The sequence below is a fragment of the Microtus oregoni genome, unplaced genomic scaffold, assembly GCF_018167655.1.
Source record: "Microtus oregoni isolate MIOR12 unplaced genomic scaffold, Mior012 000054F_ref0000373, whole genome shotgun sequence".
NCBI classification, from domain to species: domain Eukaryota; kingdom Metazoa; phylum Chordata; class Mammalia; order Rodentia; family Cricetidae; genus Microtus; species Microtus oregoni.
In genome coordinates this window covers 13,399,428-13,471,516 of record NW_024543830.1, presented here as the reverse complement: position 1 = coordinate 13,471,516, position 72,089 = coordinate 13,399,428, and the positions used below count along the sequence as shown (strand labels likewise).

At 40.5% G+C, this 72,089-nt stretch overlaps 2 protein-coding genes and 3 pseudogenes across 2 annotated transcripts; 4 read left to right on the top strand and 1 right to left on the bottom strand.

Moving 5' to 3' along the window:
• Window positions 1-12,283, bottom strand: part of LOC121437820 — a 14,709-nt pseudogene extending 2,426 nt beyond the window's left edge.
• Window positions 264-1,582, top strand: LOC121437888 (annotated as a pseudogene).
• LOC121437882 lies at window positions 2,328-3,912 on the top strand (annotated as a pseudogene).
• A 19,322-nt stretch (window positions 12,284-31,605) lies between the features above and the next one.
• On the top strand, window positions 31,606-46,148 carry LOC121437887 (chitinase-like protein 3). The gene is given in 11 exon segments (XM_041638002.1): window positions 31,606-31,630; window positions 32,851-32,880; window positions 33,380-33,581; window positions 37,389-37,445; window positions 38,073-38,238; window positions 42,421-42,545; window positions 42,724-42,847; window positions 43,104-43,289; window positions 44,978-45,097; window positions 45,182-45,323; window positions 46,030-46,148. Coding segments are annotated over 11 exon segments (1,296 nt in total).
• Window positions 46,149-55,881: 9,733 nt separating this feature from the next.
• LOC121437890 (protein pitchfork-like) lies at window positions 55,882-60,410 on the top strand. The gene is made up of 6 exons (XM_041638004.1): window positions 55,882-55,983; window positions 56,077-56,219; window positions 56,655-56,753; window positions 57,623-57,753; window positions 59,126-59,243; window positions 60,223-60,410. Exons 1-6 carry the CDS (start codon window positions 55,926-55,928, stop codon window positions 60,289-60,291), a joined length of 618 nt encoding a protein of 205 aa, XP_041493938.1. The 5' UTR covers window positions 55,882-55,925; the 3' UTR covers window positions 60,292-60,410.
• The last annotated feature ends 11,679 nt before the right edge of the window (window positions 60,411-72,089 follow it).

The following is a 72,089-nucleotide window of genomic DNA, read 5'->3' as shown; positions in this document are numbered from 1 at the left end:
CTTTATTTAATTTGGACAGTTGCTGAACTTGCGTGAATTGGGGGGGGGGTCTACTTTCCATATTACTTTATCCCCAGTCTGTATTCCTGTAGGGTCTTACCACATTGAGGTAAGCATTGCTGCCAGTGTCAGTAGGATATTTGTAGAGGGAACTGTTCTCTCCTGTGTAGCCATCCCAGGAGCCATGGAGGTCATATGTCATGACATGGATTTGATCTAGGTACCTGGCAGGTAATAAGGTACTGCGTAATCCCCCAGACGCTGAGGCTCTGGCGGCCCCCAAGATGCCTGACTACCTAGGTGCGGACCAGCGGAAAACCAAGGAAGATGAGAAGAACGACAAGCCCATCCGAGCTCTGGACGAGGGAGATATTGCGTTACTGAAAACTTACGGCCAGAGCACATACTCCAGGCAGATCAAGCCGGTTGAAGATGACATTCAACAGCTTCTCAAAAAAATCAATGAGCTCACTGATATTAAAGAGTCCGACACTGGCCTGGCTCCACCAGCCCTCTAGTTTCTGGCCGCAGATAAACAGACACTTCAGAGCGAGCAGCCCCTGCAGGTAGCCAGATGTACGAAGATAATCAATGCTGATTCAGAGGACCCCAAATACATTATCAATGTGAAGCAGTTTGCCAAGTTTGTGGTGGATCTCAGTGATCAGGTGGCACCTACTGACATTGAGGAAGGGATGAGAGTTGGTGTGGACAGAAATAAATACCAAATTCACATTCCACTACCTCCTAAGATTGACCCAACAGTTACCATGATGCAGGTGGAGGAGAAGCCTGATGTCACATACAGTGATGTTGGTGGCTGTAAGGAGCAGATTGAGAAGCTGCGAGAAGTGGTTGAAACCCCTCTGCTCCACCCAGAGAGATTTGTTAACCTTGGGATTGAGCCTCCAAAAGGTGTGCTGCTGTTTGGTCCCCCGGGCACGGGCAAGACGCTCTGTGCTAGGGCCGTCGCCAACAGGACTGACTCCTGCTACATTCGAGTTATCGGGTCTGAGCTCGTGCAGAAATACGTCGGGAAGGGGGCCCGGATGGTTCGTGAGCTTTTTGAAATGGCCAGAACAAAAAAAGCCTGCCTTATTTTCTTTGATGAAATTGACGCCATTGGAGGAGCTCAGTTTGATGATGGCGCTGGGGGAGACAATGAAGTGCAGAGAACAATGTTGGAGCTGATCAACCAGCTGGATGGTTTTGATCCTCGAGGCTACATCAGAGTCCTAATGGCTACCAACCGACCTGATACTTTGGATCCAGCGCTGATGAGGCCTGGGAGATTGGACAGAAAAATTGAGTTTAGCTTACCTGACTTAGAGGGTCCGACTCACATATTTAAGATTCATGCTCGCTCAATGAGTGTTCAACGAGACATTAGGTTTGAGCTGCTAGCCCGACTGTGCCCGAACAGCACTGGAGCAGAGATTAGGAGCGTGTGTACAGAAGCTGGTATGTTTGCAATCCAAGCCCGGCGAAAAATTGCTACAGAGAAGGACTTCTTGGAAGCTGTAAGGTCATCAAGTCTTACGCCAAGTTCAGCGCCACTTCCCGCTACATGACATACAACTGAGCCTCACAGGCTTGAGAACTTCCTGTGATTGGGTAATGTGTTGCCACCTCACAAAAACAAAAAATTTCAAATTTCCTGACAGGTAATAAGATTTAAAATCATTTCTGATAACTGTTTCTCACATCTTTGCCTACAATAACACCTTTTCCAAAGCAAGTACACAAGCAATGTCTTTTGAGGGCAAGACATCTCTAGACTGACCACCGCAGTGCTTTAACAGTTCCCACAGATGTTTAGAATAAGTACATCACTCACTGGGAAAGTTCACAGATCTCATAGCCAGCTTCAATGGTGGAAACGCCAGCAGCTACAGCCGCAGTTATCAACAACCTGGGCTTGTTGTTCTCATTAGCCTCCTTCTCAAAAGCTTCACGAATCTCCTGTAGAACAAGGCAAGCATATTTGAAGTTAGTTTCAGAGATGTATATATAATAAATACATATTTTCACAGTGTCTTTCTTCTCTAAAGTACTTCAACTATTTTATCTGACATTACTCTATCAATATCTTAATAATGTCAATAGTACAGATGATATTAATTTTAAAAGTTACAGCTATGCAATATGCATGAGAGTGTGGGAAAGTACTTTGCAGGCTACTGAAACAGAAACACGGACACCAACCCAGGCACAAAATCTTCTAACTACATTCTGTCCTGCTATAAAATATGCTAGGACACTTTTTCACAACAGGTTTGCCGTCAGAATGCAGGTGTTGTGAAAACCACTGCTAATTCAAAGCCAAAATGGGAAAGGAAAAGACTCATGTCAGTATCATCGTCAGTGGACAGGTTGATTCCAGCAAGTCCACTACAACCGGCCACCTGATCTACAAGAGTGGTGGAATCTACAAATGAACCATCGAGAAGTTTGAGAAGGAGGCTGCCGAGATGGGAAAAGGCTCCTTCAAGTATGCCTGTGTCTTGGACAAACTGAAAGCTGAGCGTGAGCGTGGTATCACTATTGACATCTCCCTGTGGAAGTTTTAGACCAGCAAGTACTATATTACTATCATTGATGTCCCAGGACACAGAGACTTCATCAAAAACATGATTGCAGGCACATCACAGGCTGACTGTGCTGTCCTGATTGTTGCTGCTGGTGTTGGTGAATTCAAAGCTGGTACTTCCAAGAATGGGCAGACCCGTGAGCATGCACTTCTGGCTTCCACCCTGGGTGTGAAACAGCTAATTGTTGGTGTCAACAAAATGGATTCCACCGAGCCACCCTACAGCCAGAAGAGATACGAGGAAAATGTTAAGGAAGTCAGCGTCTACATTAAGAAAATTGGCTACAACCCTGACACAGTAGCATTTGTGCCGATTTCTGGTTGGAATGGTGACAACACGCTGGAGCCAAGTGCTAATATGCCTTGGTTCAAGGGATGGAAAGTCACTCGCAAAGATGGTAGTTCCAGTGGGACCACCCTGTTGGAAGCTTTGGATTGTATCCTGCCACCAACTCGGCCAACTGACAAGCCTCTGCAACTGCCCCTCCGAGATGTCTATAAAATTGGTGGTATTGGGACCGTCCCTGTGGGCCAAGTGGACACCGATGTTTTAAAAGCTGGCATGGTGGTGACCTTTGCTCCAGTCAATGTGACAACAGAAGTAAAGTCTGTTGAAATGCACCATGAAGCTTTGAGTGAAGCTCTTCCTGAGGACAACATGGGCTTCAATGTGAATAACATGTCTGTCAAAGATGTTAGACGTGGCAACATTGCTGGTGACAGCAAAAATGACCCACCAATGGGGGCTGGAGAGATGGCTCAGCGGTTAAGAGCATTGCCTGCTCTTCTGAAGGTCCTGAGTTCAATTCCCAGCAACCATATGGTGGCTCACAACCATCTGTAATGAGGTCTGGTGCCCTCTTCCGGCATTCATGCAGACAGAATATTGTATACATAATAAATAAATAAATATTTTTTTAAAAAATGACCCACCAATGGAAGCTGCTGGCTTCACTGCTCAGGTGATTATCCTGAACCACCCAGGCCCCATTAGTGCTGGCTATGCTCCTGTACTAGACTGTCACACAGCTCACATAGCATGCAAGTTTGCTGAGCTTAAAGAAAAGATTGATCATCGTTCTGGCAAGAAGCTGGAAGATGGCCCAAAATTCTTAGAATCTGGTGATGCAGCCAGTTTTGATATGGTTCCTGGCAAGCCCATGTGTGTCGAGAGCTTCTCTGACTATCCTCCACTGGGTCGTTTTGCTGTTTATGACATGAGGCAGGCAGTTGCTGTGGGTGTCATCAAAGCTGTGGATAAGAAGGCTACTGGAGCTGGCGAGGTCACCAAGTCAGCCCAGAAAGCTCAGAAGGCTAAATGAATATTACCCCTAACACCTGTCATCCCAGTCTTAATCAGTGGTGGAAGAACTGCCTCAGAATTGTTTGTCTCAATTGGCCATTTAAGTTTAATAGTAAAAGACCGGTTAATGATAGCAATGCATTGTAAAACCTTAAGAAGGAAAGGAGAATGTTTTGTGGACCATTTTGTGTGTGTGTGTGTGTGTGTGGCAGTTTTAAGTTATTAGTTTTCAAAATCAGTAAATTTTAATGGAAACAACTTGGCCAAAAATCTGTCACAGAATTTTGAGACCCATTAAAACAAGTTTAATGGGAAAAAAATACACTAGGACAATTATGGCACAGACTTCTGTGAGAAGTCAACCACGGTCTGATTTGACCTAAGGCCCACTTCCCAAAAGGCAACTCATACATGACACTTCTAGGGTGGAAAAGAACCAGAGAATAGATAGCCCGAAGAACTAGGGTAAAACAAAACACTAATGATCCATAAATAAAAAAAAATACAAATAAAATGACTCCCAATGGTATTCTGCTATAGTCATAGACCATGGCCTTATCTAATCATCATCAAAAAGACTTCTTCTGGCAGCAGATGGGAACAGAGTCAGAGATCCACAGTCAGACATTATACATTGAAAGAGTGTAACTGAGAGGGCTCCATCAAGTCCTTCCTCTCTGAGCTCAGGGAATCCTGCCAAATAAGAGGCAGATTCTTTTGTGTTTTGTTTTGTTTTTTAAAACGGAATTTTTCTGTGTAGCTTTGGCTATCCTGTAACTCATTCTGTAGACCAAGCTGGTCTTAAATTCATGGAAATCTGCCTGAATCTGCCTCCTGATGTCTGGGATTAATGGCATGTGCCACAACCTTCAAGTCTGGCAGAAAAGTTCTAAGATCAAGAGGAGATAGAGGACACCAGGAGACCAAGGAATTCTGAATCAAGTAAACAAGTACATATAAGCTCATAGAGACTGAAACAACAATCACATGCCCACAGTGGCCTAAAACACATCCTCTTCATATATGACTATTAATTTAGTATATTGTGGTACTCCTCACTGTGAAAGCAAGTGAGCTGTGGTTCTTGAAACTGTGCTTTATACTCTTTACCTACTGTTGGTTTTCCATGTCCAACTTCAATTCGGTAGCCTTTCCCTTACATTATTATATCTTATTCTTGTCATGTTTAGTTATAATCTTTTACAAGCCTTTCTTTTTCTGATAAGGACAAAAAGGGCATAGGTATTCCAGGGAAGGGAAGTAGGGAAAATGGGAGGAGCCGGGAAAGAGGACACTATAATCTTGATATATTGTAAAATAAACAATATATTTTCAATAAAAGAAAAATATCTTTATATATATATATATATTCATATATATAATTTCTATAGTAGTAGGTTTCCATATGGTTTGTCAAAAAGCCTTTCGTGTAGGTTGTCACTCCCCTTATTCTCTCCTTTATTGGGCCCACCATCTCCTCCCTGACTTAATCTTCCTATTCTATTGTCGTTTTATCTCTTTATAAAACTATATTCTATTTCCTCTCTTTGGAAGAGTGTATCCTCCTGCCTGATACCTTTTTAATTATGCAACCTCTGTGGCTATTCAGAGAAAACACACATATACAAAGCTTAAAGTCAAAGATCCACATATAAGAGACAATATGTGATGATTATCCTTTGGGTTTGGGTTACCTTGCTCAGGATAATAGTTTCTAACTCCATCCATTTACTGAAAATTTTATTTTTCTTCACAGTTGAATAATACTATAAAATATATATGTGTCATGTTTTTATTATATGCTCATCAGTTGATGGATATCTAGGCTGTTTCCCATTTCTGGCTATTATGAATAGAACAGCAGTGATCATGGATAAGCAAATATCTCAAAGTAAGATGCAGAGTTCATTGAGTATATACCCATGAGTGATGGACTGGATCTTGAAATAAACTGATTTTCAGCTTAAAATTGGAGAAAATATCTGCAAAACATATATCTTGCAAAGGATGCTATCCCAAATATATCAAGAACTCATCTCAATAGCAAGAAAACAACCTAATTGTAAAAGGGAGAAGACCCTGAGTAGATGTTTTCAAAAATAATATAAATGCCCTAAAGATATATAAAAATAGATATATAATATAAAAAACTAAAACAGTATTGAGAGTAGATTTTATCAAAAACCAGAGTAGATAAGCTATATTGTCAATAATAGCACTTCAATATTAATTGTAACATTATTCTTAATTATTTAAGAAACATAATCACTGCAAATGTCTAGAAAATAATTAAACCTTAAAAATTATGTAATTAATTATGTTATTCAGTCTTTAAAAGAATAAAATCTGCCATTAGTAACAAAATTTCTAATTTGAAGATATGTTAACTGAAATTAACAAGGCATAGATTAACAAATAATACAAGATCTCACTTATGAGCAGAATCTAAAATATTTGAACTCATAGAAGTAGATGGCAGAATTTTATCTTCTTGCTTTTATTGAAAATAGATTTCATTCTCATACAATATACCCTGATTATTGCTTATCTGCCCTCAACAACTCCCACTCCTCCACCTTTATTCTCCACTCTGTCTGTATTCACTTCCTTTCTGACTATTATTAGAAAAGAATAGGCTTCTAAAAGATAGCTTAGCTAGACATGACAAAATAAAATATAAAAAAATGAAGAAACAACTGATTCTGATGTTTAAGCAGGGGAAGAAAGGATTAAAGAAATGTTGGTCAGCAATACAAACTTTGAGTGAGATAGAATGAGTTCAGAGCTTATCTCTACAACAAAGGACCTACAATTCATAGCATTGTATCTTATTTTGAAAACCATTTGTATCAACACGAAATCAATAGAACCTGTGTGTCCAAGGGTCTTGGTCCTGACAATAATGCCTTTATGACTTTGATCATGTGGACCAGGCCATAAATCAAACAGGGAAATATCACAGAAGAGGGGGTAGAAAGAAGCAGAGACGGTGGACTACGCTAAAGGTGTTTTCCAGAAACAACAGACAAGTTGCACATATGAATACACTTCACTGCAAGTGGAACAGCCTGCACAAGACATCCAAGATCTCAAGCCAGACTAAATACCATCATGGAAAGGGAAGGTGGGCATAAGGTCGCATCTCTAGCTGAAGCACTGGGGCCAAATGATAGGTTCTGGGAGAGTTGTGGGACTCCTTATGGGCAAACAAATTTCCAATGGATTCCCACACACTCAAAAATATATGAACTTAGACTAAGTTTAAAACAAAGATGAGGACACTAAAGTTGTATAGGTAGAGAAAGAGAGAGCATCTGAGCAGGATTGAGAAGGGAGTGATGTGATTGGAATACATTATACGAATTCTCAAAATTAATTTTGAAATAAGTAAAATGTGGTAGATAAATAGATACATAGATACATAGATAGATACATAGATAGATACATAGATGATAAACATTGACTTGTTACAGTCAGTTTTGAGGAATATCTTCAAAGAAACTGGAACTTGGCAACAACTGGACCAAATGATTCTAATTAAGATATTTACCCCTTTCTTTTACCTGTTTTTGAGGCCATTGAAAGCTTTGTAGAACTCTACATCATTCCATTCTATGGTGGTGATCTCATTGTTCTGCATCCCAGCAAAAGCATAGATCAGGTGAGTACACAGGCAAGGGTCAATGTTATCAGGGGTGAAACGAACCGGGCCTGGCCGATACTGGGCCCAGTTGGAGAAGTAGAATACCAGATTGTAGACAGACCCTGTGGTGGTCAAAAATAAGGATGATGATCCATTATAGATATCATTTAACTACAATGAAAGTTTGGGTTTTGCTTATGTCCCCACCTACCTACCTCATAAGCCTGATCTCCAGCTGGAGGTGACTAGTTGAGCACTCCTGCAGATGAGCTAAGATATTGTATATATTCTCTTTGAGAGTTTGGAAAATCTTAGACTTCTTTTACGATGGCATGCTCATAGTTCTTTGAGTCCAGTGGTCCCATAAAGCTCAGAGAATGAGAATTTAAGAACCCTTAGATGGGGGCTGGAGAGGGGGCTCAGTGGTTAAGAGCATGGCCTGCTCTTCCAAAGGTCCTGAGTTCAATTCCCAGCAACCACATGGTGGCTCACAGCCATCTGTAATGAGGTCTGGTGCCCTCTTCTGGCCTGCAGGCATACACACAGACAGAATATTGTATACATAATAAATAAATAAATATTTTTTAAAAAGAACCCTTAGGTGGTCAAGCTATAGAGGATAACGACTGAGAGAAAAGTCTACTCTTACACAAAACAAACCCATCTCTCTCTTTTATGTTTTATCTCTCCTTTCATTTCCCAAATAGAGTAATACTTGTTTGTTGCTGGATATTTGTACACTGTCTGAAGATGTCTCACTGTGGTAGTTTTAATAAAAATTCTGAATGGCCTAAAACTAGACAGCAAAGGAAAGGCAGGAATTCTGGGCAAAGAGAGAAACTCAGGTCATTAGAATCTATGTGCAAGAGTGACGCCAGTGAGTTGAGGAATGGGTCAGGCATACAGAAGGGGAGACAGGTAAAAGCCACATATATAATGTAGATTAATATAAACTGGTTCATTTAAGTTATACAGTTATTTGGTAACAAGCCTAAGCTAAAGGCCAGGCTTTCATAAGTAATAATAAGAAAGTCTGACTTCACCAGGGTATATTTTTAATTATATTAATAAGACAATTGCTTTATGTAAATTCAGGCAGTTGAGTTTTTCAGTAGCTAGTCATTTTGTCAACAATAACACATGGAATTAGTGACTTACCCAGATGAGCATTCAGTAGAAGGGCCAGACCTAGTGAGAGAAAAATACATATGTATTCTGAACCAGCTGCCTGAATCCTCTCATACATAACTCTAGAGCCTTATGGTTCATCCCGCTTGCCATGTGTTGTGACTTGTGTAAAAATGTGATCTTTTCAGTAAACATTCTTTGATCTACACTTTACCAGTTGATCAAAAATACCCTGTACCTTTTTCTCCATTCTGGGTCATAACTTTTGTAAGTATGAAATCTACTATCTACAAAGCAGGGCTGACTGAAATTGCTCCAAATTCACTGCACTCAGTGACCCTGCATCAGATGTGTCTCATTTCCAGAGCTAACATGAGCTCAGGACTTCAAGAGATAAGACATCCTCCAAAGCAGTGACTCGAGCAGCAGGAATATATTAGCAGCATCTTCAGAGAAGTTTTCCTAGAGAATGTATGATGCGAGCCTCCAGAAGCTGCTCCTTGGCTTCAATAGAGCATTTTCTTTTAGGCATCATCTCACTCTACAGCCCAGTCTGGCCTTGACATGGAGAACCTCCTGCCTGTGTCACCTGAGTACTGGAACCACAAGCTTGAACACTGTCAAGAGAAGTAGGCCGCTGCTTCTTTTATGTGTTAGGCTTCAGTATTCCTATAAAAAGACTTTGAAGAAAAATAAAGTTTCTAAAGCACAAATTTAAAGCAGAAAGCAAGCTGTAGATATGAACTGAGCCTAAACAACTACTTAATCCACCACTTGGATTGAATGTCTCAGAGGGACACATATGTCATCATCACCTAACCAGAACTATAAAGGATAGAAAAAAAAATAATCAGGCAGAATACAGAGCAAAGACAACTCGCATGGCTCTGTGTCTGTGTGGATTTCCTTTGTTTTTACCGCCAAAGGAGTTAGTCCCAGGACACAAAGAACTAAATAAACATAATAACATTTTAAGGCAGGTGGTGCCGGAAGATAACTGCAGAAGAATGACTAGATGGGACAGAAGAGACAAAGACAAGTATTGAAACAGAGTGAGACCCCATTTCCCCTTAGCCCCATGCCACCTCATCCCCAAGTTCCCAGGTTTTGCCCTGTAATCTTATCTACTTCCATATCCAGGCGGATGACTATATGTTTTTCTTTGGGTTCACCTTATTTAGCTTCTCTAGGATCACAAATTATATGCTCAATGTCCTTTATTTATGGCTAGAAACCAATTTATGAGTGAGTACATCCCATGTTCATCTTTTTGGGACTGGGACACCTCACTCAGGATAGTGTTTTCTATTTCCATCCATTTGCATGCAAAATTCGCGAAATCATTATTTTTTACCGCTGAGTAGTACTCTAATATGTATATATTCCACACTTTCTTCATCCATTCTTCCATTGAAGGGCATCTAGGTTGTTTCCAGGTTCTGGCTATTACAAATAATGCTGCTATGAACATAGTTGAACAAATGCTTTTGTCATATGATGGGGCATCTCTTGGGTATATTCCCAAGAGTGGTATTACTGGATCTTGGGGTAAGTTGATCCCGAATTTCCTTAGAAACCACACTTGGGGGAATGGGATGGTTGGGATAAAGGAAGGGTGGGCATGGGAGCAGAGAAATACATAGCCTAATTAAGGGAGCCATCTTAGGGTTGGCAAGAGACTGAACTCTAGAGGAGCTCGCAGGTGTCCAGGGAGATGTCCCCAGCTAGTACCTTGAGCAACTGAGGAGAGGGAATCTGAAAATGACCCTATCCTATAGCCATACTGATGAATATCTTGCATATCACCATAGAACCTTCATCTGGCGATGGATCGATATAGAGACAGAGACCCAAATTAAAGCACAGGACTGAGCTCTTAAGATCCAAATGAGGAGCAGAAGGAGGGAAAACATGAGCAAGAAAGTCAGGAGCATGAGGGGTGCACCCACCCACTGTGACAGTGGAATTGATCTATTGGGAGCTTACCCAGGCCAGCAGGATTGGGACTGAATAAGCATGGGATCAAACCGGATTTTCTGAACATGGCGGACAATGAAGGCTGATGAGAAGCCAAGGACAATGGCACTAAGTTTAGATCCTAATACATGAACTGGCTTTGTGGGAGCCTAGCCTGTTTGGATGCTCACCTTCCTGGTCCTGGATGGAAGTGGGAGGACCTTGGACTTCCCGCAGGGCAGGGAATCTGGACTGCTCTTCATTCTCAAGAGGGAGGGGGGAATGGAGTCGGGGGGAGGGAGAGAGGGGGAGGGGAGTGGGGGGAAGGGGGCGATGTGTGCGAGGAGGGGAAGGGAAATGGGAATTTTTTTTTTGCAACAACTAAAAAAAATAAACAAAAGAAAAAGAAACACAGTGAGACTGTGTACATGTATGCCTACAGGCCAGAAGAGGGCACCAGACCTCATTATAGATGGCTGTGAGCTACCATGTGTTTGTTGGGAATTGAACTCAGGACCTTTGGAAGAGCAGGCAATGCTCTGAATTGCTGAGGCATCTCTCCAGCCCCAAGGAAGCCAACAACACCCACAATAGCACAGACATCTGACAACCCTTCAGCAGCACAACTCAAGAAGGGAACCACACAAACGCTACCACAAAAAAAAAAAAATAGAGTTAACAACCACAGGTCATTAATATCACTTAATATCAAAGGACTCAATTCACCTATAAAAAGGCACACGTTAAGAGAATGGATACGAAAACAGGATCCAACATTCTGCTGTTCACGAGAAACACACCTCAACCTCAAAGACAACACTACCTCAGAGTAAAGGGTTGGGAAAAGATTTTCCAATCAAATGAACCTAAGAAACAATCAGGTGTGGCTATACTAATATCCAACAAAATTGATTTCAAACTAAGATCAATCAGAAGAGATGTAGAAGGACACTATATATTCATAACAGGAACAATTCATCAGGAGGAAGTCTCAATCCTGAATATCTACGCCCCAAATATAAAAGGATCCACATATATAAAAGAAACATTACTAGAACTCAAAGCATACATCAAACCCCACACTCTAATAGTAGGAGATTTCAACACTCCTCTCACCAATGGACATTTCAACCAGACAGAAACTTAACAGAGAAATAAGAGAATTAACAGATGTAATGAATCAAATGGACTTAACAGACATCTATAGAACATTCAACCCAAACAGAAAAGAATATACCTTCTTCTCAGCACCTCATGGAACCTTCTCAAAAAATGATCACATAATTGGTAACAAAGCAAACATCCACAGATACAGAAAAATTGTAGTAACCACCTGTGTACTATTGGATCACCATGGAATAAAGTTAGAATTCAACAACAATTCTACACCCAGAAAGCCTACAAACTCATGGAAACTGAAAAGTCAGCTACTGAACCACCCCTGGGTCAGAAAAGAAATAAAAGTCTTCCTTGAATTCAACAAAAATAACGACACAACATATCCAAACCTATGGGACACTATGAAAGCAGTGCTAGAGGAAAGTTCGTAGCAATAAGTGCCCACATAAAGAAAACGGAGAAAGCTCACATTAGAGACTTAACAGCACTCCTGAAAGCTCTAGAAAAAAAACAAAGCAGATTCACCCAGGAGGAGTAGAAGACTGGAAATAATCAAACTGAGGGCTGAAATCAACAAAATAGAAACACAGAAAACAATCCAAAGAATCAATGAAACAAAGAGCTGGTTCTTTGTGAAAGTCAACAAGATTGACAAACCCCTATCCAAACTAATCAAAAGGCAGAGAGAGAACATGCAAATTAACAAGATCAGAAATGAAAAGGGGGATATAACAACAGACATTGAGGAAATTCAGAGAATAATTAGGTCTTCCTACAAAAGCTTATATGCCACAAAGTCAGAAAATGTAAAAGAAATGGACTTGTTTTTAGATAATTACCATTTACCAAAATTAAATCAAGACCAGGTGAACAATTTAAATAGCCCTATAAATTGTGAGGAAATAGAAGCTGTAATAAAAAACCTCCCAACCAAAAAAAAAAAAAAAAGACCGGGACAAGATGGTTTTAATGCAGAATTTTATCAGAACTTCCAAGAAGAGCTGATACCTATACTCCTTAATGTGTTTCACATTATATAATCAGAAGAGTCATTGCCAAATTCTTTTTATGAAGCTACAGTCACCCTGATTCCAAAACCACACAAAGACCCAGGCAAGAAAGAGAATTACAGACCAATCTCGTTCATGAACATCGATGCAACAATTTTCAATAAAATTATGCAAACAGAATCCAAAAACACAGTAAAAATTATCCATTAAGATCAAGTAGGCTTCATCTTAGAGATGCAGAGTTGGTTCAACATACGAAACTGTATCAATGTAATCTATCATATAAATAAACTGAAAGAAAAACCCATATGATCATTTCATTAGATGTGGAAAAAGCATTTGACAAAATTCAACACCCCTTTATGATAAAGGTTTTGGAGAGGTTAGGGATACAAGGATCATAACTAAATATAATAAAAGCAATATATAGCATGCCAACAGCTAATATCAAATTTAATGGAGAGAAACTCAGAGCCATTCCATTAAAATCAGGAACAAGACAAGGCTGTCCACTATCACCATATCTTCAACATAGTTCTTGAAGTTAGAGCAATAGCAATAAGACAACATAAGGAGATCAAGGTGATTCAAATCGGAGAGGAAGAAGTCAAGCTTTTGTTATTTGCAGATGCTATGACAGTGTACATTAGTGACCCCAAAAACTCTACCAAAGAATTCCTACAGCTGAAAAATACCTTCAGTGATATGGCAGGATACAAGATCAACTCAAAAAAAAAAATCAGTATCCCTCCTATACACAAAGGATAGAGAAGCAGAGAGGGAAATCAGGGAAACTTCATCTTTTACGATAGCCACAAATAGCATAAAGTATCTTGGGGTAACTCTAACTAAGGAAGTGAAAGATCTGTTTGACAAGAACTTTAAGTCTTTGAAGAAAGAAATTGAAAAGGATACCAGAAAATGGAAGGATTTCCCATGCTCTTGGATGGGTAGGATCAACACAGTAAAAATGGCAATTCTACCAAAGGCAATCTATAAATTCAACACAATCCTCATTAAAATCCCAACAAAATTCTTCACAGAACTTGAGAGAACAATAATCAACTTTATATGGAAAAGCAAACAAACCGGGATAGCCAAAACATTCCTATACAATAAAGGAACTTCTGGAGGTATTACCATCCCTGACTTCAAACTCTATTACAGAGCCACAGTATTGAAAACAGCTTGGTATTGGCATAAAAACAGAGAGTCGACCAATTGAATTGAATAGAAGACCCGGATATTAACCCACAAACCTATGAACACCTGATTTTCGACAAAGGAGCTAAAAGTATACAATGGAAGAAAGAAAGCATCTTCAACAAATGGTGCTGGCATAACTGGATGTCAACATGGATAAGAATGAAAATAGATCCATATCTATCACCATGCACAAAACTCGAGTTTACATGGACTAAAGACCTCAATATTAATCTGAACACACTGAACCTGATAGAAGAGAAATTGGGAAGTAGTCTACAACACATGGGCACAGGAGACCACTTCCTACGTATAACCCCAGCAGCACAGACAATAAGGGCAACATTGAATAAATGGGACCTCCTAAAACTGAGAAGCTTCTGTAAAGCAAAGGACACAGTCATTAAGACAAAAAGGCATCCTACTGATTGGGAGATCTTTACCAATCCCACATTGGACAAAGGTCTGATCTCCAAAATATATAAAGAACTCAAGAAACTAGACTTTAAAATGCTAATTAACCCAATTAAAAAATGGGGCACTGAACTGAACAGAGAATTCTCAACAGAAGAAGTTCAAATGACCAAAAGACACTTAAAGTCATGCTCAACCTCCTTAGCGATCAGGGAAATGTAAATCAAAACAACTTTGAGATACCATCTTACATCTGTCAGAATGGCTAAAATCAAAAACACCAATGACAGCCTTTGCTGGAGAGGATGTGGAGTAAGGGGAATACTCATCCATTGCTGGTGGGAATGTAACCTTGTGATACCACTTTGGAAATCAGTGTGGTGGTTTCTCAGAAAATTCAGAATCAACCTACCCCAGGATCCAGCAATACCACTCTTGGGAATATACCCAAGAGATGCCAGATAATACTACAAAAGCATTTGTTCAACTATGTTTATAGCAGCATTATTTGTAATAGCCAGAACCTGGAAACAACCTAGATGCCCCTCAATGGAAGAATGGAAAAAGACAGTATGGAATATATATGCATTAGAGTACTACTCAGCAGTAAAAAAACAATGACATCTTGAGTTTTGCATGCAAATGGATGGAATTAAAACACACTATCCTGAGTGATGTAACCCAGACCCAAAAAGATGAATATGGTATGTACTCCATCATAAGTGGATTCTAGCCATAAATAAAGGACATTGGGCCTATAATTCGTGATCCTAGAGAAGCTAAATAAGATGGTGAACCCAAAGAAAAACATATAGTTATCCTCCTGGATATTGGAAGTAGACAAGATTGCCAGGCAAAAATTGAGAGATTGGGGGTTGGGTTGGGGTGGAGGTAAGGGGAGATGGGGATAGAGAAGGGAGAAGGGGAGGATGGGGAGATCTTGGGGGAATGGGATGGTTGGGATGGGGGAAGGGTGGATATGGAAGCAGGGAAGTAGATATCTTAATTAAGGGAGCCATTTTAGGGTTGTGAGAGTCTTGGCTCTAAAGGGGTTCCCAGGTATCCAAGGAGATGTCCCCAGTTTGTTCCTTGGGCAGGTGAGGAGAGGGCGCCTGAACAGGCCTTATCCTATAGCCACACTGATGAATATCTTGCATATCACCATAGAACCTTCATCTGGCGATGGATGGAGATAGAGACAGAGACCCACATTGGAGCACTGGACTGAGCTCCCAAGGTCCAAATGAGGAGCAGAAGAAGGGAGAACATGAGCAAGGAAGTCAGGACCGCGAGGGGTGTACCCACCCACTGAGACGGTGGGGTTGATCTAATGGGAGCTCACCAAGGCCAACTGGACTGGGTCTGATGGAGCATGTGATCAGACCGGACTCTCTGAGTGGATGACAATTGGGGCCAACTGAGAAACCAAGGACAATGGCACTGGGTTTTGATTATACTTCATGCACTGGTTTCGTGAGAGCCTAGTCTGTTTGGATGCTCACATTTCTGGACCAGGATGGACGCGGGGAGGACCTTGGACTTCACACAGGGCAGAGAACTCTGACTGCTCTTTGGACTGGAGAGAAATGGGGAAGGGAATTTGAGGGAGGGAAGGAGGTGGAAATTTTTAATAAAAAAAAGGTAAAAATAAATAAATAAATAATATTTTTCCTAGTTAGAAAAAAAGAAGAAAAGGAACTCTTGCTTTCTCGTGGAAGACTAGAGTTCATTTCCCAGTACCCACATCAAGAAGCATACAACCACCCATAACTTCAGATCTGACATAATCTGCTTGTCTATACAACATCTGCACTTAGATACACAAAATAAACACACACACTATTCACATGAATAAGAAAATGAGCCTTAAAAATAAATAAAAGAACACGATAAGTTGAAAATAGGTAAGATGTGAAACAATAGTCATATGACACTTTCATATGAAATGGTGGTTTGTGAAGAGATGGGATAAATCATCTATGGGTAAATTTAAATGACTTATTTACAGATGCTACAGGGATTAGTTGGTGGGAAATATTTAAAAGAATTTACTTGCACTTGGAAAAAAAGACAAGGAACATGCTTGAACTACATTGCTTTTAATGAACAGTTGTTTATCTAAAGAGCACTTATGGGACAGATCCAAAGTTCCAGCCTCCAACGGCCAAGAGTGTTTTTAATTTGCTATTCCTTTAAAGCAAAACAAGACAGAGAAATTTTTAAATTCATGGATCCTGCCATTTAAAATAGCATTGCTGTTTATAGTATTGGGTCTGCTAAAAATTTTCAGAGGAGGGGTGGTGTCGTACGATCTGCTGTAGAGTTATTCGAGGTATTTTCTTCCACTACTGAAACTTTATTACCACCATAAATGAGGTTAGATCTACTCAGAGAAATCAGAATTATACAACTCGTTAGTGTTATTGTCTTGTACTAGCAATATTTGTACTACATATAACTTAAAAGCATAATTACTTCCTTGCTGTTTCATCAGAGAAAATGTTGAATAATGCTAAAGTGTAATTACTTTAGTATACACTATAATTAATATAAATTAATTGACGACTATACAGACTTAGGTGGGAATGGTGATTATGAAATGTCTGAATCATAAGATTAAGTGCAAGGATTGTGAGAGGACATGAAAATTCTAGCTTTCTTTTCCTTTCCCCTAAGATTCTGACAATATTACTTTAGGGCAATGCTTCTCCACCTTCCTAATGCTGTGACCCTTTAAAACAGTTCCCCTTGTTGTGGTGATGCCCAAACATAAAATTATTTCATAGCTACTTCTTAGCTGTAATATTGCTATTATAAACTGTAATGAAAATATCTGATATTTCTAATTGTCTCAAGACTGCTCCTCCATTGATGGTGGGAGTGCAAACTTGTACAACCACTTTACAAAACAGTATGGCAATTTCTCAGAAAATAAGGAAATAATCTAGCTCAAGTCCCAACTACACATTTAGGATGGGGAGGGTAAGTTTGGGTTGTTGAGTGGAACCTAATAAAATGGAAATTTCTTCAAATCTACAAAGTTGACCCTCATGAGGATTACCATTAGGGGGATATGATATCTCAACTATTCACCACTTTTAGCCAGGTAAGTTATTCAGCTGTAGGACTGGTTACATTCAATTGAGTTGTTGTCCAAGGGTATCCCATGGAAGTCCCCAAATACCCCCAGGATGTTACTAAAACAAAAGGCCACTCTCCACAAACTGACAATGGGGACCCATTGCCAAGGAAAACATCAACACAACTCATTGAACATGGAGAAGTTGAGCTGGTGCCCACATTTGGCCTGCAACCCTGTGTCCTAGTCTCTTTGGTGTGGGAAAGTACTTTGCAGGCTACTAAAACACAAAACATGGACACCAACCCAGGCACAAAATCTTCAACCTACGATCTGTCCTGCTACAAAATACGCTACTACAATGGTGGCACAGAACTACTACGAGAAGCCAACCAATGTCTGATTTGACCTAAGGCCTACTCCACAAAAGGCACTCATGCCTGACACTTCTAGGGTGCCCAAGAACAAGAGACTGGATAGCCCAAAAAACTAGAGTAAAACTAAACACTGCTGATCTATAAAGAAATAAGTACAAATAAAATGACTCCTAATAGTATTCTGCTATAGTCATAGACCAGTGCCTTATCTAATCATCAAAAAGACTTCTCCTGGCAGCAGATGGGAACAGAGTCAGAAACACACAGTCAGACATTATACATTGAGAGAGTGAAACTGAGAGCTCTCCATCAAGTCCTCCCTTATGAGCTCAGAAAATTCTTCCAAATAAGAGGCAGATTCTTTTTGTTTTGTATTGTTTTGTTTTTTAAAACAGAATTTTTCTGTGTAGCTTTGGCTATCCTGTAACTCATTCTGTAGACAAAGCTGGTCTTAAACTCACAGAGATCTGCCTGAATCTGCCTCCTGATGCCTGAGATTAAAGGCATGTGCCACCACTTCCAAGACCGGCAAAAAGGTTTTTATTTTATTTTTTTAATTGAAAAAAAATTTCTGCCTCCTCCCAGCCTCCCATTTTCCTCTCCCTTTCCCCCCACTCCTCTCCCCCTCCCTCTCCAGTCCAAAGAGCAGTCAGGGTACCCTGACTTCCTTGCTCACGTTCTCCCTTCTGCTCCTCATTTGGACTTTGGGAGCTCAGTCCAGTGCTCCAATGTGGGTCTCTGTCTCTATCTCCATCCATCGCCAGATGAAGGTTCTATGGTGATATGCAAGATATTCATCAGTGTGGCTATAGGATAAGTCCTGTTCAGGCGCCCTCTGCTCACCTGCCCAAGGAACAAAGTGGGGACATCTCCTCGGACACCTGGGAACCCCTCTAAAGCCAAGACTCTCACAACCCTAAAATGGCTCCCTTAATTAAGATATCTACTTCCCTGCTCCCATATTCACCCTTCCTACATCCCAACCATCCCATTTACCCAAGTTCCCTCCATTCTCCCCTTCTCACTTTTCTCTCCCCATCTCCCCTTACCCCCATCCAACCCCACCTCCAAGATCCCACTTTTGCCCGGCAATCTTGTCTACTTCCAATATTTAGGAAGATAACTATATGTTTTTCTTTGGGTTCACCTTCTTATTTAGCTTCTCTAGGATCACGAATTATAGGCTCAATGTCCTTTATTTATGACTAGAAACCACTTATGAGTGAGTACATTCCATGTTAATCTTTTTGGGTGTGAGTTACCTCACTCAGGATAGTGTTTTCTATTTCCATCCATTTGCATGCAAAATTCAAGATGTTATTGTTTTTTACCGCTGAGTAGTACTCTAATATGTAAAGGAGATAGAGGACACCAGGAGACCAAGGAATTCTGAATCAAGTAAACAAGTACATATAAGCTCATAGAGACTGAAACAACAATCACATGCCCACAGTGGCCTAAAACACATCCTCTTCATATATGACTATTAATTTAGTATATTGTAGTACTCCTCACTGTGAAAGCAAGTGGAACTGTGATTCTTGAAACTGTGTTTCATACTCTTTTCCTACTGTTGGTTTTCTATGTCCAACTTCAATATGGTAGTCTTTCCTTTACCTTATTATATCTTATTCTTGTCATGTTTAGTTATAATCTCTTAGAAGCCTTTCCTTTTCTGATAAGGTCAGAAAGGGAGTAGGTTTTCCAGGGAAGGGAAGTAGGGAAAATGGGAGGAGAAAAGGAAGGGGAAACTGTAATCTTGATATATTGTAAAATAAGAATCTATTTTCAATAAAAGAAAAATATCTTTATATATATGCATATATATAATTTCTATAGTAGTAGGTTTCCATATGGTTTGTCAAAAAGCCTTTAGTGTAGGTTGTCACTCCCTTTATTCTCTCCTTTATTGGGCCCACCACTCCGTCCCGGAGTTAATCTTCCTATTCTATTTTCCTTTTATCTCTTTGTAAAACTATATACTATTTCTTTCTTTGGAAGAGTGTATCCTCCTGCCTGATCCCTTTTTAATTATGCAACCTCTGTGGCTATTCAGACGAAACACACATATGCAAAGCTTAAAGTCAAAGATCCACATATAAGAGAAAATATGTGATGATTATCCTTTGGGTCTGGGTTACCTTGCTCAGGATGATGGTTTCTAACTCCATCCATTTAGCTGAAAATTTCATTTTTCTTCACAGTTGAATAATACTATAAAATATAAATGTGTCATATTTTTATTATATGCTCATCAGTTGATGGACATCTAGGCTGCTTCCCATTTCTGGCTACTATGATTAGAACAGCAGTGATCATGGATAAGCAAATATCTCAAAGTAAGATGCAGAGTTCATTGAGTATATACCCATGAATGATGGACTGGATCTTGAAGTAAACTGATTTTCAGCTTAATAAATTGGAGAAAATATCTACAAACCATTTATCTTGCTAAGGATGCTATCCCAAATATATCAAGAACTCATCTCAATAGCAAGGAAACAACCTAATTTTAAAAGGAAGAAGACCCTGAGTAGATGTTTTCAAAAATAATATAAATGTCCTAAAGATATAAAAAATAGTTGGCTCATTACTCATAAGAGAAATGCAAACTAAAGCAGTATGGAGATTTTATCAGAAACAGAGTAGATAAGCCATTTTGTCAATAATAGCACTTCAATATTAATTGTAACATTATTCTTAATTATTTAAGGAACATAATCACTACAAATGTCTAGAAAATAATTAAACCTTAAAAATTATGTAATTAATTATGTTATTCAGTCTTTAAAAGAATAAAATCTGCCATTAGTAACAAAATTTCTAATTTGAAGATATGTTAACTGAAATTAACAAGGCATAGATTAACAAATAATACAAGATCTCACTTATGAGCAGAATCTAAAATATTTGAACTCATAGAAGTAGATGGCAGAATTTTATCTTTTTGCTTTTATTGAAAATAAAATTTTATTGAAAATAGATTTCATACAATATACCCTGATTATAGCTTATCCGCCCTCAACAACTCCCACTCCTCCACCTTTATTCTCCACTCTGTATTCACTCCCTTTCTGACTATTATTAGAAAATAATAGGCTTCTAAAAGATAGCTTAGCTAGACATGACAAAATAAAATATAATAAAATGAAGAAACAACTAATTCTGAAGTTATAATTTTAAGCAGGGGAAGAAAGGATTAAAGAAATGTTGGTCAGCAATACAAACTTTGAGTGAGATAGAATGAGTTCAGAGCTTATCTCTACAACAAAAGACCTACAATTCATAGCATTGTATCATATTTTGAAAACCATTTGTATCAACAAGAAATCAAAAAAACCTGTCTGTCCAAGAGTCTTGGTCCTGACAATAATGCCTTTATGAGTTTCATAATGTGGACCAGGCCATAAATCAAACAGGGAAATATCACAGAAGAGGGGGTAGAAAGAAGCAGAGACGGTGGACTACAGTAAAGGTGTTTTCCAGAAACAACAGACAAGTTGCACATATGAATACACTTCACTGCAGGTGGAACAGCCTGCACAAGACATCCAAGATCTCAAGCCAGACTAAACACCATCACGGAAAGGGAAGGTGGGCATAAGGTCGCATCTCTAGCTGAAGCACTGGTGCCAAATGATAGGTTCTGGGAGAGTTGTGGGACTCCTTATGGGCAAACAAATTTCCAATGGATTCCCACACACTCAAAAATATATGAACTTAGACTAAGTTTAAAACAAAGATGAGGACACTAAAGTTGTATAGGTAGAGAAAGAGAGAGCATCTGAGCAGGATTGAGAAGGGAGTGATGTGATTGGAATACATTATACGAATTCTCAAAATTAATTTTGAAATAAGTAAAATGTGATAGATAGATAGATAGATACATAGATACATAGATACATAGATAGATACATAGATAATAAACGTTGACTTGTTACAGTCAGTTTTGAGGAATATCTTCAAAGAAACTGGGACTTGACAACAACTGGTCCAAATGATACTAATTTAGAAATTTACCCCTTTCTTTTACCTGTTTTTGAGGCCATTGAAAGCTTTGTAGAACTCTACATCATTCCATTCTATGGTGGTGATCTCATTGTTCTGCATCCCAGCAAAAGCATAGATCAGGTGAGTACACAGGCAAGGGTCGATGTTATCAGGTGTGAAACTATCCAGGCCTGGCTGATACTGAGCCCAGTTGGAGAAGTAGAATACCAGATTGTAGGCAGACCCTGTGGTGGTCAAAAATAAAGATGATGCTCCATTATAGATATCATTTAACTATGATGAAAGTTTGTGCTTTGCTTAGTCCCCACCCACCCACCTCGTAAGCCTGATCTCCAGCTGGAGGTGACTAGTTGAGCACTCCTGCAGATGAGTTAAGAAATTGTATATATTCTCTTTGAGAGTTTGGAAAATCTTAGACTTTTTGTAAGATGGAATCCTCATTGTTCTTCGAATCCAGTGGTCCCATGAAGCTCAGTGAATGAGAATTTAATAACTCTTAAGTAGTCAGGCTATAGAGGATAGTAGTAATGACTGAGATAAAAGTCTACTCCTCCACAAAACAAACCCATCTCTCTCTATTATGCTGTATCTTTTGTTTTTTTTTCCCAAATAGAGTAACACTGGGGTGTTGTTGGATATTTGTACACTGTCTGAGATTGTTTTAATGAAAAATCTGAATGGACAAAAAACTAGACAGGAAAGGAAAGGCAGAACTTCTGGGCAGAAGAAGAAACTTTCCTTAATAAATCATATTTATTAGTTTGCAAAGGAATATATTTTCACGTAGTTTCTCATACATCCTAAATCTTGTTTAGTGTTCCTCTCCTATCCATGCCCCTACAAACACACACATTATAGTCTCATGCCCATGTCCCACATCATCCTAGTTTAAACCTTTCCACTTGCAGAATTTCTCCCTTCACTTTTGTAACACATGTTTTCCGTTATATGTCCTTATCTACTTCTAAGGACTCATCCAAACATCAAGAGCTTTAGAGCTTCCTGACCTCTTTAAACATTCCATGTTAAATGAACAAATATAAAAAAAAATCCAAAGCTAAAATCTGTGTAGGAGAAGAGAACAGGAGGCATTCATGATTCTGGGCCTAGGTTAACTATGGTGTTTTCCAGTTTCATGCGTTTTCCTACAAATACTCCATTATACGCACCACATTTTTATTACCCATTCTTCAGCTGGTGGACATCTAGGCTGATTTCATTTCCAACCTTCTTGAAATAGAGAAATAATGAGAGTGGGCATGTCTCTGCAGTATGACTGAATCTTTTGGGTGTGTGTCTGGTGGTGGGGTTGAGTTATATCATAGTTCTGTTTTTGCCTTTTTTTGAAAATCTACATATTGAGTTACATTGTGGATGATCCAATTTGTGTTCCTTACCAACAGTGTATAATGGTTCCTCTTTGCCCACATTCTATTCAGCATTTCTTGTCAATTGTTTTCTATATGATAGCCATGGTAAGTGTGGTGAGATGGAATCTCAAAATAGTGTTTTTCTTTTATTTTGAGAAATAATATTATTACATCATTTTCACCTTCTCCTTCTGTTCGTTAAATCCTCCTATATATATCCTATATATATCTCTTTAAAATGTACTCTTTTTTATTAATTGTTGCGTGACATATATGGATATGTAAAAACATATACATTCCTACGTACAACCTGCTCAGTCTATTAATTGCACTTATATGTATATTTTCAATATTGACTATTTGGCATTTGATAAATAATTTGTGTGCTCCTCCCTGGAGAAGACTATTCCTCCTACTTTTAGCATCCCTTACTTCCTATAGTGCTTCATGCTGTTTAGAGGTACCACAGGCTTTTGCCTTTCCACTTTGGCATGTCCATTGTTGTTGTCCTAGTTCAACTCATGCTTTGGCCAACATGTGAGTAAGACTGTAGGTGTAACTTCTGACATTACTAGAAGACACAGTCTCACAGCAAGCCACTTGATCCACTGGCTCTTAAAATCTTTCCACTAACTCTTCTGAAATGATCCCTAAAACTTGGGTTCAGAAATCCTTTGATAGATATATCAGTTGAGTCTGGGTTCCATAACTCTACATTTTAATCGGTTGTAGACTTCTGTAATGGGCTCCTAGTGCTGCAAAGAAAACTTTCTGAGTTAAAGGGTGAGAACTACACTTATCTGTGAGTACAGAGGCAAATATTTAGAGTGCAGTTAGGAATTTACTGATTAGTAATGTGGTGGTAGAAGTTTCTCCTCCAGGATCCATGAATTCACTAGCACTAGACAGTTGATTAGGTTTCTAGTACCAAGAATTGTTTCTTTCTTATTGGGTGGATTTTAAGTGCAGTTAAAGAACTCTTGGTTACTACCAAGATATGTGTGCCACTACTGCACCTTTAAGGTTATCTTACAATGCTGGTCATTGTTGTGATTCATAGGTGTTGCTGTTGGGTAGGACTGTTGGTTGTTTCTCTATTTGGAGGCTTGATTGTTACCTTCTGGTACTATGTAAGCTAGTCCTCTGGGAGTAAACATTCAGGTGAGTTGCAGTTCAAGGGCCTCTGGGCCCTGTGTCTGAACTGTACGATGTCTTCAGCAATAGGGACTTACTTTACGCTTCTGGGAAAGTGGTACACCAAGAAAAATAGCAGTAGCATATAGTATTTTGTGAGTCTCTTGGACAATCCTAACTGACAACTCAAAAGAGCACTAGTCATGCCTAATGTTGGGGGTTTCATTAGACTTTCTTTAGGCTTTAGAAGAAGCATTGTCAGACCAGTTGAGAAAATTTCATAAACATATGTACATTTATATCTATAAATTTATTCATATATTTGTATAAGATGTGCTCATTATAAGAATTTTAGGTAAATAGTTGATAGTTTGATAAATTATGACTTTCTCAGACATCCTTCCACTATTTTATCCTCATTATTCTGTATTTATCTCCATTCGCTTTCCCTAATTAGAGTCCTCATTTCTCTGATCAGGTCACTTGTACCCTATTATACCATTATCTATTGCTCCCCAACCCTGTGTCCCAAGCAGTGGTCCCCTTTTGCCTTCCTAGTCTTTGCTGTTACCTAGGATATCTATATACATCTGAATATTTGGAGCTGGAAATCTCCAACGGAAGAGAACATACAATATGTGTCTTTCTTGTTCTGGGTTTCCTCACATAATGTGATCCTTCCTAGTTCCATCCACTTACCTTCAAAGTTCATAATTTCAATTTTCTTCAGCAGCTGAATAGTATTACATGATATATATGTACCAAATTTTTATTATCCATTCATCCGTCAGTTGAAGGGCATTTAGATTGTTTCCATTTCCTACCTATTGGGCACACAGCAGAAATGCACATGGCTAAAAAGTATATGTCAAGACCTTTAGGCATTTGACAAGGAGTTCTATGGATAGGTCAATGGTAGATTTACTTCTATCATTTTGAGAGTTCTCCACACTGATTTCCATACCACTGATATCAGTTTTCAATCCTACCTACAAAGGTATTGGGGTACTTTTCTCTCCTATACTCCTCCAGCATTTGTTGACAGCTGTTTTATTGATCTTTGCCATTCTAGTTGGGGTAGAATGCAATCTCATATGTGATTTTATTTGTCTCTCAGTAATTGCTAGAACTAGAACCTTTTCTGTGATGTGTCTTAGCCAATTTTGAGCCTTTTTTCAGGATTCAGGCCCATTTTCTGAATAGGTCACTTGTTTTAGCGACTGGTTGTTTTAGTTTTTTATATATTGTAAATATTAATTCTCTTTCAAATGTGTACATAGCAAAGATTCTCTACTATTCTGTGGTTTTCCTATTCAACAAATTGATTGTTTCTTCTTCTGTAAAGAAACTTTTCTGCTTTGCTAAGTACTAAAGGTGGATAGTAGAAATTAATCCCACACTAGCTCAGAATTGGGTATTATAACGGGTTATTTATTTAGGGATAGACTCACAGATCACAGTCCTCTTCATGAAAGGGGAACAGCAACCAAAGCCAGCAACTGGGAGAGAGAGCACACAAACATTATGTCTGTATTTATAGTATAAGTGACCATACCCAAGTAGACTGATATCTTAAATGTTATTGACAGAAGGTGTTCCCACAACACCTCCCACTTATGTCTAAATAAGAGAGTTCTAAGCTTAAATCAAAATTATATGCAACTAGAACAAGTATTTTATCAAGTATAAAACTTATAACTACAACCAGAATAAAATATCAAGCAGGAAACATATGCTAAATGCTTCAGTAAATGTCCTCTCCTAAAGAGTCTAAGTCTTCTATTAGAAATAGCTTAACCAAGAAATAAGAGAAAAGTAACAATGACTATCTCGTCTTCAACAGCATTGAAGACCTTTGAAGGGAAATATTATTTGAGTATATGGGAAGTGCAATCAAGCAACTTCCAAAATGTGCAATAAGTGACAGAGACAACTGGCTACCTAGACAATTACCAAAAGTCTCATTTGCCATGTTGGAACAACCAAATTTTACTAAGTCCTAGAGTAACTGACAGACCATTTTCAGATGCAGTAAAAATTTAAAATTAAAAAAAAAAAACATCTTGCCCTATCTTGGCAAGGTTTGACAGTCTTTTTTTCTTATATCCTGCTTGTCCTGTCCAGACACCATGCATTTTTTTCCAGAGATTGAGGCATGGACAGTTCCTTGACCAAAGGCCAGTTTTGCCAAAAAGAAAACATGCTCAAAGTGGAGTGTCCTTGGTGGTTAAAATTCCCTCAGGAATAGATTGGTGCTGGCAGGAGCAATCATGTCTCACGTCAACAGAACACTAAGTTATTTAAATGCCATATTCTACAGTTCTTTGAAGTGGTGGAAGATTACCTATCTATGCAGAATGTAATTTCTATCCATACAAAGAACTTGATTAGTCTAACTATAAGTATAACAATATGGAACTACTGACCTGTAATTCTTAATATTTATATAACTTAAATATTAAGACTTCATATTAGAATATTGAGCAATCTTTGAACAACTGTATAGAAAATTAAGGCAATAATCTCAAAATTTAAACAATGTATAAATATCTTGATCAGATGTAGAAATGTATAGTGTAATATGATAAATATATCCTAAAATTGTATCAATAAACAAAATGTCTTAAGCAGAGATAGAACCATGCATGCATACAATAAGATAAAATAAATTTGCCTAGGCGTACAAATGCTGTAAAGAGAAATAGGAGCATATTTAATATAATTTGACTTTATATCAATATACAAGAATCTATAAAAATGTTAAAAGAATATATGAATGTAAATTGTCTATATATAATAGTTCACAAGTATTCACTCTGTTATTCACTATTATTATTAGTGAATAAGGACACATTAATCTACCTATTATCCCATCCAAATTCTTCCTTTTTCTCAATGAGATCCCTGAGCCTATATAATTTTTACCCCAACCTAGAATTTATACCAGTTATAATCAACCCCTAATTGATGACCTTAATCCTGAGGACAAACTTTGTTGAGAGAAGGGATGTCATCTTCTAGGATTACTTTCCGCTGTCATGAGGGTGATATTATTTCTATGTGATCCTGTAAAACTAAAATAATGGTTTATATTCAAGATTACTGTCTGGTATAATTGAAAATAGTGTCTGAGTAGTCAATAGGATTTTTCTGAAGTCCCTATTTGAAGTTCTGGCCAGAAAGTTGTAAGAAGGTACACCATTTCAACTGACCAAGTTGAAGCCACCTTGAACAGTTGGTACCCAAAACTGGTCTTAAAGTAGCACTATTAGCATCATAATGTCATATCAACCAGGTGGAGTTGTTGTCGTGGTGCCCCATTTTCTTCCTGGAAACTTCAAAGATTATGGCAGGAAATTTTATTATTCATTGTAGAAAACGTGAACATTATTTATATACACATATGTTCAACAAAAGGTATGATATAGACAAAAATAGGTATGGAGAAAAGAATGGTTTTCTTTCTTCTTTCTATTCTATACCAAATGGCTCCTGACATTAGATGGAAACCCTGAAGTTTTCTTTTAAAAACATGCTTGGATTTAGAGAAAGATAGCCATTGTCCAACTCCAAAGCTAGCTTTAATTTTTAGGTGGAGATATATACATGTTCAGATAATCAAATTTTACAATGCAGATGATATAGCATCATCAGTCAAATTTTGCATTGCTTGGTGATTCTTTAAGGATAGATATCTTTTCTTCTTTAGGCATCTAGACATCCAAGGTCTCTCAACTTCTTGAAGATGAGTTTTTTCCTGCAAAGACAAGAACAGAACCCTGCTCCAACCCTTATGAGGTTTCCTTACCACCCATATAGTTCTCACCTCTGTGGATGAGCAGTAATTTCTCTTTCTCAAGAGGTTTCTTTTTTCCAAATTGAATTGTTATTAGTTTTGATGGTGTACATAGCTTTTCTTCTCCTGTAGAAACAAGAGTAAAACCCCTTCCCGAAAGTACCACATCTCCTGTTTCCATCATGAGGTCAACACATCCTTGAAATACACTGGCTGATTTAATTCAGTAGTTTTTCTATTATTTAATGTTTCTCTGCTGCCACTGTTGCTTTCTCATTAGCATTAAGAAAAAGCATTATACAATCGATTTCTGGAAGTGTTTTAGATCCCTTTCAGTTTGTTTAACATGTCCTCTATAGTACTATTTGATCTTACTATTGCCTGACCTGTAGGATTGTTTGGTATACCTATAATATGGGTTATATTTTATTTTTTTCATCTTACATAGATTTATTTTATTTTTATTATTATTATTATTACAAATTTTCACCTCCTCAGAAGGGTAGATATGGGAGTAGGAAAGTAGATATCTTAATTAAGGGAGCCATTTTAGGGTTGGCGAGAGTCTTGACTCTAAAGGTGTTCCCAGGTGTCCATGGAGATGTCCCCAGCTAGATCCTTGGGCAGCTGAGGAGAGGGAGCCTGAAATGGCCCTATCCTATAGCCATACTGATGAATATCTTGCATATGATCATAGAACCTTCATCTGGCGATGGATGGAGATAGAGACAGAGACCCATATTGGAGCACTGGACTGAGCTCCTAAGGTCCAAATGAGGAGCAGAAGAAGGGAGAACATGAGCAAGGAAGTCAGGATTCCAAGGGGTGTGCCCACCCACTGAGGCTGTGGGGCTGATCTAATGGGAACTCACCAAAGCAAGCTGGACTGGGACTGATGGAGCATGTGATCAAACCGGACTCTCTGAACGTGGCTGACAAGGAGGACTGACTGAGAAGCCAAGGACAATGGCACTGGGTTTTGATTCTACTGCATGTACTGGCTTTGTGGGAACCTAGTCTGTTTGAAGTCTCACCTTCCTAGACCTGGAGGGAGCGGGGAGGACCTTGGACTTCCCACAGGACAGGGAACCCTGACTGCTCTTTGGACTGGAGAGGGTGGAGGAGGGAGAGTGGGGGAGGGGACGGAAATGGGAGGAGGAGAGGAGGTGAAATTTTTTCTTTTTTATTTAATTTTTATACGTATACTTCCTACGTATAAACCCAGTAGCACAGACAATAAGAGCAACAATGAATAAATGGGACCTCTGAAACTGAGAAGCCTCTGTAAAGCACAGGACCAGTTGGATGGTGTTGGAGTTTAGTCTTGGAACAACCCTGTGTTCCTGGATCACTATCGTAGGTGGTGTGGAAGGGCATGGAGAGGACAAACTGGAAATCCCAAACAGAGGGTTTTGGGTTGATTCCATCCATTTTTTTAAAATGTATATTATAGAAACACAAATATGCATGAGAAGACTTTGTCTGATCTTGTGGATGAGAACCAAATCCTCAAGATCTAATTAACTTTTTAATAATTTTTTGAGATTATAGTGTAATTACATCATTTTCCCCTTCCCTCTTCTCCCTTCAAATACTCGCATGTACACTCCCTCTGCATTCTTTCAAAGTTGTAATCACTTCTCTTGAATTGTTGATATATACATGTGTTTGTGTTTATTCATGTGTACTCATAAGTGCATGAATAAAATGTGCTAAACCTATATATTGTTACATATACTTTTGAGAGCTGACCAAGTGGTTGGTGGACTCTTCCCTAGGAAATACTATTTCTCAGCATTCTTTAGCTGACCACAGTTTTTTTTTTTTTCCACAGTTTTTTTTATCAGGGTTGAGGTTTATGATTTTTCCCCCAGCCACATTATCATGTCTATTTGTGTCTTTCTTGTTCAGGTCATGTGTTTAAGAAGCCAGGTTTATAAGACTTCATAGGTGTAACTTCTGACATTTCTAGAAGACACAATCTCACATCAAACGTCCTGTTCCTCTAGCTCTTACAATCATTTTACCCCCATTTTGCAATGGTCCCTAAGCCCTGGGTGCAGGAGTTGTGTTATAGATTAAGTATTAGTTAGGACTGGGCTCCACAACTTTCCACTTTGATTGACTGTGGTTTTCTACAGTGACTGGAAACCCAGTCAACTACCCAGGCCTTGTGAAGTAAGCAATCTTGGAGAAGAACCTACAACCCCCCACTTTAACCACCACTTTACTAAACCAGTAGAATTTCTAACTAAATTTTAAAGAGTTTCCTCATACCCACAGATAAACATAGTCTTCACCCCTCGTCAGGGAAATTTCTCTTTTAATTAGACAGAAACAATTACAGAAAGTTCAGTTATTTTAGGAGAGTCAATACTCTTTAATTTTCAAACGAATCAAATGATAAAACCAGCCTGGATTCACAGTAACTCTGATGAGGTATAAGGAGGCCATACAATTGCCTACCCCTTGAGTTCTGGGTGATCACAGGCCATAAGCTGTACAAACAACACGGGCTAGAGTACATAACAGAATTAAGAGGAGGGGACATCATTGGATGATAAAGCCAGGATCTAACCTGAACTTTGAATTCTATGATTGAGGTAGAAAGCAAGACATGAAAAGATGTAACAGCTGGAGCAGAGAAATGTAAATTGCGTTGAGGTGTTAAGCACGCAATTTTAACTAAAACAAATTTAATATGAGACAGTAGTAGCAGATGGTGTTTGACTTCAATGAATTAATTTCAATCTTTAAAACTCTAGAAATAATCAGTAACCAATATTTCTAGTAAAGGAGACATTTCAATACCCTCATCTGTATGTATTCAAAACTGAAAATCTTTTTCAACCTCTCCTGTATGTGAACATTAAGAGGGTTCTTAGAAGCCTGAGAAGGAACATACTGGGACCAATACATTCTTAAATAGATTTATCTTATAACTGTCACTTGAAGTCATTCCAAAGAACAAGTGTAGGCATAATATTCAACATTCAAAAAGTAGCCCCTAAAGAGTGGAGGTCCATTAGCACTGACCAGAAACATTACAAGCAAATAATTCAAGGAAGAAAGGGGGTTTAAAAACAGCGATTAACTTGTTTTCCTGTAAGAAATGTTTTATGTCAGGGATGAAATAAGTTCAATAAAACTTATCTGCAACACCTGAACAGCTGCTGCATACTTGGGAACTGCCAAAACCGAAATTAAGGGAATGAGTAATCCCTGTGGTGATTACCTCTACCCGACTGCTAAAGCATATGTCATTGCTACGTGATGTGGAACAGGAAGGGTGGTGGCAGTGAGATACTAAAGGAGCTGAGTCAGCGGAGAAGGAAAGCTGGTGGCTTACTGATTAGCCACATATATACACATCCCAGTAAACATTTTCCAGCTGGCAAACCTTGGGATTACCTGGATCTTAAATTGTTTAAAAGGCCATCCGGGGCCCCACTGAAACACTGCTGAAGACATCATGACCAAGTTCCTTCTTGTCACAGGTGAGTTGGTAATCAGACATAAAGACTCAGTGTTGCCTGGCTTCTTTTGTTCTCAGGATCTGACGACCAGGAGGCATCGTCACACTATGGCTCTATGTATTATCATTCTTCTTTCAGAATTTCAAATTTTCTTCCATCATTTAATAAGTTTTCCTAACCTCACGGGCTGTGATAACTATTCTGCCTTCATTGATGACACATATACAGCATTAAAAGAGTCTCATTTTAATACCTTTCTGCTGGCTCCTGTTTTGTCCAGACATTAATACTCCCCACTCATCTTCCTATACCATGTGCCTTACATTGGCATTATATTTATTTGCTTATTTCCTGGAACGAACTTTTAAAGAGAAGAAGATCAATAGAAACTTAGATGCAGCTATCCTAGTCATCTTTTTTCTACTGTTTTCAGATTTATCCTCCATGGGTCTGCTGCATTGATGGAGTAAAAGTGTTCCTCATAGACAACCATAGAAATTTGTTCAGTAGTCACTTTGAGCCAAGTCATTGAAGTCTTACTAATTGTTCTAAACTTATGCTTTGTAAACTTATTAAGCATCAGAGACTTTCTCAGATGAACACTGAAGTTCAATTTGTAAAAGATTCAGAAGTGGTCTGGTTACGTGATGATGGTTCAGGCCTATGATTTCAGCAATCAAGAGACATGGGGGCAGGTTCTCTAGTTCAAGGCCCATCTGGGCTAGTTAGTAAGACATGCTGTCTCAAACCCTGCTCTGTTGATGCCAAAGAGAGGAATCTGGAACTTCACATCTTCATCCCTCCAGCAAGGTCTTTTCAAAGATGTTTCAAAAAACTCAGATTGTGGTAATACTGTTCTCTGCTTTAGCAGATGGCTTGACTGTTGGAAGGCTGGGTTTAAACTCTGAGAGGTGAGACATAGTTTAAAAGGGTGATTACTAGGTATAGTAAACTAAAGTAACTTCAGACAGCACTAGTTCTGTGGATAAATAGACTTTACATTCAGTAAAAATTAATTAGGACACAGAATGTGGACAAGGATGGTCATTTCCATTTTCCATTTTCCAATAAATCATAAGAGTAGATTGAAATGTATCTCACCCTTGAAATGGCTATAAAGTTTCACTTGGGCTGTTCTGATCTATGTCTAGTAGGATGACTTTCACTGTTTCAGAGTTTGACACTCAATGATTCAGGCAGATGTTTCACAGTAAATGTTTGTTCTTTCTCTCTCTCTCTAGGTTTGGCACTTCTGCTGAATTCTCATCTGGGTATGTCATGATGACTTCATGTTTTGTTGTTTACAGAACATTTTCTCATCATAAGCCTCGAATCTCTAAGAATTACTCCTAATGTACTTTTCTTTTATGATTTTTAAATTATACTCTCATAATACTTTCTTTGAAAAAAAATACCAAGAGTCATGTGGGAAGGAGATGGGTTTCCACTGTTGGGAGTAGACTATTACAGCTCAGCTGTCAGTGCTGCCCTCTGTGTGTGCCCACCTTAGCATTAACAAACCAGCTCTAGCGGTCTTCTAAACTTAGCCAAGATCCAGAAGTGAGTGCCATCATTCTAATCATCAACTTCAAGTCAGTGCCTGATGGCTAAGTTGCAATGTCTGGACTCAGGTTAAAGAGTCTTAGTTCCAATTATCCCCTCCTAGGTAACAGGTGCCTGAGGCACAGCAAGGGAAAGAGGCAAGACCAAACTGTCAACAGAGTTCACTGCCACCTACAGCAGGCTGCTGTTCTCATTTGCCTTCCACAGGTTCTTCCTACCAGTTGATGTGCTACTATGATAATGTGGCCCGGAACAGGCCAGGACTGGGAAGCTTCCGCCCTGCTGATATTGACATCTGCCTGTGTACTCACCTCATCTATGCCTTTCCTAGGATGCAGAGCAACAGGATCACCATGAGAAGCATGAATGACTTGACTGACTAACAAGCTTTAAACACCCTCAAACGCAGGTCAGAGAATGGCAGAGTTGTCTGATCTTGTGTCTCTTGGGTCAATAGTTGCCACGTATTAATGTTTCTTTAAATGTAGCTCAGAATCCATGCGTTTGAGATGAGGACCCAGCCAATGTCATCAGTTTTTACTGCCATGAATTACACATGATTATTACATACGACATGAATTTTGAATGCACCTACATTTTATAATGGTTCATGACCTTGCTAGCATACTTTTACTTCACACACTTCACTTTTTCATGATGAATCTCCTTTACATAAAGATTTCCTGGGGGGCTGGAGAGATGGCTCAGTGGTTAAGAGCATTGCCTGTTCTTCCAAAGGTCCTGAGTTCAATTCCCGGCAACCACATGGTGGCTCACAACCATCTGTAAAAAGGTCTGGTGCCCTCTTCTGGCCTGCAGACATGCACACAGACAGAATATTGTATATATTTAATTAATTAATTAATTAAAAAAAGATTTCCTGAACATTTTTCCTGCCTCACTAAATATTTTGCTACAATATTCTCAGATTTTTTCCATTTTTTAATTGAATAGACTCTTCTCTCGTGCAATACATCTTGATCACAATTTTACCTCCATCTACTCCTCCCTTATCTCCCATATCTCTGCTCTCCCTCAGATCCATTCCTCCTCCGTTTCCTCAGAAAATAACAGGCCTCAAACAAGAAACAATAAGACAAGGTGAAAGCCCTCATATAGAGGCTGGACAAGTCAACCCAATAGGAGGAAACCAGTCCCTAGAGCAGGCAAAAGAGTCAGAGATACACCCACCTCCACTATTAGGGGTCCCACAAGAAACACCAAGCTAATAGTCATAACATATATGTAGAGAACCTGGTGAAGACCCAAGCTGGCCTGTGCTTGCTGCTTCAGTCTCTGTGAGACCATGTGAGCTCTACTTAGTTGTTCAGTGGGTCATGTTCTTTCTCCTGGTGTCCTTGATAACCTCTGACTCTAATCTTTCCTACCTGTCTTCCTGGGGGTTCCCTAATCTTTTAGGGAAGGAATTCAATGGATATCTCATTCTCTCTCTCTCTCTCTCTCTCTCTCCTCTCTCTCTCTCTCTCTCTCTCTCTCTCTCTCTCTCTCTCTCTCCTTTCATAACTGGTGGAGGTTCTCTGCACCTGCTCCCATCCGCTACCTCTCTGATAAGGCACCAATCTATGATCTGTAAGGATAGAAGAATATCATTGGAAATCATTTCAATTTCACTGATTTAATTTTTTTTTTGGCCAGTCATATCTGGTTCTACCTTAGGCCTCTGGGCTGTCTAGTCTCTGGTTCCTGGCCATCCAAGCAGTGCAAGATACAGACTCACTCTCATGGGATGGGCCTCAAGTTAAACCAAACATTGGTTGGCCACTCCCACAAGTTCTGTGCCAACATTGCCCCAGGATATCTTACAGGCATGACAGATTGCAGGTAAAAGGTTTTATGACTGGGTTAGTGTCCAGATTTTCCTATCCATAGCTTACATCAGGTCCTCTGAAACTGAAATTACAGATGGTTGTGAGCTGCCTTGTGGGTGCTGGGAGCTGAACCCAAGTACTCTAGAAGACCAGCGAGTGCTCTTCACCTCTGAGCCATCTCTCCTGCCGAAAATATTTCCAATATTTCTTTTCCAATGCAATCCCAAAAACCACTGTTCTATTTTCTGGTTTTGTTCTTGACAAGTTCAAATAGCTTTGATTCCACTTATAAGTCTTATCATGTGCTACTTGCCTTTCTGTGTGTTGTTTATTTCTCTTAATATGCCCTTCAAATTCACAAACATTATTTCAAACGATGGGTTTCATTATTTTTATAGCTGAATCATTTATATTGTATATATAGTACATCTTTTTATCCACTCGACTATTGGTGCACACTTAATGGGATTCCGTATCTTGGATCTTACTAGTCAATGTTAATGAATATTATTGAGCGCTATATCATCAAAACACTGATTTCATTTCCTTTGAATAGTGGTGTTGATGAATCATGTGCAATCTGTGTGTCTTTTGTGAGGAATCTACACAGTGCTCTCTCTAGGGCTTTTGTTCTTTGCATTTACATTGCAGCGATTTCTTTATACATCCTTGAGAACATTGGTTACCTTTCATCTTCTCCTATTAGCCATTCTAACAGGTGTTAGGTGATCAGTCAACGCAGTGCTAACCTGAGTAGCTCCGATTAGTAATGATGTTCAGGGTATCTGTGTGTGTTCGCTTTCATACACCTCTTAGCCGTTTACCTTCTGTGAGAAATGCCCAGTCAGACTCTTTTCTCATTTGTCAACGGTTATTTCTCTTCCAGTTCCTGCTTTTTTTTAATGCTAACTCCTTATCAAATGTGTGGATTCCAAATATTTTCTCCCATTCTAAAGTGCAGGGGTGTTTTTACTCATTTTCAGGTATTTTGAAATTATCATACAAAGTAACTGGTTTCATTATGGCAAGTCACCATTTGTGTCATAATACTGTGTATATATTTATTCATGTCCTCCCTCCTCCTCTCTCTCCTTCTCCCTGCCTTTCTCTCTCACTGATATTTTCCCCGCTAAGTAATTTACCTTCTACTTTCATGTCACATGTGTTCTGCTATTTTCTTTCTTCCCTGTCCCTTAAATTCCTTTCCTATCCTCACAGTTCCCTTTCTATCTTTTTCCATTCACCTGTGTCCGTGTGTTTACATGCATGCATTTATGTTCATGACCACATGTGTGTGGGATCCATTTCTGCCTTCTGAGGCTGGAATTACAGACAAGCCACCATGCCTGCCTGGCATCTGTAGGTTCTAGGGCCCAAACTCTCATACTCTCGTCTTTACACATCTTTGCAATTGCTTTAAAAGCTTATTCATCTCCTCAACCCTATTTCTATTCTCTCTCTCTCTCTCTCTCTCTCTCTCTCTCTCACACACACACACACACACACACACACACACACACACATCTAGAGCCCACCACATATTAGAGAAAATGTGAGACAGAAAATTTAATTTCTTAGATTTTTGCGGTTAAGATAAAAGTAGATAGTGCCATAAATATCTACCCTGGAGCACATATAAATAAAACAGGATATGTTCAAACAAGTATATCAATGTTTCTAATTTAAGTCATGGAAACTCCTGTTATATAAAATTATTAATGTTAAAAATTCATAGATAAGTTATATGGATTTTCTTATGAGTGCTCATATCCCCTTTTTTGGCTTTTTGAGGCAGGGTCTCTCTGTAACATTCCTGGCTTTCCTGGAACTCACTCTGTAGACCAAGTTGGCCTTGAACTCACAGAAATCCACCTGTCTCTGCCTCCCAAGTGCAGGGATTAAAGGTGTGCACCACCACCACCTAGCTATTATATTTTTATTATTAAAAATGTTAAATATATTTGATCATATACTTCCCTTCCCCCAAGCCCTTCTAGAACCTCTCCCTCCCCCTTCCCACCCACCCAACTTTAAGTTCTTTCTAAAAAAAGAAAATACAACCCTCCCCTGCCCCCAAAATAAAACACCCAAACACATATGTATGTATGTATCTAAGAACTGTGTAGTACTAAACTTTTGATTAGGAAATAGCAAATATTAATTTCTGAACAAAAATATAACTGCATTTAAAATATAGATGTATAACACAATTTTTTTAAAAAAAGAAAACAATCTTTTTTCATTTTACAGTTAGTTTATGGTAATGGAAGAAAATTGTACTATAGTGTGTCATATCTTGTCAGGGAAACACCAAGTAATATCAGTTGTATTACCTAAATGGGGGAACCTATGGATTTTAAAATCGTTCTTTATCTTTTGCTTTTAAGGAACACCCAACTGAAAACCCTCCTGGCCATTGGAGGCTGGGACTTTGGACCTGCCCTGTAAGGTCTCTCTAGAAAGCCACTTGTTCATTTGCTATTGAAAGCAAGATAGCCCAACCAGCCTCTGTTGCTGTACTTCACAACATCAGAGGTGCTGGAGGCATCCACTAAGTGACTGTGTTAATGCTATAAATTAACTGGAACCTTACTTCTAAGCAGAATATGTTGAGAAGATTACTATGTTGTCAAAGTACAGAACCCTTGGAGCATCAGTTTCCTGCCTCCAAAGCACTTTCACCTAGAGTATTTCAAGGTCACAATGACTTGAGAAGGCTTTGTACAATGCCTTTGTCTTTTGGAGAAGGAAAAATAAAAGTCTACTCTTAAATAAGACTTCTTTGAGAGCACATGAATTTGGAGGGTGTTTCAAGACAGCATGGTAAGTTAACATGGCCACACATCTTAAGAAAAAAAATAAACAAAGGAAATGCTGAGTCCTGAGGCAAGCAAGAATAATGATTGCAAAGGAAGGCTGGGGCAAAATAGGAACAAGTGTTCGTCAGGTTGAGGCGTCCTAGTAAAGGGCACAGAAGTAGAATTTGGGCTGTAAAGTGTTTTTATTCCAATGTGTTAATATTATAGAGGCCTTACCCTGCCTTTTTTTTTTTTTTTTTTTGTCTCTGTCAGGTTCAGCGCCATGGTCTCCACTCCTCACAACCGCCAGACTTTCATTAGCTCAGTCATCAAATTCCTGCGCCAGTATGGGTTTGATGGGCTGAACCTGGACTGGCAGTTCCCTGGATCTCATGGGAGCCCTGCTAAGGACAAGCATCTCTTCATCGTCCTGGTGCAGGTGAGGAAAGCAGGAAAAGGAGAAAGTGTCTTCAGTCCCAGAAGATTCAAAGTATGTTCTTTCTGGGGAGAACTGGGTGGTACACAGTAAAACAAACTCAACTGAATTGAGACGTACAGACCTTAGCATAGCAAAGATCCTTCTGTATTAAATACCCCTTCAACAGGTTGCATTCCAGACATATCACATCATTTTAGGGATGATGACTCATATTCGCATTTAATGCATATTTTAATTATTTGAGAATATCACACGTTGTCTTTTGATCATATCTTCCTCTCCCTCATCTTCTCGCAGATCTACCCCCTATTCTGTATCCACCTAGCTTTGTGTAATTTAAACACGAAAACACACATGCACTATTTCAATTAGTGCTGTTTCTGTACTCTGGGTTAGATGGCTATCTGCTGGAGCATGTCCTAGCTATCAAAGGCCACACCCTTAATTAAAGCTAACTGCTCCTGGAAACTGTTAATCACCAATAATTCCTTCACTAGGGGTGGAATTTCTTGACCACCTCCGCACTCCATGCTAGTATTTTGTCTGGTTGAACTTGCACGGATCTTTCTGTATTAAGTGCTCTATGATAAAAGTACCATAAGCATTATGATATTCATTCTACAGATAAGTAACTAAGGATATGTCGTAGCTGCCTGTGTTACCTGACAACAGAGTTCAATGCCAGAACAATAACATAAGACAATCTGTTGTTATCAGAGTAATACATGCTCTGTGGCACATATTGGTTTAGGCTTAAAATAAGAATAAGGCAAAATCCCAACTTTAAAGAACATTCAGTGTGAGTCAGAATGCTGAAACTGAACCAACAATTGCAGACACGTGATTAGCATAAATACCAGGAAACCCAGAGAAGTTCGTGTGAAGCAGGATCAGAAAGAGCCTACCACCGTAAGTGATGCCTAATCTTAGCCTTGGGAAAACATTAGCACTGCCCAATTAGGTCAGAATGGGCAAGTCACAAAAACTCAGAGACCAGTGATCAAGTGGTTGGGAGAAAGAGTCTGAGTTTGCACAGGCAGCAACAGCCTGATCATGCAGGTCCTTCAGCTAAAGAACTGGGAATTCTCCCTCTAGATAATTGGGAATACTGTGAAGGATTATACACAGTGGAGAAACGGTGGCCGAACTTTTGGTTTTGACTTCCTGCTCTGACATTAAACACAAGCAAGGCGAGTCAGCAGGCAAAGTTCCAGTGGAAGCTACTGATGTAAATTAAGGGACAGGTGATCAGAGGAAGCAATGCTTTTACACTGAGGGAAGGAGGGTCATCTGAATATAGACACCAGTAGGACCTGGGGATAAATTTATAGTATAGTATATACTATAGATATAGAAGATCCACAGTTTCCTGACTTAAAGAAGTATATGGGCAAAAATGGGTTGGTTAAGATGATACAAAGGTGGATTCGGAGTGGGAGAACTGATTCCTTCACATCCGAACATAGAGACTGGGATGGGTCTGAACGGCCAGGATGCATTGCATGAATACATATCTAGAGCTCATAGGAAAGGACTTGACTTAATGGACTGGTGTCATCAACCAGAGGGGTGATCACCAAGCCAAAATGACTAGATTATGAAGTCAAAGATGACAGACGGCTTTTAATTTATTCCATTCTTTATTTCTATTTTCTACTCGTTTTTTGGCAGAATCTGAACCACTGTTCTATATCAACCATGACAGATTATTTCCATATGGCACCATATACTAAATCGTCAGGCAGCCTCTGGAGAGTTTTAGCACTGAGTAACTCACTGAGTCTGCCAGCTTACTTTTGCCCAAGAGCTCTAATTATCAGATTCAGTAACTCCATTTCTTTATCTTTATTCATATTTATTCTTTGGTGATATTATGTATAAATCATTGTAGTTAGATCATATTCTTCACCTCCCCCACTGCTACCCACCTTCAATTCTCCCCAGACTTCATTCCACTCCCAACTTCAGTGGCTCTGCTGCTCATATTTACATGGGTGTATGGCGCCATCTACTGGAACATGGGCAAACTACCATGGCCCATACAACTGAAGAAAACGGATTCTCTTTCCCTCTATAGCCTAAGCCATACTCTGTTGATTGGCTTGACCTTGTGCGTCTTTTTCGTACGTTCGTGGGTGCAACAGTCCCATCGTCGAGATTATTTCTCAGCAATTTCCCCCAACCTCCGGCTCCACTTTGTCTCCAACGTTCCCTGAGCTTTGGGGTAGGGGGTGTGATCCGGAAAGCCTCTTTAGAGCAGAACACTTTCCACCTGTTGTCAGTCTGTATTAACTGCCATTTGCTGTGTAAAGAAGCTTCCCTGGTGAGGGATAAGAGTTGCACTGGTCTGTGGGTACGAGGATAAATTATTTAGGAAGCGGTTCCTTAGGAAGACAGTACTTTGCAGGTTCTATTACTCCCCAACTCACAGATTCTTGGCTAGATTTCCTTACAGTACCAGGTGTGTATTCCCCTCCTTAGAGCAGGACTTGAGTTCAATTAGAATGGTGTTGATTTGCCCCATAAAAATCTGTGCCTATGCTGTACTTGCTAACATATCTTTTCAGGCCACTTGTTACTGGATCATAGCTGGCACAACTTTTGATGGCTTTTCTTCCCCACCAGCCTTCACAGTGCCTTCTGGTCTGTGAAAACTAGCCAACAGGGAGGGAGCTTCCAGGTCAGCACCAGACTGACTTCTCTACATCCTATGATCAAAGTGTGCGATGCTCTTAGCGATAGCATCTCTCTGTCAAGTTCTAGTCAGTACCCAACAGCAATGGTATTGTTGGGTACTGTATTGTCCTGGGGGTCTCTGGGATGCCCTGAGCAACAACTTGAAGACCTGTATCCCACGTCTGGCACTGGGTTTTTGTTTGATAACCTATGGCTTCTGGGAGGAGCCCTTACACCACCCCCATGTAAGCAACTCCAATTAAACTTTTTTGATAAATGTATTTTAAGAAGCTTATAAAATGGTAGGCTTCCATATGATTTTATCAAACATTCTTAGTAAGTTATCCTTCCTCTTACCCCTATTGTACTCTACACTAACATCCCACTCCACAGTTACCCCTTCTCATTATTCCCCTTTCCCCTCTAAACTATCTGTTGTTTATTATTCTATCCTCACTCACTCCCTTAAACTCTGTCTTCCTTCCCTGTGTCCCAATGGCCCCTTTCTAGTTTCCTGGCTTTCTCTCTCTCTCTCTCTCTCTTTTTCTCTCTCTCTCTCTCTCTCTGTGTGTGTGTGTGTGTGTGTGTGTGTGTGTGTGTGTGTGTGTGTTTTGAAATAAAGTTTCTCTGAAGCTTTGGAGCCTGTCCTGGAACTCACTCTGTAGACCCGGCTGGTCTCGACCTCGCAGAGATCTGCCTGTCTCTGCCTTCCGAGTGCTGGGATTAAAGGCGTGCGCCACCACCGCCTGGCATGTTATTTCTTTCTTTAATTGGAGCATACCTCCAGGCAAAAGTTATAGATCTTTTCACTACAACAGCACAATATAAAAGCAAATATCTTGCAATATATGGGGTTAATATTTCAAGACAGCTCCAACCCCCTTCTTATAATGCTCTTCATCTAGTAAAATGTCCTAGTCACTTGACCACTAGCACACACAGCAATTTCTGTGAGCATTCTTTTGGAAGATGACCAGGTACTCTGAAACAAGGCAATTACAAGAGATAACCCCAATACAATACTTCATGCAAGATGAAAGTCACATAAAGTAGAGGAAGATTACCATCTGGCACTAAATTGCACTTGGTACCTAGCCATTACCACCTTCTCCCTTAGTTAACTTTGCATTTCATTTAATGAGGTATTGGTCCTATGATAAACTTCAGCTACTCAAAAAGGGAAAACCTTTCTCCACCTCTGAAAGCTGGGTTTAGGGAACTACAGCAAGGGATGCTTCAGAATGTGGCGATGGTGGCAAAGCTCTCAGTCATTTGGAATCTAGATTTTGGATGAATAGCTAGTAACTTTAGAGGGGACATAATAAAGTCCTAAACCCCATGAATATTTAATGACTCTTAACACCATCTGCGCTACTGCCTTTATTGAGGTAATGACAGAAAAATGTAAAACAAAAATGGGAAAGTACTTTTTAAAAATATAGACTTGTTATTAGAAGAACTGAAATGAATTTGTAACGTTGTCTACTGTATGTTAATATTCTGTAGAAAATGCGTGAAGCTTTTGAGGAAGAAGCCTTTGAGAACAGTAGACCCAGGCTGATGATCACTGCCACGGTAGCTGGTGTTGTCTCCCTCATCCAGTCTGGCTATGAGATCCCCCAGCTGTCACAGTAAGCTGTCTACCTTGTTCAGGAATTCTTGAGGGAATGTAAGCAACAGATCTTCATCCTTGGGATGCTTTGTTGCACATGGACTTGGTTTATAGGCTTTGTAAGGGTACATTTTCCTGGCATATAGGAATGGCAAATGATCATCAGAAATTATTTAAACATCATCTTTCATCCACAGCTCCTTAGACTACATCCAGGTCATGACTTACAACCTCTATGGCTCCCAGGATGGCTACACTGGGGGAAACAGTCCCCTCTACAAATCCCTACATGACACCGGCACCAACACCTTCCTCAATGTGGTAAGACCCTACACAGATGCAAATGCAGACTGGAAATGGTCCAAATCATGAGAGATTCATCACAAAATTAAAAAACCAAATTGTGAGTATGCAGTGTTCTTGTATACCTCCTTTACTACAACTTCAGTGAAGTATTCTGGAAAGAAAACTAATAAAATTTTCAATATATAATTTGAGCAGTTAGAACAGGGAACTAGCATAACCCAGCACAGGACACTGGCTACCTAAGGCCTACAGCTAACCTATATTCCTGCAGGACTACATCATGACTTACTGGGATGAAAATGGAGCAGCTCCTGAGAAGCTCATTGTTGGATTCCCAGCATATGGACAAACCTTCACCCTGAGTGACCCCTCCAGCACTGGAATCGGCGTGCCCACTGCTAGTGCTGGGGCACTAGGGCCCTACACAGAGGAGTCCAGCATCTTGGCCTATTATGAGGTCAGTAGATTGTCTATACAGTTCTCTGCGAATATCAGGCCCAGAGCTGGGCTTGTTGCCCAGGGGTTGAGGACTAGCAATCTGCTGAATTTGAATGTTCATTATGTCCAGTATCTACCTGCTCTAAGCAGAGTATTGATGTGGGATTTCCCTCTGTATGTGGTGAATATGTTTTATTACCATTGGTTAATAAAAAAAAAAAGCTGCTTCAGCCTATAGCAGGGTAGAATATGGCCAGGCTGGAAGAGATACTGAAAGAGTGTAGAAGAAATCAGAAAGATATCATGTAGCTGCCGAAGGAGACAGCTGCCAGCCAGAATCTTACCAGTAAACCACAAGCCTTGTAGTAAAATATATGTCAGGAGCCAATTTCCTTCTAAAATCATTGCAGGAACCATCACCCTGGGGAGTCTGCAGAGAACCCCACACCCCTAATTGTGTTAGGAATCGTTCTATTGACAGAGCCTACCCCACACCCAAATTGGCTGTTAATGGAGAGCTATCTGTTAGAGGAACTCACCCCACATTCCTAACTATCTAGAGAACTAGGTGTGTCAACTCGTGACTTCCTGGCCTAGGTGACTTGACTGAACGTAACCTCCTGGACCACATGACTAACATGAACCACACGGCAAGAGCCCAGGCCCCTGTGCCCACCCCCCAACTCCTTACCCTATATAAGCTGTACCCCATCTCTAATAAACGGAGGCTCTGACAAACTTAGCATGGCCTCCTTCCTCTCTCTTAGCTCATATCTTACAGATAGTGCCTCTCCAGGACCCTGGAATAACTGAACTGCCAGGCGGGTTACTAACCCTAGACTGAGTAGCCCACCCAAAGAATATAAAATTAAAAAATGGTTAATTTAAGATGTAAGAGTTAGTAAAAATCCTGAGCTAATAGACTAAGCAGTGATTTAATTAATATAGTTTCTGTGTGATTATTTTGGGTCTGGGAAGCCATAAAATGAACAAGCCATGTCTGTCAACAAAGTATCATTCCAAATACTTAAAAGTTTTGTATATATAGAATATATTTTTAAAACTGAGGAGTTAACAATATATAATAACCCTTCGTACAACAGACAAGATTCTTAAGTTTATTTATATGGATAAATAAAGTGATAAATGGATGTATGCCCCATATTGCTACAGACTCTAAAATGCCAACCCTACAACATGGATGGTGAATGAGCATTTGAAAGCAGCATGAGATGAGGGTGTTGCTCAGTGGTCCAGCTCTTGCATTAATGAGTATGGCTCTGGGTTCCATCACCATACATTTTAAAGATGTATGTATCATAGTGTACAATGATATGTCATGAATATTTCTGTCTGCTATGGGGCTGTATATATTAAGCTGCAATATCAGTTTTCAGAATTCAGAGGCAAAGGAGTCAACAGTTTGAGGTCTGGGATATAGACTGAGACTCTACCAAAAAGCAAATAAGTAATTAAAAATATGGGCTGTGAATGAAGTTCAGTTGCAGAGTACTCCTGCAGCATGAGCCATACCATGTGTTACATCCCCAGAACCACAAAAAGAAAACTATCTCAAACTTCATAACTCCAAATAAAAGCCACTGGAAACCTCCCCAAGATACATATATTAAAGGAAAAAAATAAAGTGTACCTTTCTCTCTTGCATGACAAAATATTTAAAGGATTATTATCTCATGACTTTTAAAGATTTGCATCTTCTTAAATGATGGAGCCACTGAGGCCTGGGATGCTGACCAGGAAGTACCTTATGCCTATCAGGGCAATAAATGGTTTGGCTATGATAATGTGAAGAGCTTTCATATCAAGGTAAAGTCAGTCCCATGGGTGTTCTGAGGGCCCAACCCTGAGCTTCAAGAAATCAAATGACTTTTGTCCTCTATCCTTAAACAGGCCGAATGGCTTAAACAGAACAACTTGGGAGGTGCCATGCTATGGACCCTGGACATGGATGACTTCACTGGCGCTTTCTGCAACCAGGGACAGTTCCCTCTAACGTCTGCCCTAAAGAAAACCCTCAGAGTGCACAGTAAAAGTATGTAACAGCAGGGACATGCCAAGGGTAGGCAAACATTCCCCCATCAACTCAAGGGGAGTCGTGACATGCCTCTCTCCATTGCCCACGGAGACTCTTCCCACTCCATTCCACTGCTCTTGTCCAAGTGCCAGTCAGTGAGCTTTTACAAACCCTCAACTTCCATGCCAGGGATAGTATACCTTTAAGGCAAGCCAAGCACGCCTGGAAGCAGGGTCCAGGTCTCCGAAGTCTTTGTGATATGCAACAGTCTACAGAAGTTGTGCTGACCATCACCATAAGCATCTGTGTCTCTATGGGGCTGAGCTTTGATGTCTCACTTATCCCTCTCTGGGGAGATTTAACAGGAAGGCTCAACAGTACTCTCATGTCACTATACAGATTGTTTTTTATATTGGGGCATTTTTTACCTAATCTTTAAAGCTTTTTACTTTATATAGTAGGTACTCAGCAAGTATGTTTCAATGAGTTATATAGAAAAAAATATTTATTTTCATTCCAAGTCCAGCTGGCTTTGAGGTAAGATAGGAGGACCGAGAAATGTGTAAGGACTTGGGTTGATATCACTTCTTAAATCCTGAGCATAGAATTATCCTCTGATCTAAGCCCCAGTCAAGGCCACCATGGCCAAACGTTTATTCACCTCCAGCCGAAGCCTGCCATTGCATGAGGGTCCCTGCTCATCATCCTGTGCTGTGTTTCTCAGGTTGCATGGCCTCAGTTTCAGACCTTTGGCAAGTAAATGCTCCTCTAAACAGTGGAGGTAGGAGCTGGAAGACAGACACTGAGGCAGTAGATTCTGTGTCAGCTGGGCCAAGAGAATAATCAAAAAGTCTTCTGTCACTGCCCAATTGGAATCTCATCCCAGCACAATTTCCAAACGGACCTTCTCCTCAAAGCAACCTGTGATGAAGAAACTGTAGGCTCACTTTATGTGTCTCTATCTGTTTTTCCCAGGATTCTGAAGTCTCTTTTGCTCCTTGCAAAGGTCATCTTGAATCTACCTAACGAACTAAAATAAAATCAACAGTCAAAACATGAGCTCCCTTGGCGGGGGAGGGGAGTTGCGATTTGGTGAAAACCTTTCCCAGTGTGGAAACGCCAGCTGCTTCAGGCGAGAGGTAGAAAGACTGGGAGAACAAAGTGGAGCCACCACCCTACCGTCTTCTGTCTGCCTGTGCACATCTGCGTGATGGCTGAGGCTACGGGAAGGAAATGATAAAGCTGTTGGTGCACAGGACAAGATGAGGACATTTGCAAGGCAGGCTGTAGCGTGGTGACCCTTTTCAGTGACCATTTTCAGGAAGAAGCCTGAGTGAGTGCTGGACTCGTGAGCGTAAGCAGCACAGCTTGTCTTGTCTAAGATCGGAAGCCCCGAACATCATCCTGCTTCTGCTGAAAGCCCAGGTGCTGCTCTAGTGCTGCCAGGATTGGTGAGTGTTCAGAGACTCATCATGGAGGGGCCGCGGATGCATCATGGGGTAGCTGCTCAGAATATGAGCTAGCAGGAGCCTTTTTTTAAAAACACGTACTGTACTTAAAACCAGAGTGGTGGCTGACAGTTGCTGTCACCCCTCACATGGCTATCTGGTTAACTGGCCATTAGACTCAATGAAGCAGATTAGATTATCACTTCCTGGAATTCACAACTGAGATTAACTGTGGGTCTGTTAGTCACTAAGAGTGAGAGAATGGTAAGCTCAGGGACTGTAGAGAAACATGGGAAAGAGAAAGTTACTCTACGTGTGAGAGCTGGAATGGTAGATCTAGTGCGAGCACTTGCCTACGGCTTCATAGGTGCTGATTCTAGTTCCTTCATGAAGCCAGCTGCACTTCTACCTGTAGAGTCTCTAAGACTCCCCTTTAACTATCCAGTCCTCCTTTGTTCCTTAAAGCACTCGCGTGTCTCTTACTTACAATTAAAAGAATCTTCATGTAGTAAGAATATACATGGCTCTGTTTTTTTTTTCTCCAGAATCCACTGTAGATTCCAGAATCCACTTTATGTGTCAAACTATTTTGGGTTTTGTTTCTTGTCTTTTAAGATGGGTCTCCCTGTATAGCCCAGACCTGTCTCAGAATCCTGGGCTCAGCGATCCTCCCTAAACCTCTGGAGCAGTTGTAACTACAGACAGATGCCACCACATGCAGCTCAAGCTTGATGTATTGAACATGCCCCTTCTTACTTAGTTCTCACGCAGCCCCCTAAGATGGATACTACTGCTTCCTGGAAACCAAGACCTGGAGAAGCTTGGTTCCTTGTAAAGCCAGAGCCAGAGCCAGGCAACCACAGTTTGGAGCCTTATCTACTGTTTCACTGCATCCCCTAACACCAAGCACAGAGATCTCATGAGAGATGAGAGCGCTGGCGACTGATAGGCAGTCCTCTCTCTGGATAACGCCCTTCACCATAAACTCCAAGCACTTCCTATTACTACATGCCGGGTACCACCCGAAGTGGGAAAGGCAGAGCGGTAAGAAAGACTAATCTCCTTGTACAGGGGGATGATATTTTGCTTCTGCCATGTTGAACAGTAAATAAAGAAGGAAATGAAGAAGATGAAAGCTTGTTTAAAAGTGATCAGTGAATAACAATACTTTGACTTCTCCAGTCCTAGACAATGACTCTTGTGGGAAGATCTTTACCAAAGCCAAAAGCAGCCAACAATTTTCTCACCTGGGAAGAGTTTCTCAGGCACAGTTATAGTGAGAACAAACCCCTCTGGTAGAAATGAACAAGGCACATTAAGTTGTACCAGAGTTGAAGGGAGTGAGCCTAGGACCCTGTTGTTGGTCACTGACAAGCAGTAAGTCACAATAGACTTACTACTCCAATCAGGCTTCCCAGCTTTGCAGAAAACAGTGTCACAATGACTTGAAGGGAAACTTCTAGGGCAGGGCTGTTGCTTAGCAGCCAGTCTTGAGAGCACCTCTCATTTTCTTGCTTAAAAGCCATCAGGAGAGGAGTGTCTCATGCAGACAGTAAATGTGGAACCCACGCTTCCTGAAAGTTCCCATATACTACAGCTATGGCCCAAACCTCCCGAGACATCTGAAAACCCTAAGACAGATGACCCGCCTGACAAGACCAAAGACAGTGAACTCACGCGACAAAATCATCCATTCCTTTGGAACTTCAGTCTTGGTAATGATGCTCGTCATTATATAGTATATGTAGAAAAGAAATCCCTTCACGGTAGGAGATAAATTGCAACAAGACAGGGCAGACAGAGAAGGGAGGCCTTATCTCCTCTGAGGAGTGGATGGGGGTGAGATGGGGGAGGTGGGGGTCAAGGGAAGTGAAGGGAGGGGGAACTGGGGCTAGTATGTAAACTTAAATTTTTAAAAATAAAAAAAAAAGGTAGAGATCACGTGAGGAACCTGGTCCTTGAGGAAAAGAAGAAATCTCTGCTAATTGTGCCAAAAAGCCTTGGCAAAGAGAATTCTCCAAGCAGAAAAATTAGAACAAAAATACCCTTGGAGCCGGCAGGTGCCCTGGAAGTGTGAGTCCGGCTGTGAATTAACAAGTTTACGCTCACTAGGCATGATCTGCCCCCGTGGGGACTCCTCCAGTCTCATGGCGGCCCTTGGAGGAAAGACATGGCTCCTGCCATAGTCCATAAGGCCTCTTGAGTAGCTCCCACCAGATCGGGAAGCTAGGAAACACAAACCAATCCTTAGTGCACACCAGGCTGAGATACCTCAGAGCCCATGTTCTCCAGTTACTTCTGAATAGCAGTCTGACATTTAAGAAAGGCCAAGGGGAAGCCAGGCCTTTCCTCCCTCCAAACATTCCTGTAACCTCCTTGCTCTCTTTTAAATTCAAAGCCTCTTTTTTCATTCATCGTTGTTACATTTATATATTTATATATGTAGATATGTATATATTCCTAAATATAACCTGTTCAGTCTGTATAATGCTACTTGTATATATGTTTTAGGCCTGAAATGTTGGTATTGGATAACAAACGTGAGCGCCCTTCTTTGGAGGAAACTCTCTCTCCCCCCTTGGCATTCCTTTGCTGCCTGTAGTTTTGTGTAGAGTTGAGGCCTCCTGAGCCTTCCCAGTCCAATGTAGCATGTTTATTGTGTTGGCCTTGTTCAGCTCATGTTTCAGCAATCATGTTTAGACTTTATGCATGTAGTTTCTGACACTACTAGGAGACACAGTCTCACGGAAAATTCCCTCATTCTCTGCTCTTGCTCTTGCCCTCCTCTTCCACGGTGTTCCTGAGCCTAAGGTGCAGGCGTGTTCTGCAGATGTAGCCATAGTGACTGGGCTCCACAACTCCATATATGGATCAGTTGTGGTTTTCTTGTAATGGCCTCAGTCTGCTACAAAGAGAAGTGTCTTTGATGATGGGTGGCCCCCAGGCTTTTTTTCATTGTTTTGTCTGTGTATGTGTGTGTTCATGTGAGTAGGTGAATGTGTGCAGGTACCTATGGAGACAGAGATTCTCAGTAGGATGTTGCCTAGCCAGCAAGCTCCAGGAATAATCCTGTCTCCACCTCGCCAGTGCTGGAGTTACAAATACATGCCACCATGCCCCTTCATGTGTGTCCTGGGCATTGAACTCAGGTTCTCATACTTGTCTAGTAAGCATTTTACTGACGGAGCCATCTCCCCAGCCCCAGGATGCTATCACGGCTTTACATTTATTTCATTTCCATTGTTGTCCTTTAGATTATTATTCCATGATTCATTTTTCAATTCTGTTATCAACGGATGTTTTTGTTTCTAGTTTAGTACTTTTATAACCAATGTGGCTCTTAACTATTTGGCACAGTTGCGTGCATTCCTGCCAAGAAAATGCCAAAGAGGAGGAATTAGGGGGCCATAGAGCTGTCATTGGTCAGTTACAAAGGTCACCGGTTTTCTTGTAATGGCCTCAGTCTGCTACAAAGAGAAGTGTCTTTGATGATGGGTGGCCCCCAGGCTTTTTTTCATTGTTTTGTCTGTGTATGTGTGTGTTCATGTGAGTAGGTGAATGTGTGCAGGTACCTATGGAGACAGAGATTCTCAGTAGGATGTTGCCTAGCCAGCAAGCTCCAGGAATAATCCTGTCTCCACCTCGCCAGTGCTGGAGTTACAAATACATGCCACCATGCCCCTTCATGTGTGTCCTGGGCATTGAACTCAGGTTCTCACACTTGTCTAGTAAGCATTTTACTGACGGAGCCATCTCCCCAGCCCCAGGATGCTATCACGGCTTTACATTTATTTCATTTCCATTGTTGTCCTTTAGATTATTATTCCATGATTCATTTTTCAATTCTGTTATCAACGGATGTTTTTGTTTCTAGTTTAGTACTTTTATAACCAATGTGGCTCTTAACTATTTGGCACAGTTGCGTGCATTCCTGCCAAGAAAATGCCAAAGAGGAGGAATTAGGGGGCCATAGAGCTGTCATTGGTCAGTTACAAAGGTCACCGGTTGTCTAGAGTGAACTTAATAACTGATTGACATTTCCAGTGTTGGCTACTTCTCTCTTACTGTGATAAAACACCATGACCAAGGCAATTCATAGAAGAAAGCACCTATCTGGGCTTATCGTTCCCAAAGATTACAGTCTATGATAGTGGACCAGAAATCCCAGGCTGCTGAAGCACAGCACATTTCAAGCTACAAACAACAAGCAAACAGCCTGAGTCTTTGAAACCTCACAGTCCTCTCCCAGTGGCATTCTTTCACTAACAAGGTTGATTCCTCCCCAAACGCTACCAACTGGGGGCAAGTATTCGAATGCCCAACACTGATGGGGCATCTTATTCAAACCATCACATCCACCAGACGTTCAGACTGGAGTTTCCACTGTCTCACGTTCTTATCCACCTGAGGCTTTTCGGTTACCCTGTGTTTATCTCATCTCAGGCTGCCTCTATAGCTTCTCAGATAGGGACATTTTCTTTCTTTCTTTCTTTATTTCTTTTTTTTTTGGGGGGGGGGGGGGTTAAGACACAGTTTCTCTGTGTAGCCTTGGCTATCCTAGCTGTCCTGAAACTCACTCTGTAGACCAGGCTGGCCTCAAACTCACAGAGATCCACCTGCCTCTGCCTCCCGAGTACTGGGATTAAAGGCGTGCGCCACCACCATCACCAGGTGGTGGTACCTTTTATATACTTGCCAATTATGTGAATGCTCTTTTTTTTGTGAAGTTGGCACCCAAGTCATGTTCATTTTCTACTAAATGAACTGATTTCCTTACTACTTTGTAACAAAACTTTATTAACTCTAGGTCAGAGTTATCCAACAAAAATACAACACATGCTGCATATATAATTTTAAGTTCTCAAGTAGCCAAATTAAAAGAACAAAACACAAGAAGTTCATTTTAATCATGTTTTGATTTAACCCCAAACACTCTCATTTCAATAAGTAATCAACACAAAACTCAGTCAGATAGTTTACATCTTGTTCAGTGTGTTTTTAAAATATAGTCTGTGTTTCACTTACAGCTATGTTTGGGACCTGAAACATTACCTGGGAACTCCTGTGAAGACTTGATCTCAATGAGTAGTGCTCAAAGGCAGGGCCTTTGGGAGCTGACGGGATCATGAGGGCTCTGATCTCATGGATATGTTTAAACAACCATGACTTCATAGCTTGATGGGCTGCAGACAAGTTTTGGAAACTTTAGAAGTAGGGTCTAGTTAGAGGAAGTAGGTCATTGAGGGCATGTCCTTGAAGTATATAACTTGTCCCTGCTTCCTACTCCCCAGACCCCAACTTCCTTGCTGCCATTGAGCAAACAGCTTTGCTCTCCACACGTGGTCTGTCACAACATCCTGCTCTGTGCAGGCCCAACCCAGCAAAGCTCAGTAACCACAGCTAAAAGCTTGAAGCCATGAGCCAAAACAAACATGTCTTCCTTTGAAATTCCTTTCTGTAGGCATTTTCTCACAACTAAAGAGTGTTGACTAACACAGCTTCGCTAACTTGGACTAGCCATGTTTCAAGCACTCAGTGGCCACACATTTCAGTGGTTCTGTATTAAATGCTCAATGCTTTGTTGCCATTGTCTTCTCTGACATCGTAGCTTGCCTTCTCATTTTCTAAATGCTATCTCTTTGTTCAAGGTACTATTCTGAAACAATTTCAAACCTAAAGAAGAGTTGCACAACCTTTTCATCCCAATTCTTCAATTGTATAATGATGTCTTGTGTTCTCTCTCTCTCTCTCTCTCTCTCTCTCTCTCTCTCTCTCTCTCGTGTGTGTGTGTGTGTGTGTGTGTGTGTCTTCTTTTGAATACACTTTTTATGACATGGTACCCAGTCCTCCTGAAAGCCTCCAGTGAAACTCCTAGCAGATACAGAGACCTCATCTGTATGGCACTTCTGCTCTGCAAACCAGCAGCAGGGCAGCCCTACCCTTAAATTCGTACACGTGCTGTTGAATTCCTCCAACTGTCATAACGCTATCTCATCTAGGATCCTCTCCAGGAACTTATGCTGTGTTCCATTGTCATGTTTCAGCATTGTCTCTCAATCAAGTCTGTCCTTGCCATTCAAATGCTTAACAGTCTTTAAAAAGATATCTGCAAGGAAGATCCTCAACCTAGGTGCATTCCAGATTGAAGGAGCTGGCTAAGCAAGTCCAAGATGTGGGCAGGCCAAGCACTGGGCTGAACTCCTAGAGTTCAGTTGAAGAGGAGGAGGAAAGATCATATGAGCAAAGGGGGGGGGGGTCAAGATCATGATGGGGAAAACCTCAAGAGACAGCTGACTCAAGCTAGTGGGAGCTCATAGGCTCTGGACTGACAGCTAGGGAAACTGTATGAGACCAAACTAGGCCCTCTGAATGTGGGTGACGATTATGTTGCTTCATCTGTTGGGGGGACCTCTGGCAGTGGGACCATGAACTGGCTTTTTGAAAAACATTCCCTATGGTAGGATATCTTGCTCATCTTGATACAGGGTTGGGGAGTTCTTTGTCCTACCTCAACTTGGCATGCCAAACTTTGTTGACTTCCCCAAGGGAGGCCTTATGTCGTACTCTAAGGGGTGGAATGGGGAAAGGTGGGAGGTGGGAGAAGGGAGGGAGGGGAAACTGGGGTTGGTATGTAAAATGAAAAAAGTTAAAATAAAAAATGTAGGCAGGCCAAGTCACTCCACAGATTGATGCTATTGTAAGGGAATTTTTCTTCCCTTACTGTACCCTGTTTCTCAATGGTACCTTTAAAATCCCATCCTTGTAAAATTACAAGGAATAAACTTTACTGGAAGTCAACTGATGAGGGATTTAATCATATCTCCAAAATCTCTTCACAGTAAATCCTAAAATTTTAATGAAATAATCAGAGACTATAGCCTAGCTAGATTGATATATCAAAAAAAATTGTCACAGAAAACGTTCTTATATTGCACCATCATCCTGCTCCTCAGGAAACTCACAGGCTTTGGTATGTCTTACCAATGTCCACTCTCATGGCAGCCAAATGATTATATATTTCATCATTCTGTATTTCCTTTTTGTTATTTCTGTAATATATATACACATATATATACAGTTATTTCTGGTGTGTGTGTGTGTGTGTGTGTGTGTGTGTGTGTGTAAGAAGCGGTCATCCTCATTTCCAATCTCTGATTAACATTTTTTATATTTTCATCATGAAGTTCATTTTGTACATGTTGATCATTAATAATACCAGATTGAGGAAGCTTATCCTAATTTACAATAAGATTTATGCTTAAAATTATGAGGTATTGTGCTATTTTATCTACTGAGATAATCACATTTTAGTTAATATAAGAAACTATATTTGTTTTACTTTTAAATTTTACAGCAAACCTTGAATTCTACAACTTGGTCATGAAATGACAGATTGCATTTTATTTGTTCAATTTTTTCATTTTTTTCTTTTTATTTACGTTCACAAAGATTTTCTTATAATGCAAATACCACCATCAGGATTTTGCAAGTGTTACAGAATAAGCTGAGTGATGTGCCTCCTTGATATGCTTTTCCTTCTCTTTGTCTTTATTTCTTTAGGATCAGACTAGATTTCATTTCAGTTCGAAAATATTATAGAATATACAGAGAGAGTTCTCACAATTTTTTTACCGTTTCCTCCATTATCAGTACCTCACAGTATTGGTTACATTATCAAAATTAAGAAAGCACCTTTCCAACATTATTATGATAATGATAAAGGCCAGACCTTGTTCCTACTAGTGTCCTCTTTTGTTCCATTGCATCCCATTGCTTTTCTTAAACTTTATATAAATCTGTTATACTGGCCAAGGGCATCACTCAGTGAAGATTAGGTAAAGAATGCTCTCTCCAGCCAGAAGACAGGAAATTGAAAGTTTGCAACACAGAGACGACAAATGTTTGGAGAGATGGATATGTTTTCCCCGATTTGAATATCACATAATATATACACATACTGAAACAGTGTATGAATAGTTATAATTATGTGTCAACTGAAAAAGATTTTGAAAATTTCCAAAATAGCATCATTCTCCTTGTTTGGTAGCTTTGGGAAATGAACCTAGGGCTTCACGCATCCTGGGCACTCACTCTCTCCAGGTCTGAGCGCCATCACCAGCCCTCCTTTCGTTTCTCCTTTTGAGGTAGTCCTCACTTTAAGTTGCAGACTGAACTCACTCTGCAGCTAAAGAAGGCCTGGAACCTGTGATCCTCCTGCCTCAGCTTCCTGAATAGCTGGGATAAAAGGTCTGTACTAAGGGGCCCAACTTTCACTTGAAAAAAAAAGGAAAAGAAAAGAAAAAGAAACTTTCATTTCATCTGTAAAATTGGGCTGGAGAGGTAGCTCAGTGGCCGACAACTGCTACGAAGAGCCCAAGTTGGGTTCCCAGTGCTCAAAAGTTCCAGCAGATCTGACGTCTTCTTCTGGCCTCCCATAGACGCCTGCTTGCAAATGCCACACATGCAATTGGATGTGCACACACATACACACATACATACACACACACACACACACACACACACACGTTCCCTCCCCCCTCCCCCCCCTCCCCCCCTCCCCCCCCTCCTCCCCCCCTCCCTCCCTCCCTCCCTCCCTCCCTCCCCTCTCTCTCTCTCTCTCTCTCTCTCTCTCTGGCTTGAGGAAAAAGAAAAATGGGTCTAAGACGGACCTTATAGAGACCTAGCTGTCAACTCCCCTCCCGGGCCTCCATCCCCTCTGCTCCTGCCAATGTTCAGCTGTACATCTCTTGTCAACACAGTTACTGCGTGTTTTCTGCTTTCCTGGTCCCATTAGTTCAGAACTAGGGCGGTCTGAACCCCAGGCCCCTACCTTTACAGCACTGCATTTCTCGTGAATGTTTCCGAAGAAGCTTGCCACCCTCTCACCCACGCAGCCCTTCCACCTGGTGCCTAGCAAGCTCCACCCTCAATCCAGAGACTGAATTAGGGAGCAATTCTGAAGTGACCGGCGCGCTGGGCCGTCTACTGCGCAGGCGCACTCAGAGCAGCCTTAGGCTCCACCTCTCTGGCTCTCAGCCGCTACGTCCCCTTGGCAACGCGGTACACAGTGCGAACCCGAGTAGGTGCACGATGTGCTTTAGCAGAGTAGGTGAGGAGAGTAGCAGAGGACTACAGAACAGACAGCGGGAGAAGGGTGGGAAGACCAGGAGAGATGAACACGGAGGAAGTACAGCTCGCCCCCTCGTTCCGTGGAGTTACGCTTGGTTCACGTAAGAGCTAGCAGCCGGGTCCGTCCGATCCACCTGCCCCCATGCTTCCCTCCACCCACGTGCTCACTTGGAGTTTCTTCTTTTTATCTTTAGGGAAGGCGGATAATTACTCCTTTGGAACACGTCAGCAGAGGAAACTCTTTCCTCACTACCACCCCCCAACCTGGTTGGGGAACAAATTTCTCCCTGTTAGGGGATCGCCCCACACAGGCCCTGGGTGTTACTCAGAAACAGATGTGAGTATTCTCCTCCCCCTCAGTTTCCTATGGAAGGATACACATGTGTTCTGGTAGAAAAATTACTCTATGTGTGGCTTTTTTTTCTGGGTCCCCACATCCCTATGGGCTGATGTCGGTTTCTTCAGTCTCCGGGCTGCCTCTTCCTGAAAAGCAAATTCAGCTGTTACAGGACTCTGAAGATGGAAGGCACTGGGATTCACAGACACTCAATTTATTCATCTGTCCAGCCACACTTCTCTGCAAAGTTACTTGTGTTGTTTGTTTAACTGTACAGTTTTGACTATATAAGAATCAAGACAAGAAAAATAAAACAGCAATGGCTTGCAGAGAAGTTCACATGGGGACATTCTAAATTCACCCCGCTTACGATTGTGTTACTGATGTTTTTCTTCTCTCTCCTCCCCTCCTTCCCTCTTTTCCTTCCACTGGAAGTGGAATGGTTTGGCGTACAACCTGTCTCGGATCCCAGCCAGTACGAAAGGTTATGCTCTTGGAGCCAGGACAGCAGTGAGGTTTCAGCCAGTCAGCAAGGTAACGTTCAGAGATTGTAAGGTGGTCCAGGCGGCAACATAAAAGGTTGAGGCATTAACACTGCAAGCAGGAAGTAACCTGGGGAGAGTGGAAACTAGTTCACTGAAGAAACAGACCCAGGACAGGGCTTTAATAACCTAAAGTTAAACCGGGCGGTGGTGGCGCACGCCTTTAATCCCAGCACTCGGGAGGCAAAGGCAGGCGGATCTCTGGGAGTTCAAGGCCAGCCTGGTCTACAAGAGCTAGTTCCGGGACAGGCTCCAAAACCACAGAGAAACCCTGTCTCGAAAAACCAAAAATAAAAAAATAAAAAATAACCTAAAGTTAAAATAGAAAAGCTATGTTTATTTACATCACACTATCTTGTCAATTAAAGTACAAATTCCAACTTTTTCATTGTGTGTGTATCTGTGTCTAGCTGGATTTCAAGTCTAATTGTGAGCAAAAGCAAAATCATTATCTTTCTCCTTTTTACTGATGAATTCTGAGCCTAGGCTGGACCAGACCAATGTGCTTGCACTGAGCTGCAGCCCCTGGCTATGATCCTACTCTCCTGCTGAACAGTCAAGGACTAGCAATACTAACTATAAAAATCTCCCAGAGATGGACTGGACCAACTTGCTTTGATTCCTTACCCATAGTGTGTGTGTGTGTGTGTGTGTGTGTGTGTGTGTGTGTGTGTGTGTGTGTATAAACCACAACCATCTTTAGGTTTTTGCCTACTTAGGCCTATTTCTACATCTTTGACACCCTGAACTGTAGCTGACTTATAAAGAGCATGAAATGATTGTTTTGCTTTACCTTAAATACTTTGTGATAATATAGATTGTATCTTATCAACCTCTAACACAATCCTTTTATAATTACAGGATGTGACGCCATATCCAGGAATGTACCAGAAAGTTTGTACTTATGATGAGAAATACAAACAAAGCTTTGCTCCATTTAATGTCATGATGCCTCGATTTAGGACTGAAGTTAAGGGCGCTTCTTATCCTGGGTATGTCTCCTGTTTACTGTGCATTCCATAGGAAAGAAGTACATAAAGCAGGAATTACGTCCAAACTTTCCAAGCTAAATCTTTAAAGATGTGACCTCTAACTTCTCATTTCTCTGGTACTCTAGAGTTGTAGAATTGGTTATTAATTCAATAGACATTTACTAAAGTGTCAGGTGCTTGTGAGGCTTCCACAGAGAATTCAATGTGCCCACCAAACAGAGATCCTGCTCTCTTGGAGAGTACATGTTAGAGCCAAAGAAATCAGAATTAAATACTCAAGCAAATACCAACAGTAATAAGAATACTGACCATATAATTTATCAGTCAAACTATAACACTTCCAAGACTGAAGGGAACCAAGTGACAGTTCCCTCAGGACAGTAACTATAAGCTAAGACTGTAATGAGCACACCAGACCCTGTGGCGAACTGGTGCTGTCCTATGAAGACGTTAGAGCAGAATGGTGATGTGATAGACTGATGAGCTGGGGGGCGACTTTGTTTAAAGTTGCTAAGAAAAGCACTCAGCAAGTGTCACTTGGCCTGAGATCTGAGCAAATAGATTAAACCAGTCCTGTAAAGTGACTTAATCTGTTATGTGGAGTCAGAGCATCCCAGGCAGAAAGAACAGCAAGTGCAAATTCTTTAAGTTGAGAAGAAATTTGACAGGATAGAAAAGACATTATCACGGTTAGGGTACAGTGAGAAGGGAGGAAATGTAAACACAGAAGGGGGGCGGGCTAGAATATCTGGTCCTTGTAAGCCAGTGGGGTTTAGTCTAGATGCCGATGAACCTTCTCAATATGCAACTGCAGGGGAAATGATCAAAGTCTTTCCCTAACTGATGAGAAATCCAAGAGAATGCAAGCTACCTTTCCAAGCTTCTGTTAAGGAAGTTTAAGCATTAGTCTTGATTCTATAGCTATAGATTAAACTATATAGATATAAACTATTCCTTACAGTAAAGTCTACAACAGCTTTACAAACACAGGCAATTCACAAATAATCTCATTATTGAGAGCCAAAGTAACTGGTTCTGCTTTGCTTCTCCCTAGATTGCAGAAAAGTTGTCTCTGCATGTATGTCACCATGTTCAAATTGTGGGCAGTACTAACCCATCACTGTGGTGGATCTCCTAGCACTCACGAAAACTGAGATCTCTGGTCTTTCAGCTAAGGATACTGAGTTATAGAAATATGTTTGAGCCCTTTGCTTGGATGTTGAGGCTGGTTCTCTTTAACACTGGCAACCTAATTAGAGACACACTAATGGGAAATGACACTCAAATTTGCCTGACGAGGTTAGTCTTGTTTTTCCCAAGGAGGGTGAAATTCATGGTCCATCATCAACCATATTTGTATGTTTATTTCTAGCCCTGGCACATACAATCCAGAGAAGAAGACACCCCCAAAGATTGCTTGGCCAATGAAATTTGGATCTCCAGACTGGTGTCAGGTTCCATGTCTAGAGAAAAGAACTCTAAAAGCTGAGGTAATAAGATTGGCTGCTAACACATCTTTCTGTCCAGTACTATATCCTGTATTATCTTTTCTTCTTAACCAGAAGTTTGTAAGGAAACTTTGAAAAGTTCATGATCCTGTGAACTTATATTTTGTGTGTATGTCAATGTGAGGATAGTTTTGGAAACTCATCTGTGTTAGCTTTTTATAGATAATTATGACATTTTCATCTGATCCTTAGATAAGGAATTACCTGCACCTGCTAATTCCTTAGGGTAGACATGGGGAAATATCCTATATGATTTAAGAAGATGCTGAGAACAGTAACGATCAAGTGACTGGTCAGCTACAGTCCACATCCATGACTCCTTCTTCATTGTTCTTTCTGACATATCGCATGTGTTAGATCACTGGAGAGCTGGAGAGTATTCTGAGTAAGAGCGTGGAAAGTACTACCTGTCTTCAAACAGGGGTCCAGTGTTGCTTTTCTGTGTAATCTTTAGGCCTTTTCTTTGTATTGACTTCCTTATCTTTAAAATGAATTTAATAATACAATTTATCTGGCCTTGTTGTAAAGCTAACTAACAGATAATATGGAAAAGCATTTCATACAGTACATAGAATATATACTTAGTTTGGGTTTGCTATTGTAATTCTAGGTTTATTTTTTTTCCTAGTGGAATTTAGGATTAAATCCATAAATATTTGTTAAATGCCTAATATATGGATAGATGTGTTAGGATCTATGGGTAACATATAGTTAAACATATAATCCTTGCCATCAAGATGTTGACCAACTGCTCAAAAATTTCCAAGTAGCCAATTCCTAGCATGATGAACTCCAGAGTACAATGTTCTCAGTTATCATGAATGTCGAATCAATTCCTGTTGGGTTGGGCTTTACCTGGGCCACAGGTTTTATACTGTGAGGTTCCACATCATAGTCAGGAAGATCAGAAGAAGAGGACTCTTTCTGGGATACTGAACTATACAATGTTCTTTTATTGCAGCTGTCCACAGACAAGGACTTTAGAAAACATCGGAACCGTGTGGCCTACTTTAGCCTGTTTTACAATTGAGAAGTAGGCACTGTCTTCACGAGTTCTCCTGACTGCAGAATCTCCAGAACTGAGAATGGGACTGCCCTTGCACTTCTGGGTTTCTTGGGCCCTCTTGTCTGCCAATTCGGCATCCAGGGAGGAGCGAGGGTCTCACAGTCACCCTACAAAAACATAAAGACTGGTCCAGAATGTTCCTACCCTGTCTCTTTGTTTGTGGTCTAATAGTGCTTGCTGGGTGTCCAGTCACGTAGTTTCGTTTTGGAGAAATACCCAGGGATACCTTAACCACTACCTTCAATTCTCAGGCACCAGTCTTGAATGTTCTACCACTTGTCTCGTCACTAGGTAGATCTTAGTCTGTACATGTCAAGGTCGTAGATAGAATTTGAGCCCCCAAGACATAGGATTTTTAAATTCAAGTTACAACATTTATGTTAGGGGAGTCCTTCCAAGATTTATGAATTCCCTGGTATAGAATAAAAATTTTCTGGTTCTATTCTTTCCTAGATTGACATACAAAACTCAAATAACCCAAAAAGTTTTAATTCCCCGTGACATGGCCTCTTTAGTCTGTGTGCTGAGTTCCTACTAAGTATCAAGCAGAGTGAGAAGCAATGGGTATATCCTAGGAATGAACACACACCAAAGCTGAAGTCTGAGAGAGACTCCGCAAGGTGACAAGGAGGTTAGGTGTGCCCCTTCTTTAAATTGCCCCTGAAGGTTTACGAGTACCTGTTAGGTTATGAAATAAGAATTCACAGCAACTGGCCACAGTGGCACACACCTTTAATCCAAACACTTGGGAGGCAGAAGCAGACAGCTTCCTAGACTACATACTGAATCCAGGACAGCCAGGACTGTGTAGAGAGACCCTGTCCCAAAAAAGTTTAAAAAAAAAATCCACTGGCTGTTAAATAGGTGTCTATTTAACACATCAAAGTAGACATGGCCACCAGGTTCTCCCAGCATCCCTGAGTCCCTGCCTATTACAGAACCCTTCTGGCTAACATACCCTACCCTAAACTTCTCCTATCCAGGCTGGGTTCCCCTTCCCTGTATAATCCAGCCATTTTGGTTACCTGCCCCCTTTTTGGTCTATCCTTTATACTCCTGACCTCTTGATCTGGCTCTTCCCTATCCTCTCATCCCTCTCCTCTCAAGGCTCAGTTCAGGATTGTGTTCACTCTGGACTCTCCCAGATATTCCTGCCTCTGGCTGTGATCTCCTTTTTTTTTATATTTATTTATTTATTATGTATACAATATTTTGTCTGTATGCCTGAAGGCCAGAAGAGGGTGCGAGACCTCTTTACAGATGGTTGTGAGCCACCATGTGGTTGCTGGGAATTGAACTCAGGACCTTTGGAAGAGCAGGCAATGCCCTTAACCACTGAGCCATCTCTCCAGCCCTGTGATCTCCTTTTTATCAACAATAAACCTTCTCCACCATACCTAGGAGCAGTCATGTCCTCTGTTTTTATTTCTTTTCTTCATTCATCTAGTGCCAAAATCACAGGATTGGCATATATAAATCCCCTTCCACAGAACTCAACCCTTCTGACCAAGCACTGATTTTATTCTCATAAGGTAATGTATGGATCATGTGTCTGCTGGCTCCTGTTACCCATCAAATTTGACCCCAAATTCTAGAGTCTGCCTTCTCAGCTACTTCTCCCCTCAATGTATGAAGTGATTACTTACATTGTTATAAGATTAAATAAAACTCAGGAGTCAGATATTGGGGTAAACCTCATAGACCCAAAGGGTAACAGAGGAATGATATATTTACCCTGCCTCTCCAGGTTTCTCAGATCTAAAAAAAAAAAAACCTCATATATGTCTTAGTCTCTCCCTAATACTTTCTGTGCCCCCATCTCAATCCTCCAAAGCTTCTATGGCTAATTCTGGTCAGCCAATCATTGACTTCGCCCTGTGATTCAAGGTAAATTTTGTTGTCAGTCTCAGAGTGTTTGTGCAAATACATATCCCACAACATTTCCTCCCTAATCAAAAATGAAAGGTTTTCAACTCTAACACAGTTATAAACTATATAAATAAGAACAATTATCAGGTTAGAATTACAATAACAATGTCCAGTTAGTTGGAAAACTCAGAGAAAATATTCTATTATCTGTCCTACCTTTGTGATTCCAAAGTTTTGTATCTAATTCACTTTATACCATAAGTTGTATTACCAACCTAGAAATGTATTTTAGACCACAAAATGTTTACTTAGATAAAACAACCAAAGCCTTTATGTCTCTCAACCTTACATCTACACTTTACATCTCTTATGTAAGTTTCTTTTCTGAATTTGATTAAAAAAAATAAAAGAAAATGGTAACTAGTCTTCAACCCCATCAGGGATCCAAGAAGGATGTAATAATACCTGGATAAACAGGAAGTGCAGAATAAACAACTTCCAAAACTATACAAATGACAGAAACATCGAGCTACCTGGACATTCACTCAAGGTTCCTCTGCAACATTGGGGCATCCACCTTTGGCCTATAGGCCTAAAATATCTAACAGACTTCTCTATGAAGCAGGAATTTTAAATGACTGTTCTATCTTGTCTTGACAAAGTTTGGCAGTCACTTTCTTTTGTGTCCTGCTTATCCAATTTGGACAGCATACTGTCAGCAATTGAGGCAAGGACAATTTCTTGTCCAGTAGCTAACTTTGCCACAATGAAACCAAACTCCATATGAAAGTTCTTGGATACCCATCATTCTTTCTTGGAGTAAATTCATGCTGCCAGGAGCAGATGTGTCTCAGTGTCATGAAGAGCTTTATTTAAATAAAACATCTCAAATGTCATATTTTGAAGGTCTTGGAATGGAAGACAATCTATCTTTCTAAAATATATCTGTTTAACCTTGAAAACATACCTAACATGGCCAAAAGTTTGAATGTTATAGATGACTAACTACAAACCTTCATTTTTAATTATCCTAAATATTTTGTAATAATTTTCAAGGACTATAATTTTGCATTACATTGTTAAATGAACTGCATAGGTACAATACCTTAAACTAGAGTAGAAACATATATACAGTATAACAAAAATAACCTTAAATTTGTATCAATATATAAAAATTTATACTAATGTAAAATTGAGATAATAGTTGCTGGTTTTAGTTTAAAGGTAGATTCAATAATCTACCCTTTTTCCCATCATTCCTATATCCCCCTTTCTTCTGTTCAGAATGAGATCCCTGAATCTAAATCTCCTTTGTTTAGTTTTCTCTCTGACCAGTATGAATAATAACTTGCAGCCAACTGCCTAAACTAAGATAAACATCCATAATCCACCAAATGGCCCAAAACCACCCACTCCACCTACTTTCTGTTGTCTGGGGGTGACAGAATCTTTGAAGGACCCTGTGAGAACTGAGATAATGATCAAGTCCTAGGAGAGCTAGCTGTTTTCCAGTCTCAGTGTGATGGGAAAGTGCAGGGCTTATCTGAAGTCCTGGCCGAAGTAGTCTACGAGGCTAAGCCATCTTAGTAACTACGTCAAAGTAGTCCTGGGCAGTTTGTAGTCAAAACTGATCTCGGATGGTAGTGTTTTTCAGCTTAGTGGCATTACCACAATCCAGGTTGAATCATTGTTGCAGAGCCCCCATCATCTTCTTGGAGACCTCAAAGATCACTGCTAGAAATAGTCACAGTTCACTGCAGAAAATTTAAATATTTTTTATTTCTTCTCCAAGGACCACAATCTATTAAATACATCTGGGATACACAAACTTAGTTCCTAGTTACCTGCTCCAGACGTAAGCCTGAAATCATGTATAGGAAGCTAGATTAAGTCTATTTCTAGAATTAGTTCTCTATAAGATCATTAATAACAAGACAGAAAATTTAAATATATAATAATTTTATAAATTTTGAGATAATATTTATACCTTAAGGAAAGTTCTAAAGAGTCAAATTAAAGACTAAGGATTATGAGGTAAGTGGCAATCGAATAGTCCCTTAATTTTGGTTTTCTTCTTTCCCATACCAGCTGGCTTTTCTGACATGAGACAGAGATTTTGGATTTTTCATTAAAAAGCATGCTTGGGTTAGAGAAAGAGAAAGCCACACACTATCTCCAAAGCTAGTTTTAATTTTTAATTGAATTAGGACTACAAAAAAAAAAGATCATTTTCTGTATGTCTGTAGAGAACAGTAGAAACAAACATTTGGAAAGCTTTATGAAATTCAGTTCTGTTGGTCAATTTTCTCTCTTTATTGGGACATTTTCTCTTAATTATTTGTCCTTCTTCAGATGTCTCTTTCTTCCTGTGGTCTTTATAATCCCTAGTTGGATGCTTTTATTCTGCTGGAAATATAAAACAAAACCCTGTTCCAATGCTAACTTTGGGGAGTTCCCATTTTCTGTGGGTTATATCTGATCAAATGAAAGATATTTGTTAGTTTTATAAGTTAGTTTAGCTTGACTGGCCATGCTGTTTGATGAACTATCACCTCTCCTAATCAAGAGTCTCTACTTTTGAATCTAATCGATTCCTTTTTAAGAACATGTTTAGTAGTTGTTTTTCTCATTCCCTAACCAAAAAGAAAAGAAGAAGGAAGGAAGGAAGGAAGGAAGGAAGGAAGGGAAAAGAAAGAAAAGAAAAGAAGGCATTATGCTGCTGCCGCCTGGTGGCAATATTCCAAACTTACAAAACATACGGTCTCCAAAAAGCCACTAGGGATAAATCCTAGTCCCACTGCCAGTCACCCCACAAATTACCAAGCTACACAACTGTCACCCACATTTAGAGAGCCTAGTTTGATCCTATGCAGGTCCCCCCACTGTCAGCCCCAAGTCAGTGAGCTCCCACTACCTCAGGTCAGCTGTTTCTATGGGTATTCCCATCATGGTCTTGACCCCTTTGTTTATATTATCTCTCTTCCCTCTCTTCAACCAGACTCTGGAAGCTTGGTCCAGTGCTTAACTGTGAATCTCTGCAACTGCTTCCACCAGTTGCTGGATGTAGGTTCTATGATGACATTTAAAGTAGTCATCAAGCTGATTACAGGGGAAGGTCATTATGACTTGACCTCTCCACTGTTGCTTAGGGTCTTAGCTGGGATCATCCCTGTGGATTCCTGGGAATTTCCCTAGTGCCAGGTTTCTCACTAGCCCCATAATGGCTCCCTCAATCAAGACAATTCTTTGCTTGCTTTCCCTCTCTGTCCTTCCCCCATCTCAAGCATCCCGTTCCCTTATGTTCTCCCTGCCCCCTTCTTCTCCCTTCCCTGTCCTGTTCTGCCCTCCCTTCTCTCCCTGCCCCACATGCTCTGAATTTACTGAGGAAATTATTTCCCCGTCCCTGGGGGATTCACGTATGTCTCTCTTAGGGTTCTCCTTGTTACCTAGCTTCTCTGGGATCCTTTACTTCACATCCAATATCCACTTATGAGTGAGTTCATACCATGTTTGTCTAACCCTACTACATGAACTGGCTTTTTGGAGCCTATTCTCTATGGAGGGATACCTTGCTCAGCCTAGATAGGTGAGGGGAGAGCCTTGGTCCTGCCTCAAAGTGGTGTGCCAGACTTTGCTAACTCCCTATGGGAGGTCTTACCCTCTTTGAGGAATGGATGGGGGGATGGTGGAACCGGAGGAAAGGGAGGGGGAACTGGGATTGGTATGTAAAATGAAAAAAAAAGTTTAAAAAAAAAGAAAGCAGTAGTCTGAGCAAGGAATGAGGAGTAAGCCAGTAGGCAGCACCCCCCCCCATGGCCTCTGCATCAGTTTCTGCCTCCAGGTTCCTGCCCTATTTAAGTTCCTTTCCTAACTCCCTGTAATGAAGAATAGTGATGTGTAAGTGTAATCCCTTTCCAAAAAACAAAACAAAACAAAATTGGTCTTGAAAGGTTGAAAATGTGACTGGAAAAAATCAAGTCGTGTGACAAAAGTGTTTTCCTAGACAATTATCTTATCACTTAAGCCCTGCTCCCTTTCCCACCCATCTCAAGACAGCCAAGCAATTACCCATCCCAGCTGTTCAAAGGCTACTCCCATTTGACATCCATGTCTCTGTCCACTGTCAGTCTCTGAACACCCAGACTTACTTAGTACAATTAGAAAGCTTGTGTTTCAGCATATTCACACATAAGCACTGAGTCTGTGACCCTGAAACAACATGGAATAATGTGTGCAAGGCGTAAGCTCCGCACTGTTCTCGCTTCATTTAAGTGCTCGTCATCAGTGGGCTGGTGAGATGGCTCAGAGGATGACAGCTCTGAGCCTGGTGACCTGAGTTTGGACCCTGAATCCACAGAGTGGAGGGAGAGGACCAGCTCCATCAAGTTGTCCTTTGACCTCCACACGAGCACAGTGGCATGTGTCTGTACACACATGAAATAAATAAGCAAATGTAATTTATATAAAGTCACCAATAATCAGGTTTCTAATGTCACCATTGCATTTAATGGAGGTGTCCACGTAGTAGGCACACACAAGTATATATGGAATAAGTCATAAAATTTGTATTTCTTCCTGCACCTTCTCCACTCCAAATTTTTAGTCAGCAGTCTGCAAGTTATAGAGCTAACTATCTAACTGGGAGAAGGCAGTAGAACTCTGAAATGTCCTATTAAAATACACATATTTTGAACCAGCAAGGTGGTTAAATGGGCAAAAGTCCCTGCCATCAAAACTGACCATCTAAGTTTGATTCCAGGACCCAAATGTTGTCAAAGAATTAACTCCCACAAGTTACCGACCTCCACACGTGTGCTGTAGCATGTACACACCCCCACATACAGAATAAAAAATAGCAATAATAAACTAAATTTAATGTAAAAATTAAACTATATTTTACCTGCTTTGATCACTAAAGAGCTCTCGTTATGTTGCCTGTAGTTTCTCATAGGAGGCGGGGATGGGATGAGAAGGCTGAACACATCTTCAGGGAGAAGCAGGGGAGGCAAGGACAAAGTCCTAAGCAAATCAATGATGATGCTGGGGAAACCAGCATGGAACTTTGTATAGGAGTCTCAGGAAAATGCAAAGAAGGATATAATTTTTTCTTGAAATAAGAAGCCTAACTTAGTCTCTTACTATATGTGCAATATTAAACCACATTCATTCTAGAATGTTCTCATTTGAATTGGAATCTTTGTTAGTCACTTTCCTGACATACTTAGTTTCTTCTGCTCTGTCTAGATCTTGGCCAGTGCCCAGGACCTGACTGCATCCAGTGTCTCCAGAACTCCATGCTGAGCTGATGAAACAAGGGGTGTTTTCCTCCCAGGAGCAAGCTTATTGGGCACCTTTAGGTGACAGAGAGAATGTGAACCCTGTACAAAACAAAACAAAACCTCAACCCCGCCCCCAGCAAGCATTCTTACCAAAGAGGAAACCCACAAACTTACACAAATACCCTGCACAGTCAACATTCTGTCCCTGCACAGGCTGGAGCAGTGGCAGAGCCTGCTGGGGAAAATCCCAGGCATCTTGCCAGGTAAATCAGCTAATGTCTTCCTGGGGAGGGGCATACTGTGTATGGAAGCTTTATTTCTGTGCCTAGACAGTCGTGAACAGAGTTCCTCCCATGTCTCCTTCATGTTTACATTAGTAGGGTTAGCTGTAGGCTTCTTCTTCACCTATTACCAGCCAGCCTTGAGCAGGGCCCCTTCAGCCCCCAGCCTGAATAACGATCAATCTTGCTAATCAAATACCTTCTACAGACAAATCCGAGAGTGATAGAAACTCATGCTCTTGGAACCTAGACAGCTTCACTCCCCACTGTCTCTGCAACACATCCACACCTGCACAGAATTAGATTTGCTTTCATCTAAAGAAATAAATGGTGCTGGTTTTTCACAGTTGTATCTCTCATTTTTACTTTGAACTTTGAAAATCCCCAAGTTCCAAAGGTTTTTTGAGAGGATGGCAAAAGAACCGCATTCCAGGCTGCGTATCAACCTGCATGTATGTATGAAACCATAGAACAGTCCACTCCCAACACTGTTATCCTGACCCTCTCTGCATTCCCAGCTTGCGTATAAACCTTTATGCGTGTATGAGACCATAGAACAGCCCGTTCCCAACACGGCTATCCTGACCCTTTCTGCTGTGAGTGGTACTGAAGCTGGTGATGTTGCTCAAAAAGTAAAAGTATTTGTCACACACACAAGCCTGATGACCTGAGTTTGATCCCCACGACCCACAGTGGAAAAAGAAAATCAAGTCCTGCAAGTTGCTTCTGACCTCCACGTGTCTAGCCTTTGTCTTTGCTAATTTTGTGAAGCTTTAGCTATTTGGAGAAACTAAGTCATATAAGAAAACTGCAATATTCTATAAAAGTGCACTGTTAAACAATCAGAAAGACGAGGTTCCCAGTCTCTTTGTAGGCTGAAGTCATATTTTTAAAAAAAACTGCAATATTCTATAAAAGTACACTAATGTTTAAACATCAGAAAGACAAGGTTCCTTGTCTCTCTGTGGGCTGTCTTTAAGGTTTAAAGTTTGATTTTAATGATAAAGAGTCTCAGTTAAACCTTCATTCAAATTTATTTTTTTAATTTATTTATTTATTAAAAATTTCTGTCTCTTCCCCGCCACCGCCTCCCATTTCCCTCCCCCTCCCCCAATTAAGTCCCCCCCCTCAGCCCGAAGAGCAATCAGGGTTCCCTGTCCTGTGGGAAGTCCAAGGAACCCCCACCTCCATCCAGGTCTAGTAAGTTGAGCATCCAAACTGCCTAGGCTCCCACAAAGCCAGTACGTGCAGTAGGATCAGAAACCCATTGCCATTGTTATTGTTCTTGAGTTCTCATTCATTCAAATTTATAAAGCTCAAACTTAACAGAGATAAAATTGTAAAATCCTCATCTACTAAAAAGCTACTGATTTGTTGCAAAGTGTTAAAGGCAATTGAGACATGCAAGTTAATGGTCAGTCACCTTATAAATGATCATATTCTTTAATGTGTTCAGAACTACACTTGTGGTCATGCTAAATAGAAATACAACTCATTTGCAGGGGCAAACTTTGGCCTTCTGCATATGTGAAAGCTAAGCCTGAAGCAAGTAAAAAAAAAAAAAGAAAGAAAGAAAAGTAAAGTTTGCTTGAAATCAGGTAGACTTAACGGATTAACAACCCTCAATCCCCTCCCTTGTGAATGAAAATGAGGACATGATCCCTTCTAGATATGGTCGAGAACATTTTTATTACAGACTCGAGGGAGAGGACAGCCAGAAGAAGCATCAGGAAGAGTCCAGACCGAACATGGCCAGCAGAATAGACCAGGCCATGAGAGGAGGTGGGGAGAGCAAGAGAAGGAGAGGAAGGAGGAGAGAGGGGAAACAGACGAGAGGACAAGAAGCAGAACCAAGAGCAGAACTGAGAGCCCATAGCTAAAATGGCTGAGTCATATAGGAAAGACAGGGGGCAGTGAAGCTCGGGGGCCGGAGAGGTTTAGAATACGGGGTGGGGTATGCCCGCCAGGATGACTCTGTAACAGGAGTCAAATAAGCAGGGATTTAGGGAGCCTAGAGCCTAGCATAGACCTTGATATGCTAATAGGCACCACAGACATAGGTTAATGGAGGAGCCATATTGTCTCTGAGGGAATGCTGGTGTTTGTCTAAATAGCAGACTTTAGGAAATGGAATTTCTTGAGCCCTAACACCCTAATAGACAAAAATATCAGCTCTGGTAGCAGCAACTGAGGCTATCTCCAAAGACAGGCAGCAAGGGACTCCATCTGTGCCTTGCTTTGAATGTGGTAATGTTAACCTCTAGGCAAAGAACTGCCCCCATGACTAACCCACCACCCAGCCCCCACCCAAGCACTGGACACTGTTGGGTTCACCGCCCTACTCTGACTTACCAAGGGACGTCAGTTTTCCCAAGTCCTCCCTACACAGGAAAATCTCTCAGACTTTTTGAGTCTAGAGGCCAAAAGCTGATACTGCCTTGTGTGGCAGCCAAAGATGGAAGGCCTCTACTCCAAACAACACTATCAAGATCACCGTAGAGGATCGCAGGGTGGCTGTCCAGGCAGCAGGTAAGCCTGTCGTTTTAGCTGTTACAGACGTCATCTGGTTTATGCTTCCTACTCAAACTTTCCTTCTCAGATCTCGCTGGTGGTGTTGATTGTTCGCCCTGTTTTATCCGTTTAACAGCGGCCAACACCAGGTTCTCCCACAAAGGCTGCAGCGGCCAGGTCAGTCCATTTTGTAAGTAAAAGCCAGGTCTTGCTTTTTCTTTTTGTTTTTTCAATAACCACAGATTTTTTTTAATGCGCATGGTAGCTCACACTTATACCACAGCTACTTGGGAGGCAGGGAACAGAAGATTGTGTGTTTGTGACCAGCCTGAGGTCTGTAGCCTTCCCAAGTCAGCTAGAAGGCTAGAGAGTGAGGCTTCATCACAAAACCAGCAAGCAATAACAAAGCATGACCTTTGTTTTCGGTCTCAGGTTGTGGGATATTTTATTCATTTTGCTTTTTGTGGGGCTCATCACCCTACACCCAAGTTAGGTATACAATTTTGGATTTTCTAAGATAGGTAGATTATGGAGTATTTTCTTTAAATTTACCAGACACAAATGAACTGGAATTCAGTACCTTGTGAATGTAATCTTTACTTGATAATTGTTCTTATTGTATGCAGTCATACTATGTTAAAGTTAAAACTTTTCTCTTTTGTTTAGAAAGAAAAAGGGGGAAATGCTGGGGAATATTTTCAGGTTTGTGATTTTTGTTTATGTTGCATTTGTTTAACTCTGTGAAGCTGTGTCTAAAACACCCGATGGTCTAATAAAGAGACGAAAGGCCAATAGCGAGGCAAAAGCAGGTCTTGCTTTTTCTCCACCTACTAGGTCTCCTGCTGCTAAAGGCAAACCCACCGACAGGTTTACCCTGCTGGCAGGCTTCATGCTGAGAGAGAAAAACTCACAAAACAAGCTTCAGTGTAAACACAATTGAAGCTACCATGCTGTTACTCAAATGTTTACTTTCATTTAAAAGAACTTGCTTTTCAATGACTGCTCTCAACAATCAAGCCCTTATGTCTCATAGCAAATGATTAGATGTTTCCAGAAGGGGAAAAAAAAGGAAGTTTATGCAAATTGTAAAGGTCTAAGGAAGTGATTTAAGGTATGTGAAAAACAATGAGACTTAAATAGAATACGAGGCATGACTTCAAAAGGTCAGAGTCTTAACATTAATCATTGGGGTTCTAGTAAGTTATTAATGTAGCCTTGGTAAAAACCCTGGCTACTAAAGCTTTTTTTTTATCACAGGCACAAAATTTATAAATTTCTCTTATATTCAGAATATAGTCCATTTCCCACAAAGTGTTGCCCAACTAACTCACAGCACTTAGATCTAGAGACTTCAGAATGTCACCTACAATCATTTTAAACAAACTCCCGTCTCCCACTTGGTGATGTCCTGCTTTAAATAAATTCCAACTTGCTTCCCAAGGGAAACTCTTCTCAGAATCTATGTTGTAGTAGGCGTTAAGCAACACCTAAGGAGAAAGTTCTAGAGACTGGCATGTTGCATTAAGACCATAGAGATGGGCAAGGGGGATGGCTACAGTGATAAAAAGGCTTAACACATAAGCCTGACAACCCAAGTTTGAGCGAAGAACTCCATGAAGAGCCCGCCTGTATGCATGTGGTCCATGTGTGCGCCTTCACCTAGTGCTGGAATTAGAAACAGTTTTAAGTCTGGGTTCTGAGAACAAAATCCTATTCTCTGGAAGATAGCCATTTCTCTTCATTGCTAACCCATCCTTCCAGCCCCTATAAAAAATAGTTTTAAATTAATGTTTTGTTTTCTCATCATCTTCTTGAGGAGTAA

What these genes read in the sequence shown, in the direction of transcription:
- LOC121437890 (XM_041638004.1), top strand. Translation starts at nt 55,926, where the DNA reads ATGAACACGGAGGAAGTACAGCTCGCCCCCTCGTTCCGTGGAGTTACG. An exon ending in AAGGGCGCTTCTTATCCTGG is followed by an intron (nt 57,754 to 59,125) that starts GTATGTCTCCTG and finishes GTTTATTTCTAG; the next exon opens with CCCTGGCACATACAATCCAG. An exon ending in AAAGAACTCTAAAAGCTGAG is followed by an intron (nt 59,244 to 60,222) that starts GTAATAAGATTG and finishes CTTTTATTGCAG; the next exon opens with CTGTCCACAGACAAGGACTT.